The sequence below is a fragment of the Falco peregrinus genome, unplaced genomic scaffold, assembly GCF_023634155.1.
Source record: "Falco peregrinus isolate bFalPer1 unplaced genomic scaffold, bFalPer1.pri scaffold_29, whole genome shotgun sequence".
Classification (NCBI taxonomy): Eukaryota; Metazoa; Chordata; class Aves; order Falconiformes; family Falconidae; genus Falco; species Falco peregrinus.
This window is the reverse complement of record NW_026599598.1, coordinates 131,081-201,724: the sequence shown is the minus strand read 5'-3', so window position 1 is coordinate 201,724 and position 70,644 is coordinate 131,081. Positions and strand designations below refer to the sequence as shown.

The following is a 70,644-nucleotide window of genomic DNA, read 5'->3' as shown; positions in this document are numbered from 1 at the left end:
CCGAAGGAGGCAGGCTGCCAAGTCGGGCACAAAGGGTCACCGCAAAGGGCTGAAGCTCTGCCTGCTCCGAGAGAAGCATGAGGGAACAGTGGAAGGAAGGAAGGCAGGTCATAGGAGGGCTCAGGGCCTTGGGGGTGGCAGTTGGAAGCAGAGAATGCCTTAGGCTGGCTCCTGCTGGCATCCCTGTGGGCTTCTGTACGAGGCGCAAGCCAGCTTGAAAGTGGCCTCTCAGGGCCAGCTGGGCTTCAGGGGAAATCCACGAGCTGGGGCCTTTGCTCACGCCACGGAGTTCCTGGGCTTCCCCAGGCTGCTCTGCTTTCACAGCTGCACCATGTTTCCAAGGCCAGGCCTACGGCTGCAGTGGCTGCCGGGAGCGCCATGAGCTTTGAGTGGGAGCAAAGAGGCTGCTGCTGCTGCTGCTGCTCGGCAGTTGCCCCCCTCCCTGGCTGCCTTCTGGCTGTAGTAGCGGCCACGCTAGAGGAGCAACCGGAGGCCTGGGGCATACCAGACCCCTATGGAGGGGTGCCGCGGGGACTCGAGTGGAATGGTCGAGACTAGGGGACCGGGCCCCCAGTCCGGTGTCTTTTTGAGGGCTTGAGGCTCTGCAGAGGGGTCTGGGGTGCAACGAAGGCCTCAGAAGGGGGCCTGAGTGGACTAGAGAGAGCCTAAGGCAGCCTCGGGGTAGCCAGGGGAAAGGGTGCCCAGTGCCAGGTGGCCTCCACAGCCATCAGGGACCTGGGCACAGGCACTGTCATGTGGGGAGGCAGGGAGCGTGGCATGGGCTTGTTGTGCTCATCATCTCCTTGCCCCTTTGCGGTGCCTTGATGTTGCAGCTAGCCCAGGCACTGCCCCCCACCAGCACAGGGACCCTTGCACAGCACTCCAGCTTAAGATCACTGGCACCGGCTGCCCAGAGAGGCCCTGGAAACATTCCAGCACCACCTGCACATGATTTTGTGCAACCTGCTCTAGCACAGCCTGCTTTTGCAGGGCGTTGGACTCGATAATCTCCAGAGGTTCCCTCCAACAACGACCATTGTGTGATTCTGGGACTCGTGGCACTTTGGCTGAGGAAGAAGAGGTCAGGATCCTCAGGCCACCCGACACCTGACTGCCTTCCCAGTGTCTGTCCAAGAAACCTGCCAGTCCTCACTAACAGAAGTTGGACCTGCACACGTGGGCTTGCACATGTGCATGAGCACTGCAGGGCAACAGCCTTCTCTCTCTTCCCCGTCCTCTACTGCAGGGCGAGCGCAGATGTTCTGCCAAGGGAGCACCAGTCTGCACAGGCCCTGCTGCTGTCGCTGTCATGCAGCGGCTCTTCTACCCCGGGCTCCCGCTACTGTGTCCCACACCACTGGCCTGGTGTGATGGCAGAGCCAGGGGCCCTGCCCGGTCTGCACCTTCCCGGTCCATCAGGGCAACCTGGGTGCCAGTGAGGAAGCTGGGAATTGCCCTTGGCCAGGCCCTCTCCCTGGAGTTGCCAGAGGAGGAATTCCTTGTGGATGGCAGGGATGCCAAAGCATGAGGAATTCCCCATTGGACGGCAGGGACAGTGCGTAGAGCCCCATCGATTTGAAGCCAAGCCCAGCAGCCCCTCAGCCATGGCCACGGTCACACAGAACCTCACCGAGGAGCTCATCCATATCGTCCAGGACACCCTCATAGTAACCAGGCAGTACCAAAAGTTTCTGCAAGTAATGATGGCCAAGTGGCAAGAGGCGGTCTGTAGCGGGACACACACCACGCTCACCACCACCCCACAGTTCTCTCCCTTCCCCGCCACCAGGAAAGAGGAGCAGCAGGAAAGAGGATCAGCTCTATCCAGGGCTGCTGGAGCCCAGAGGGTTTTTCCAGGGCCTTCGAGTAGAGCTGCTGGGGGCAGATGCGCACATGGAGAAGATGGCAGATGGGGACAAAGGCCAAGGGGAGGACATGGGGCCAAGCAGAAGCAGCCCTGTGCAGGTGGGCAGAAGGAGCCCAATGGGGATGAGGAAGAGGAGCCCCATGACTCCAGACAGAATCAGCTCCATGGGCCTGGGCAGCACCATCCACGTGGGGCCAGGCAGCAGCACCCCAGCAGAGCCCAGGCCCCAGCACCATGTCCCCATGGGCAGGGCACGTGGGCAGGCAGCCTCAGGACCGTGCTGGGCAGGATTGTGCCTGCAGGAGGGCTGCTCCCAGCTGTGGGGCTGCCCAAAGGCTTGGTGGAGATGCGACTGCCGGCACCACTGTGTCTGTTTCTGCAAGCCCCCGTGGTGGCAGCGCTGCTCCCACAAGAGCAATGGGTTCCCCTGCCAGTGGGCAGCTTGCAGGGTGCAGGGCTGGGAACCCTCTGGGGTGCACCCCCATCTGAAATGTTAAATCTTGCAGGAGCGGTCTGCAAACTAGGACCATGCGTGGCAATCAGTTAGCTGAGGGGAATGTGCTCGAGCTTGTCTAGACAACAATTAACATGATGAGGCATGTTTGCAGAGCACAGGGGAGTGGGAGACAGATGGCGCCAAGGATGGCACCATGGAAAGGTAACACCTTGCTGTTAATTGATGAAAGTGTCCTTTGTCGTTAACCACCAATCAGGGATTGCCTAGTCTGTAATTCTTAGCTTAAAGAACCAATCTGTTTAAAGCACGCAGCTTCTGAAAACATATATAAACTCGTGATTGTGTACAATAAATGGACATTTGCTTGCATCAAGCTGCGTCCCGTCTCTTCATTCGCCACAAAATCTTTCCTCTATCTTGGTGCTGGGGCTCATCCATCCATCCCGCATCTGGGGCTGTGTCACCCTCAGTGCCTGAACCCAGTGGAGATGTGGGCGCTGCTGGCACCCACAAAATGGGACATGGGGGTGTCTGGTACCACAGTGGCTGTGCTAGAATGGGGGGACCAGGCTGGGCTAGAGAAAGGGGCCAGCACGAACCTTATCAGGTCCAACAAGTGCTGAGTCCAGCTCCTGGGGATGAACAAGCCCAGGCCCCGGCACAGGCGGGGGCCACCTTGCTGGAAAGCAGCTTGGCAAAGAAGGTCCTGCTGGGCTCCTCAATGAGCTGCCTGCTGGGCAGGGGATCTGTGCCCCTTGCAAAGGGAGGAACTGGTATGTATTGAGACCCCACGGTGAATCCATACACCACAAATAGAAAGGCATGTTATCCCCAGGTTGGCATATTCAAATGGCTAACAAATGGGGTATGGGCTTGGTGCCTTAAACATTTTTGTCCAATCTAGATAATAGGGTTGAAACATGGGAATAAATCCCCCACCCCATCAAAACACTCCCCTCAGGAATTGTTTGTGAACCATTTGCTGTGAATCGTGGAATAGAACGATGGAGCATGGCATACCCCAGACTTGTGAACCCTTATTCCAAGCATGTGTCCTTGTTGGGGTTTTCAGGCACCAGGGTTTAAACCTGGAGATCCCACCTGTTATGAAAAAACTACCAGTCAAGGAAACACATTGCAATACGCAGTTTTGCTTACCCACAAAACAAAATGGAATTTTGTGTGGGAAGGAAAAAAACCAAACTACGACCCATCAACACGCTCCACTGTTCGATATCCAGCCCCTCAGGGTCCGTTCTGAGCATGTTCAGATGGGAAGATGTACTTTGTACTACCTACTTCCTCAAAATTATTTACATATGCATAAGGCACTTGGGTATGTCACTTTGATCCTGGGGGCCTTTCTTATGGTCTTTAGAGATCGTTAGTGGTCAACAACTTGGTGAACTTCAGCTGAACTTTCCTGGGGCACCTGCACCCTACTTGTTGTTATAGAACTTCATTTCTTCTCTGTGCTATATGGTTTTGGTGGCAACACACCGTTACCCCACTTCCCTCGTCTATTGGTATAGCCCAGGTGCCTCAGAAGGCTTGCCACCCCTTACTGAGCTTATGCAATAGGTTGAGTTAATCATTGCTTTAGTTGCAGCCTCTCCTAGTGATTCTTTATAACTTCATCCCATCAGCGAGGAGAAGCGTCCAGCTGTGCCACTGAAGGCAGCAGCCTCGAGTCACCAGGCTGCTCCCTACAGGAAGCAATCCCGACTGCCTGGATCTCGCCGCTGACAGGCTGTATTTAAAAATGAAGTGTTTTCCAGCAAGGGAAACAAGGCTTGAGCACTCATACTCCGGCTGGTGACTCTCCCAGGCAGCTGCATATTGCCAGTCCCTCAGCAGGGCAGGTGTAGCCAGGGCCCTGCCGGAGTCAGCAGCAAAACACGCTAGCCCTATTCCTGCAGGAACTACAAACGCCAGGGCGGCTGCGGGGGGCTCTGCGAGTCGGGGTGCCTGGTGCCTGTGCCCAGGGCATGTGCCGGCACCTTTCCCTCCTTAGCTCTCAGCTCACCCCCAGGGCTGCCCCGGCTGGGCCTGACTCCAGCTGCTCCGGGGGCCCGGCACACCGGGGGGTTGGAGCCTCCCCACCGCACCCCCAGGCAGCCAGCAGGCAGCAGACATCCCTGCGCTGGCCTAAGGGCCTCCCTTGCCCCACGGCCGGCCACAGGCCCCCCTCAGCTGGGACACAGCCCAGCCCAGGCTGTGCCTGCCCAGACCAACATGGCTGCCAGGAGGCTGAGGGTAGGCAACAGCAGCTCCCAGCATGCCCCGGGAACAACCTGGCAGTGGGATGGCCCCGGGCCTACAGCTCCCAGCATGCCCCGGGAACAACCTGGCTGTGTGGCAGCCCCGGGCCTACAGCTCCCAGCATGCCCCGGGGCACACCTTCTCCCAGCAGGCCCTGGGGTGCCCCTGCCCTGCAGTCGGGCCCTGTGGGGACACCAGCCCCCAGCCCTTGCCCTGCAGGCCCCACAGCCACTGCCCGGGGCTGCTTGAGCACAGGCCCAGGCCCTGGAGCCCCCGTGGGGCAGGGACGAGGGGGAGAGAGGCACCGAGCGACAGGGAGAGGTGGGTCAAGGCAGTGGGGTGGCCGGAGAAGGACAGGAGGCATCCAGAGGGGCAGGGGGAGCGGGAGGGGCTAGGCAGGGATGGAGAAAGGACAGGGACTGGTGAGGAGCAGGCAAAGGGTGGGAGCGGGACAGAGACAGAGGGGCAGGGGGGTGCCCGAGGGAATGCAGGATCAGCAGCAGGAGAGAGGGACAGGGAGAGGAGCGGAGGGGCGGGAAGGGGGACAGAGGCACAGACCAGCACAGGCAGGGCGAGGGGACAGGATGAGCAGGCTGTGGCTTTGGCAGTGGGCGGCAAAGCTGCTTCTGTGGGTCTTTCCTTTCCCCCTCTGCCCTTATCCCCTCCCCACCCTTCCCCTCGGTGAGGCTGTGTCTGTGGTGTGCCTGCTCTGGTGAAAGGAGCTCCTGCACCAGCCTGAGGGCAAAAGAAGAGGGGCAAGGAGCGAGTTGTCGCAGTCCTTAGTTTGCAGGTTTAATGTATTGTCCCTGTTCAGAAAACACAGCGTGTATGTGTGTCAGTGGTGCCGGCAGATTTTTGTTCTTTACAGCAATTTCTTTAAATACCAGACTTCATGCAGAAGTTTCACACGGTGCTGTGCTTCTAGTAAACAGAATTGCTTTTATGCATGCTGCAGTCTGGAGGTGGCAAGTGCCAGGTGAGAGATGAAGATGGAAATGAAAGCAAGTGACGCACATGCGGTGGTGATCCTGCCACAAGCATGCTGTGTATTGACATGGGAGAACGCTGCAGGGACTCTCAGAAGTCAAGGTTTTCAGTGCTGTTTCTGTATTTGAGACCCAAGGGATGGTTTCCCTCTGCATGCGTTTCTGTGCAGGCATGTGCATGGAACATGGGTGTGTCTCTGTGCCATAAGTGGGACTGATGGCAGCTTTTCATTTCATTCCAACTCAAAAGTAAAGAAAGACTGTACCTGCAAAAGAATTCAAACAGCCGTCTTTCTTTCCCAGAATGAGCATAGAAGCGTGGGGGAGCAGTTTGCAGGTTCAGAACTTGAGCCTGCTCTGGGTGGTAAACCCTCAGGAGAGGAAAGAGAAACCCCACTTTTTTAACTACAGCTCTGCTTCCCTTAATGTGTCTTCTTGTTAGATTGTGTTGGTGGTTAGTTTAAAAGGACATGATTAAATTGTGCTTGTTTATCAAGATATTTGAGGGTTATTTACTGTCTTAAATCCACTTACGAGTGGGGCACTCTGCTGCCCTGTGGGCAGTACAATGTCAAGACTGGTAATTTTCCTTTTCTTCCCTAGTGTACGGATGCATTTATGAAGGCAAGTGTTGGGTCTTATTGGCGCCGCACAAGAAACCAACGTGTGATACCCAGACATTCACTGTTAGAAACAGGAAAAAGCTATGGGCCCTTGCTTCAGATTCTGCAAAAGATGTACCAAGGCTGAGGAAAATGGCAAAAAGGGAAGAAATGCCATAGCATAACTTTGGGATGGCAGGTGAGGTTTTCATCAGTGTTCCTCAAATGTGGCAGCCTCATTTTGTTTGCGGATGTGGTGTTGAACTCAAACTACGAGACTAGTTTCCTTTATTGCGGGTGATACTATAGCGCACGTACCTTTCATGTCCCAAGTGAAGTTGCCAAGGCTGTAGTGGAACTTCTGCAGAACCACCTCAAATTTTCCTTAGTGCGTCATTTCCTTCAACAGTCAAGTCCAGGTCTGTGGCATACAATAACCCCTCCCCCATTTGGGATCTGGATGTGGCTGATTTTTAATTTAGACTTATCTGCTGTTAGAGATTTTCTTTTTTTGGTCCAAATAGGGAAATGCTGATTATGTGCATTCTTTTGCTTTTTCATAGTGTTGTTCCATGTTTAGTCATTTGTTCCTTACAAAAATAGTGTATGGGTGTCTATGAAGCTGGAGGTGTTTACGTTCTTGCGGCTGAATGTAGCAGTGGAGCTATCTTGCTGTATTTAAATCAAGAGGTGCGTAATGTAATTTCACTTAAAATCTGGTCTCGGTAGGCAGATCCTACCCTGACAAGCATTTAAAAAAAAAATAATTAAAAAAAATCAAATCTGTGAAGAGGTATAGGTGGAGCACCTGAACTAGTGCAAGGCAGGAATTCTCTCTCTGGTATCCACACATTGCAGAACTGTTGCCATCATGACCTTGAAATAGTGAGCCATTAATGTTAACTACTAGCAGCTTGTGAACCTAACAGTCAAGGTAGAAAATAATGTCCCACTGCCACCTTTTTTTATTTTTCTTTTATGTTTTAAAGTTTCTGATTTGATACTTTCTGATGTATTTGAAACCTGTGTCATACCCTGTGTAGTTTGTGACAGGTGTGTGGCAGATGGGACTTTTCTGCTTGGAGAGGTGGTGAGATGGAGAGTGGAGAATGGTTTTATGGCACAAGTGTAAAAGTATAAAAAGGGATTAAGAGGCTTGTGTACCTTGCTGCCAGTTCAGTGGCATGAGAATTCCTGTAATGACAAATTCCTTCTGGCTCTGAAGGAATGGACATGCCAACCTGCTGAGTTTCCACCCAGAGCAACACTAGCAACGGATGTCGTTCCCAAATGGTGAGGTAGTTATAAGCTTCATCAGTAGTAGAAGCTGTGGAGAAAGTCGCGAATCGTCTGCCGTTCTGCAGGTCAAGTGCTTGGCTCTTTTCTCACTAGTGTTGATTTAAGGGTACGTTGCTTATAAATAGCACTTGACCTTTGTAATTCTTCATACTGCTAAGTTCTCGGTGCCATAAGAGAACCATTGTGCTGTGAAGGCCCTGTAAACATACGGCAATGTTTGTGTTTATCCATTTTGCCTTCCCTTAGATGATGTTCTTTTGTAATTTGAAACCTTAGTGGCAGGATTTGGGGCTTTATCCTGATCAGCCATCTAAGGGCCAGCTCTTGGCTGCAGCTGCAGCATAAGTATTCAGGTAGTTTGAGCACCAAATGAAACTTCCACTTGGCTGTCATTTTGGCTATTCCCTTCCTCTTAATTTTTATATTTTAATTAAGAGTTTTAAGTATTTGGCTTCCTTACAGAAAAAAAAAACCCCAGTGCTATCCTTGTCCTGTTATGATAGACCCCTAATCTAGAGGGCAGAAAGCTGAGACCACCAGGAAGACGTTGAGAGGAAGGGGAAGAATGTTAGAGCCATGAGTTGGGTGTTCTTCAGCTGGCCAGATCTGAGGAGATGGAAAAGGTGCCTCCCAGGTAGCTAAAGGGAGGCACAGGAGAGCAGCTGGGAGCCAGAAGTGTGGTGTGGGCATACGGAAGTGCTACACTGTGGTGTGTCAGGCAAATTATTTTCAGGAACTTTCATATTTGTTGTCATTTCCCAAGCTCCTGAGGTGCAGGAATGCTGGAGGCAAGAAGCTGCCAGCATCAATTATGTGGAGAAAGAACACTTCTATCTCCATTTTACTTTCCTCACTTCTATGTTTTGGTGGCAGGGCAGTAAAGACCCGGACCTGGACCCTGACCCTGACCCTGTGAGTACACAGGCAGCTTGTGTGGCCAGTGCCAGTGCGGTTCTGGCACAGAGGATCAAGCGCTTCATGCTTCAGAGCTGTCAGGCTGATACTCTTCAGCACTCAATGACGCTCTAAATTACAGCTAAAGGAAGAGAGAAATATTGCTTCAGAGCTTGATAATGTTGTTCTGATCCATCCTTTTGCTTGTTCAGTGGCTACAGAAGGGAGCCACTGCCTTGGTAGGAGCATCCATTGAGTTCTTCCTGTGTGATATTAGAAAATCATTGTGTCTGTTTATGCATGAGATCATTACAGTAGGTGTTTTGAAGATGTTCACGTGTGGTACATCAAACCTTTGCCAGTAAAATAGTAAATCCATGCAGTGGGGTCTAAAGCACGCAGATCCAGTGCAATCCTCCAAAGAGCTTTGAAAGTCTGTCCCCGAGGGTACAGACCTGGCTGTTGGTGATTCTGTTGACCTGCCTTTTATAGCAGGTTGCTTGGAGAAGTTGCTATGTCAGAAGTAGTCTTCTGCGGGCTGGATGCTGCAAATGGTAGGATGTTTAAGGAAGCAAATGAATAACCTTCAGACTTGGTTTTACTCTTTTAACAGATTGTACACAAATGGGAGGCCTGAGCAGGCTGCTTTTAGCAGGGGAACGTGACCTGACTGCACAGGAGGCAAGGAACTCCCTTCTCTCGCTGACCATGAGCCCTCAGTTTCAAGGCAGATCTGAAGAGGAATATTTGACCCGTGGGAATTGCAACTTCAGATACGTAACTCAGGTGGGACCGCCGTGTGTGCCCTGTGATAGGAGCCGTGTATCCCAACCGTGAACGTAGAGGTTGGGCCCGGTTTTTAGCTTGGTTCAGTATGAACTCTGCTGGCTGATTCTGTAATCAAGGGCAGGCAAGTCTGCCCCCTGAGAGGATGTTGTCATGGGTGGAAGGGTTGAAGTGCAGTGACTGCATCAACAAACAGGTGGTTTGAAAAGTCTTTTGGGCAAGGGTCTGGTACGCTGGTGTAATGCCTTTTCCCTTTTACAATGGTGTCCAGTAAACACAAGTGTTCCTGCATGTGTCCAGTAGCGCAGAGACCTCTGTACTTTCTTTGGACTGATTGTTGTATAAGATCTGGGGGTTTTTGGACAGCTCTGAAAATTGTTCAAAAGGTTTCTTGTATGTTGGATGAAATGGGTCATCACTTCCATAAACCTCTAGCCTGTAAAGAAGAGCCGTGGAAGTAAGGAGATTTTATTTTTTTTCTCTTTTTATTGTCACTGGGAGGAAAAGCAGTGATTAACTATTGACCTGTGATACCCCCAGATGCAGGCTGTGCAGTGCATTTGAGGTGGATCACTCCTGTACTGCCAAGACTGAGCCCAGACTCCTCAATGCTTTGCACTCTGGCAGTGGAAGTCCTTGTGCAACTGTGGGTACTGGCTTTCTGTGCTGTAGCGTGAAAAATACAAAGCACTGGGGTTAAGGTTTGCAGAGAAGTGGGAAAAAGTTGATTATTTTGTGCTAGGAAGAGAATGTCCTGTACTTTTCAAACTTTGAATGTCTCCACTTGGAATTTAAAAACTGCTTTTAACTCTGCTGCTATGTTTCAGTGGGCAGGAAGGTGTCTTGTAGTTACAGATGATCCGTTCCCTTAAGAAGGATCTTTGCCTTCTGAGTTGAGCTTTCTTGGCTTTACATGAAAAGTGCCTCAAGCTGTACGATTTCAGATGGCAGTGAGGGAATTACATCTCCGTGGGGATTTAGAGAGAAATCCAGAAGTATGTTGCCTTATCGTTTCAGTATATGAACTTTTCTAAACAGGATTTGCTGGGTTTTGAGCAAGAGACCCACTTCCCACGTGCCTACATAAACCCCGTTTTCTCGGACAGACACATGCATTATGGTTTGTGATGCAATATTTACTTGATTCGTAAGCCGTACTGTGCTGTGCTCTTCTGGGCTTGTCGTAGTTCTTTGAAACGCAGCCCTGCGCATCAAAGGGGCAAGCTGTGTGATCTTCTTCCCCCCACAACACAGAGCAATGTAACTGTCATAAGTACCGGCAGAACAAAACTAGTTGAGGGATTTGTGGGCTGCTGTTCGAATCATGGTGGGCCAGGAATCAGCCCATGCTTACTAATACGTTTAATTGTCCTGCGCCACCTGAGGGGCAGGACAGTGTCAGGGCATTTTCCCAGGGAATAAAACTGGACATGTCTGATTCTCTCCGAGGGTCCCCTATGTAAAAAAAACATCCTTCAGCACCATCTGGGTGCTTGGTGTTCTCAAAAGGACCCAAAGGGATGAAGTTCACTCCTGCTGCCTGCGTGACAGCAGGAATTATGTCTGCAGCTGTGCTTCTGTGCACTTCGAAACTGCCTCCGTTTCTTTGCTTGGCCAACCAGAAGAAAACCAAAAAAACCAAAAAAAACTAAGCTGAGTTGGCAACAGTGTCTTGCTGTCCTCTCTGAAGGAAGTAATTTACCATCATCTCGCAGCTTGCCAATCGTGCACCAAGTGTGAAGAAGAACATGACGTGCACTGTCCTAAGCTCTCAGCAGGTCAGGTTTTGCTGTCCTCTGGAAACTTTCTAGCTCTTCAGTTTTCCTCCACAAAGGTCACATTGTTTGGAGTAGTGATGAGGTGGCCCCCCAAATGCCGCAGCTTTGTTTCTAAGTGCTGTTAAAGTATTTTGCCTCCTGAAGAGACTGTGTTCCTCATGAGGAACGGTTACTTCTCAATAGTGATCCCCTTTCCGTCTAAAGGGATGGAGCTTGAGACTGTGGAGGTGGAGGTGCTTGGTGAGGGAGGCAGTCAGGCAGTGCCAGTCTGGGGTGCCCAGCTGCGCAGGGCAGTGACGGCACCCGTGTGCCTGGCGAACGCTTCTCTCGCGGTGTTGCAGGGAGAAGGTGTGAGGGTGCTGGGAGAGAGCCGGCGCCCCTGGGAATGACAGCAGCTAAAGGTGAGGGCTGGCTGCGTGGGCAGCAAAGGGTGAGCCAGCCACTCCCTTTGCAAATGCAGTGGAGAGGGAGGGAGCCCCTCCATCAGCACAGCAACGTCTGCTGGGGCAGGGCCGGAGGCACCGGCACCCAGGGCAGGGCTGGCAGGGGGTCTGAGAGAGCCACTCCGCCACCCCCTTGCTTACTGAGCCTGTGGGGAAATCACTTTGGGGGCAGCGATTAAAAAGTGCATGCAAAGTTTTTAGGTCCAATTGGAACACTGAGAAGGGGTTCAGGGCCTTTCTCAGAGCGCCACACGTTGCATAGTCATGTGTCATACACAGGTTTGGTGACTGGTTTCTGGCTTCTAATGCAAATGTGTACGCATCCTCAGTAGCACTGCTGAAGTGTTTTACGGACTACGCGTGCTCCCCAAGCGGGATTTTGGCCTCTTTGGGGCAGAACTATTTCAGTTAGAGGTCACCATCTCCCACTGCCACAGTTATCTCTGTCCTATTTTAAATTCATTTTCTGTTGATGTCAGTGGATCCCAAGACCTGATCAGCTTGTGTTCTCTTGCAGCCAGAACTTCCCTCATTTGAAGGCTTCTTTCTGCCTTCTTTCAGCCAGGGCAGGGCTGGGAGGGAGTTTGAGAGAGCCACTGCCTTGCTTAGGGACCCTGTGGGGAAATTGCTTTGGGGTGGGGGCAATTCGAGAAACCTGGGACCTCAGAGAAGCATAGTATTACAGGAAGCTTTTTAGGGTAAAAGACAGCTGTCGCTTTCAGGATGGCCGGCATTCACCATCCTAAATGTGTGTTGCCACGGCTCCCTAAGCAACGCAGCCTGCAACCTCAGCACGTGCTGACAGGAGTAACGGAGGCTGGAGCGGAGTGGAGACCCCGCGGCCAGGCTCTGTTATGCTCCTGCAGGAAGGGGAACTGGACGGTACCACAGAGCTGATGAGATGTCCACTGCCATGATTTTCCCTTTTATAACAAATTCTACCAGGGACAAGCAATGGCAGAAAAGGCAGGAATATGGTTACGCCAGTACTTCACAGTCCCTTGAACTTCTTGTAGTTCCAGCGTACTGGATGGACTGTGCCCAGATTCTTTCTTTTCTAGTGAGTCTGGTGGAAGAGAGGCAGCTCCTGCAACCCGCCAGACTTCTTGGGATTTAACTTCTCGTGCTGGCCCTTGGCACTTTGACTCTGGGACTTCCAGTCCCAACTTGATTAGTGTTGCCCAAATGTTTTTCATTGCATCTGTAATGCTTTGTGGCCCTTCTGCCCCGCTGAGGATGCCATCAATGTATCGATACACTGTGAGGCCAGGTGGAATGGTGATCTGTGCTAAGGCTGTGGCCAGAGCATTGTGAGCGATAGCGGGGCAGTGTTTGTATCCTTGCAGAAAACTGTTTGAAAACATACTGAGTCCCGCTCCAGGCAAAAGCAAACCGGGCTTTTTCTTGTGCGTGGAGCAGAATCACGAGGAATGCATCTCTAACATGTAAAGCATCTAAAGGTAACCTAACATCTATGCTAACCCTAGTGTCCCACAAAAATCACTGGGTAGCTAGGTTACTGACAACGAAAGGAGAGGAAACAGCACTGGGAGAATGAAAATATCCCACTAAGTCAATTTTTTTGTCTACCTATACAGCAGAAGTGTTCTTTCGTGTTAAAGGCAGAGTATGTTCTGATTTGCACTGCCCCACTAAATGGTTTTATGCTGCAAAGGTTTACTAAGAAATAATTGTTAGTGTTCTTCTTGGTTATGCACCCACATCTTATAATGAAAAAATTAGATGATAACATCTTTGCTGTGCTACACTGTTCTATAACTGAGAGTTAGGTTGTGTTTTCATTTTAAGCATTCTCAAAAAAATACGGATAATTACAGCTTTTACTAACAGCACTGCGGCAAATGTGAATTCACTGGTGGGCTTTTAAGCCTCACCTCAGCATGTTTGATGTAGGAACAAACGTAACAAGTACTCTAGTATTTTTGCCAATGCTTTCCTGCACAAATTGTATTAAAAGCATAGATTCTTCTGGTCTTCCATGCAGAAAGTATGGTGAGAATAAATCTGATATCAAAATGACTTCTTCAGATGTCAGAGGTTTGTTTAGAAATGTCCACTGCGTGTATTTTTTCTTATTTACTTGCAGTGGGTCATAACAACCTGCAGAGAAGATATGCAAAGTACGCCATCCCTATTATTTCCATTCCTGGGTTATGATCGAATTTGGCACAGAATTTTAGATCAGTTGCAAAAAGTAATTCTGGGCCACGCATATTCAGATTGATCCATGATCCCAGGCAGCTGTATGGGATTTGGTAATTTTCTTTAATAAGGAAAGGAAAACTGCATGTATTATGGAAATGAGAATTTAGTGAGACAAAGGGCAGGTCCAGTTCCTTTTTCACTAATACACAGAGATGTTCTAACATATCAAACGAAAAGAATTTCTAAAGAAGTAGACCTTTCTGAGCTGGAGAAGAGGTAGATGAAATAGAAAAGATAGATCTAAAATCTGCAGCAAAATATTGCCTCTAAAGGAAGATGTGTTGGGTTTTTTTCTTTCATGGAAACAAACCAACAATTACTGTGCGATTCTCCAAACTGGAAATTTGCAAAAAGCTGTGTAGCGTGGTTTTCAGTAGTATAAAAAGCAAAAGCTCTTCAGGGTTTCAAGTATATCTTTGCAACAGCTGTTAAAAATATGCAAACAGACAGATTGTTCCATTGTATGAAAACACCTTCATTTACTACTTATTTGTCATACAGGGAGTAAACTAGCAGTGACGACCGTTGGAAAGTTTTAGATGAATAAAAAAATCCTCCAAACCAGGAAAAATACTGTGCTATCAGGTAGCTGCAGCTTTGCTGTGTGAGCTTATTATTCACATAGTGACACATTTTTCTAGATGTGTCACTTAAGGCAGGGATGGCTTCTTATTCTAAAAAGCCATTTGCCTAGAGCAGTCACTCATGTGCCACATACAGGATTTTTATGCTAACACTATTGAAAAATTTCCCTAGAAAATTTTTCACCTCCTTCGAGTAAATACAACCGATGTCCCTAACTGTCTCAGTTTCCTATTCCACCATAGGTTGCTGTATTTCAAAGACAAAGTTAACCAACGGCTGGTTACTAACCGAGGGCTCAAACCAATTTTTGGAGCAGTCAGGTAGAGAGTTGCCATTTAGTCTGGACCCACTGAAGTGCCAATGTAAATATAAACAAAAGAAGGTATATCAAACTTTAGATTCTCTAGCAAAACAACGGAAAGGATATGAAGAACTATGTCTTGTCTACTGTCTGTTTCCCATATGTGTGGTGATCGGCTCCCTGGAAAACAAGAGGCTGGGCTGGTCCTGGCTGTGGCCATGAACTTGCCAGCTGAGTGCTAGGTGGTAGCAAGGAGAGCACTAGAGGAAAGCACAGACCCATTGACCCAGCACCACCGTTCTCGTGTTCTTCATGCATTTGAGGACTGTTACCCTAAGGCTTAACCCTTAGACTTAATCCTACCTTAAGACTTAACCTTAAGACCCCTGAGACTTAAACTTAAGAAGTAAAGCTGAAACTTAAAGTTTTTAACACTAAGAATTGACCCTAGGTCTTAAATTTAAGACTTAACCTTAAAACTTAACCCTAAGACTTAACCTTAAAACTGAACCCCGAGACTTCACCCCGAGACTTCACCTTTAAAATAAACCCTAAGACTCAACCCTAAGAAAGACTCAACCCTAAGACTTAGCCTTAAGAAGTAACCCTAGGACTTTAACCCTGAAACTTAACCTTAAAACTTTAACACTAAAACTTAAATTTAAGACTTAACCCTGAGACTTAACCTTATAAGGCTTATCCCTAAGACTTTAACCCTAGGACTTAAATTTAAGACTTCACCCTAAGACTTAACCCAAAGACATAACCCTGATACTGAACGTTTAGACTTCACTTTAAAACTTAACCCTAAGACTTAACCCTGAGACTTAAAGATTTTAACCCTAAGAATTCACCCTAGGTCTTAAATTTAAGACTTAACCCTAAGACTTGTCGGAGAACTGTATTGGCCATAACTCCCCGACGAGATGCCCTTGCCCTGAACGACAAGCGCTTTCCCAGTTTGAGCCATTTGCTTTTAAAACCGACTCGCCCGACCCCCCAGCGTGCTCGCAGCGCGGGCCCCGCCGGGGCCAGCGGGGAGCTGCTGCTGCCCGGTACGCCGGCACCCCCCGGGCTTCCCGGCAGCGGCCCGAGTGCTCTGCGGGGGGCGCAGCGCCGCCGCCACCCGCCGCGCCTCTCGCTGCCCCCGGCCCCGCTCGGCAGCGCCGCGGCCGGGCACCGCGCAGGAGCCGCCGGGCACCGCGGGGCAGGAAGTGACGTCACTCGCGCGGGACACGCGCCGGAGCAGACCCCGCCCCCGCCAGCAGAGCCCGCCGGCCGTTTAACCGCCGCGCTCGCCGCTGAGGGAGGCGCTGTCCGCCGCTGCCGCGCTGAGGAGCAGCCTGTGCGCTCGGCTTCCCGCCCTCTGGTGGTTCGCTCCGTAGACAGCCGTACCGGGCCGCTGCCCGGGGCCCCGACCCCCCGTCCCTGCCCCGGGGGCCCCCCCGATCCCCCGATCCCCCTGCCCCGGGGGCCCCCCCGATCCCCCTGCCCCGGGGGCCCTCCGATCCCCCGATGCCCTGCCCCGAGAGCCCCGATGCCCTGCCCGGGACCCCCGATCCCCCGGCCCCCTGCCCCGGGGGCCCCCCGACCCCCCGATGCCCAGCGCCGGGCCCCCCGATGCCCCTGCCCCGGGGGCCCCCCGACCCCCCGATGCCCAGCCCCGGGCCCCCCGACCCCCCGGCCCTGCCCGGGACCCCCCATCCCCCGGCCCTGCCCGGGGCCTGCCGCAGCCCGCCGCGTGCCTCCCGCCATCTCTTCCCTGAGGCGGGACCGTGCCGCGGGATGAAGAGGTTTTTCGGGTTCGGGAGGAAGAAGAAGGGGCGGCCGGCAGCGTCCGGCAGCGCCGCCAAGCCCTTCCCCACCGGTGCCTACGAGCTCCGGCTGCAGGAGCTGGGCAAGCTGCACCGTGCGGCCGCCCGTGGCGACCTGGGTCAGGTGCGGCAGAGACTGAAGAAATGCGGCATCGACGAGCGGGACATGGCGGAGCGGTAAGCGGCGGGGGGGGCAGCAGCGCCGGGCGGTGCTGGGGCGGGGTGCGGGGGGGTTGCGGGCAGCGCCGGGACCCGCAGGTGCAGCTGCAGCCGCCGGCAGCTCAAGGGCGCTGGGAGCGAACGGCAGCATCGCTGCGGGGAGCCTCAGCCTGGGCGGGGAGCCAGGCCTGTGCTGCCAGGAGCCCTTGGAGTCGGCCGAGCATCCCCCGTCTTGCCCCGGCCCCCTCCGTGCCCTCGTTCCCGGGGGTGCTGCCTTGCCTGGGGGCGCAGGAGCGGCAGGGGGCCGGCAGCAGCCTGGCCAGGGGGGTTGCAGAAGGAGCCTCAGGGCCATTCTCCAGGCAGGCTTGGAAGGCAGAGTGCATGCACCTCGGAGGCCTCGGCGTGCGGGGTTAGTAGTTGAGCTGAGCAAGCTGCACTGCCTCAGCTGGGAGTAAAAGAGGGGTAAGCGCTGTGTTTAGGAAAGGGTAAGTGTGCTGTGTATTGGTGCTGTGTGGACGGTTGCCTGATGTGCCTTTTGTGACTGTGGTGTTGCAGCCAAAGCAACATCAGTCTGATTTTAGGTGGCAGTTACTTTGCTGTTTGCTCTGTGGCCTTGGTACAGCTAATTAGTGCCTTGGTTTGGAAGATCTGGGCAGTGCCATGCAGAGGAAGCTGCTGCTTCTGGCAGGTGGTAGGATGTGTGCTTTTGAGTCAAGCACAGCAAGTACTTGGCAGTTATATCTTAGGGAGAAGCCCTGGGCTGCAGCATAGCTCCTCATGGTCCACCGTAAGCATAAGGGAATCAGCTGAGGTTTTTGGGTCTTGGATGTGTCGAGCTGTTAATGCCTTTTCTGAAAAGACTGAGTCAAAACATCCATGACATTCAGAGGAGATGCTGGTTTAATCAGAGTACTTCAGCATCCTGGGCTGTCTTTTCTGAAGACTGGACTTTTGCCAGCCAGCTAGCTTATTGCCCTGAAAACACCTGAAACTGTCTAGATTTGTAGGAAGGCAATGAAGAGTGCAGTCAGTCAGCATGTGGGCTGTGTGCCTGAGTGTTGCCAGCCAGTATTTGTTTATGCAGCTGGAGGTGGGGGGTGCCATTTAAGGTGGCTTGAGTGCACTTTTGTGCATAATTCAGCTGCCAGAGTCGAGGTGCCCGATGGCATTTATGGAAATAGTTTGGAACCTTTCTCTCTTTCTTCTTACTGCTTTCTGATTCAGTCAGCAGTCAGTCACCAGCTCTTAGCAGACCCTGGTATGAATTTTCGCTAGTTTTTGCGTTTCAAGTTCATCTTGTCTAGAAAGCTTTTTTTCCTCTGAAGGGTTTCCTTCTGTGTGCCAGGCAATTATCAGTGTTATAAGAGGACAAATACAGTCACAAACTGTAAAAAAACAAGCCGGGGGCGGGGGGGGAGAGGGAGGGAAGAAAGAAAAGGCAGCATACTATGATGAGCACGGTGGTGGTTTTGCCGTGATAATGCCCAGTGCTGAAAAGCGAGGCTGAGAGCAATTCGGTGGCCAGAGCCTGCCTACTTGCTGCAGCCACTGCCCTCTGTACCAGCCATGAGGGTTGCAAGGCCACCTGTGCCCTCTTAGTGCTTGTGGGTGTGATGTGTGTTGTGAGTGACCACCAGATGCAGGTGCGTTTCAGGGCTTCGTGTTGGAAGACTTGGTATCATTGGAAATAGAGGTGAAGAGTAGGAAATAATGCAAAGTAACGGCAACAATGTGTGCGTTGGTTGTATGAATATCTCAGGTTTGCTGCTCAGGATTTCCAAAAGCAAAATCCTGCACCAGGAGCATGGCAAGGATCACACCAACAGGTTCCTTCCATAAAGTGGGTCCTGTAGCCCATAAGACCTCCCAAAAGTGTGCCTGATACAGCATCAGTTAGGAGCAGGCAGCTTTCAGAGGTGGTCTAGCAAAACCTTCAGCCTCACTGACAGAGACGGGCAAAAGTCAGCACAGAGTTGGAAGCACTGCAGGCACAATGCCAGCTAGTCATGGATCCTGGGTCAGAGCTCATCGCTAAGGGAGATTGACCCTGTCAGCTGCCTGTCAGACTGAACTCCAGCGCTTTCATTGCTTGGCTTGTAGCTGCTGGGTTGTCGGCTCAAGGGCCATTCAAAGTGCGTACTGCCAACCTGCTGTTTCCCAGTGGGGTTGTTTCGTGGCTGCTCAGGCATCAGCAGTTCTCCTCTACTCTGTAGGTGATCAGCGTAGCATTGCAGGAGCAGGAACAGAATCTGGGCAGTGTCCCCAGGGCTGGGTGGCAGAAGAACTTCGGTGTTACTGGAGGCCTCTTGCAGGGACAGGCAACCCTGAGCCCTGGTGTTCTCTGCCAGCCTGTTCCCTGAAGTGGATCTTCTGTGGAGCACAGCAGGCCTTGCTCCAAGCAGAGCCGTCTCCTGTTGACGGACTGAGAGGCTTGGATGAGGAGGACAGCAGCAAGTCCACAAGTTTTCTGAAGGCTTTTCTGTTTGCAGAGCTGATAGTGACTACTTCACGTCTGTCATGCTTCCTGGCGGTTGGTAGTAGCAGCTTTCAGATGGTTGTGGACTCCTTCATAACCGGTCCTGGTTAGCTTTCAGATAATCTCAGTCAGTCATTTCTTCAGAGATGAAGAATCCCGCATGTTTCCATGGAAATTTCTCAAAAAGTGGTGGTAGTTGCTCTTGAGCTACTCCTCTGTCAGTGCTCCAGTCTGTTCCCTGTCTGTAGCAAGACATTACAAATTCTTTGAAGTTTTCTGTATTTCTCTCATCCTCATCTTTGTTGCAGTGGAGGAGGATGTCAGCTGCCCTGTAGCAAGTATCTGTGTTACAGATTACTGTGTTTCTGCATCACCTGCCACTGCATTTGTGTACCTCTCCCTTTCCATTCCCCCTTAGCCAGGGAGCTGTTGTGCTCCTGTCTCAGCAAGGTACCCAAACAATTGCAAGGCTAGTTGAGCTTTCCTAAATACAGAGAAGGACCTACCTGCAGCGATGTGGTTCAGAACCAGTGCTGGTGTTCCCCTCAGTTCTTGAGGAACTGTGGGATTGTTACTGCATCACCTTCAAGGGAGGAAGGTCCCAGCTGTTTTCTAGCTTGTCTTCTGCTCTGTTGGGACAGGTGTCCTGCAGAGCAGCAGGTGCTTTGCTTCTGCACAGAGTGAAGCTTGTGCTGATTTGTGCCTCTGATTTAGGGGGAAACACATGCAAGGACTTTCTGGGCAATTTCTTTCAGTATAAGTAGGCTGGTTAATTGACATCAGACCTAAGATGATCTGTGGTTTGAAGGAGGGGTTTTTTGGGGTGGTTTTTTGTGGTTTGGTTTTTTTTTTTCCTCTGGCAAGGCTTTAACTTGAAGAAAAGAGTTTCATTTTCTTATGCTGGTCGTGTATTATGGAAACACAGTATTCCGTCCCTGGAGAGGACTTCCTCTGTAGTAGGCTTATTATGACTATCATAGTTATACATATCTGAAGGATCAGGTATTACTTTCCTGTACTCAGGATTACAGTGTTCTGCTGTCTGGTTTGCTGCATGTGATGGGGGGCACTTTGGTGCAAGTGAGTACTTGGTTTTGTTGCAGTAGTAAGCAGGCTAGAGAAAAAGCAGAAATCCTCAAAGTGCAGGGAAACGCTGATACTCTTTATATAAAGCCCATCTACATCTCTGATACTTCTGGCACATGAATAATTATAGAACTTAGAGGGTTGCTTGCCATAGTTCTCAGATGCCCAAGCTTTTTTGCTGTGTCACAGGTGTAGTCCTGCTGGAGGCAGTGACCACCACCTGGGCACGGGAATCTGTGCAGATTAAGTTCTAGAGTGAAGGAAATGGCAGCTTACTAAGCAGATGCTGCGGAGGGGTTTTGCTGGCCAGTCTCGGGTGTTTGGTGCACAACTGCTGTTACTGGTAACAGAATGAGAAATCGTTTCTTAAGCTTGCTTTGTGCAAAGTGAAACTTGTGGTCATATCAATTTATCAGAGACTGAAATTATTTCTCTAGTTGTCTGTGCTAATTTAATATGTTTAATTTTTAGGACACCGCTGCATCTTGCTTCTGCGAATGGCCATGTGCATGTTGTTACATATCTCGTAGAAAACAAGTGTAAGCTAAATCTTACTGACAGTGATAACAGATCGCCACTGATGAAGGTATGTGGAATATGTCATGCTCTTTCAAGTGGGGCTTGTCAACTGTGCATTAAATGAGAGGTGGCTGGAAGGATTCTTTACACAGCTCTGCATAGAAGCATGCATCTGGTAATCAGCGTGGAATAGGCATATGTTAGCTCAGCTTTGAAGGTGCTCTTATTTTCCAGCATTGGGAAGCCGGGGCAATTGTAACAGAGTGCTGGCAGTTCTTCCTTTTTTGCGTGTTGTTCCCAGGCAGTACAGTGCCAGCAAGAAGAATGTGTAGCTATTCTGCTAGAGCACGGTGCCAACCCCCATCTGGCGGATGCTGACGGCAACACTGCCCTTCACCTTGCTGTCCGATCTCCTAATACAACCGTAGCGGGGCTGTTACTTGAGCATAATGCCAATATTGATGCTCGGAATAAGGTAAATTTTTGTATTTGTTGAAGAAGTTCTTTCAAAAAGTTGTATTAGTATTTCTCTTGTAGGGTTTTTTATTTTTTTACTTTTATTTTTAAATTTATTTATCTGCCCTTTCAGGAGGGAAACACTCCGCTTATTCTTGCTATCTCTGAACATCATGAAGATATAGCAGAGTTTCTTCTGCAGAAAGGAGCTGATGTGCATGCTCGAGATCACTGTGAAAGGTGAGTGGTTTGTCAAAACTCTGCATGGGTCTCTTTAGTATTCTTTAGGTTGGATTAATCAGAGGCATGAGAGTGAGCTCTGAAAAAAAAAAACCGGGGAGCCACATAGCAGCTATTTCTGTGTGGCTTGTGAAAGCACATCTGCGCTTGGCTGTTGTCATACCTCAGTGGGTGCTTTCCTCGTTGAGGATTACAAGAAGGCATTGCCTGTGGTGTCCCTTCTGGCAGGAAACATGCTGTTAGCTCAGCAGCACTGCCTCGATTTGAAAAAAACATCTCCTGCATAGTGGCGTAGTTTGTATGTGAGCGTTGTCTATGTGGAAGCTTTGTCTGAAGATTGAAGGTTTGGTTGTTTTGACTCCCTCTTGCATTTTATGGTTGCTCTTAATATTTAATGAAAACTGCTTTTTCTTTTGCTCATTCAGTAATGAGGACAGTAGTTTTTGAGAGCAAACAGGAATAAAAATAATTACAGTGTCTGTGTCAAATGATCTACTTCGTAACATATTTTTGGTGTTTCAGAACCCCACTTATGACTGCAGCATCTGGTGGACAGCTTAATTTAATAAAAGTTCTTCTTGGATATGGTGCTGATCTTTTCCATAAAGACACTAACGGATGGACAGCTGAGGATTATGCTGTTACTCATGGATATTCTAGGTAAATTTTTGACTTTATTGTTAGAATAGGTTGTCAGTTGTCAGTGTGGCTTTTGAATGGTTTTGGTAATAGCAGCAAGGTTTAATGGTGTGTTGAAAGCTGTCCTGAAGCTGTGCTCAGTGACGTCTTCTGATACGTATCGTTCCCTGTGTCTAGTATTAATCTGGATGTTGAAGAAAATTTCCGCCCCGAATGGTCTGTTAGATGTCAAGTTTTGATGCTAAACTTGCACCTGCCCAATACAAACTCTAAAACACGTCTGTATCCTACAGTTACCCAGAGGTAGAACGTGGCAAACTGAAATGCATGTCGGTCCTCTCCTCAGACCAGCACCATTGCCCTTACTGACTTCCACTACAATGAGCAGGAACTACCAGCCTTTTCTTTCAGAGATCTAACATATCCCTTTTGTTAAAGTCTTAAGCAGTTTCACCCCTCTTATGGATAGCTTTGTACCTGTGCGTGTCCCTTCTCTAAGGTGGTTATGTGTGCTTAACAGCTAGGCTGAAAATACTGTGCCGAGCTGGAGCTAATGGCTTCGTAGGTGTGGATATGCACCTCTAGAGTGAACATGACTGTAGTGAATATTGAAGTAGGTAGTAGCCGTGCAGTAAGTTCTGTGTGTATTACTCTCGGTGAATGCATACAAGCATATGAATTCCTACGGCTATGAATACGTGTAGGGTGGATAAGTGGCTGTTAACTGTTCTATTAAACTGTATAAGCAAGTATGTGGTTGTTTTTACCAAATACGTTTCTTCTCTTTCCCTATATAGTCTTTGTAAACAACTGGTGGCATACGCATTCCGGGGAGACAGAGACGAAGGTGGTGCACAAGGCGGCACAGTACCTGGCATTCCTCACCGGGCCGGAGCTGCTGGCTTGACGTTGGGTGCACCTGCTGTGGACAGAGGAGGTAGGATCTTTAATCACGCAGGAGCTCACGAGGAAAATCGCTGTGGCCTTTTCTTTAGGGGGTTTGTGTTGTCAGCGCTCGCTGTGTTCACCGTTGACTTTAGTGGAGGCATCAGGTGGGGTAGCGCAAGAAGCTTTGTGAATATGCTGACTTGTTGCTGGTTGGAGGTGCTTCTTGTCAGGGGTGAAGGCAGCTGCGGTTTGTGTGCTACGGGCCCACGTACCGGGTTGTTGCCTTCTGCCTGCCAGATTGCCCATCTGTATAGGTTTTCATACCGAGAGAGAAGGGGGACAGGGAAGGAACTAGGTGAGAGTGGTTTTGGTTTTGGGGTGTGTACTTGTACCTTAGATGGCCAGTCAGATTGTGAAAATGAATTGCAAAAGCAGTAGGTTCATCCTGAGTAGTTGTGCATCTTCCTGTAGCTGGGAAGCAACAGATGAGTTAGCAGGACTGTACATGTCTTGTTGATAGCCACTGAGTTTGTGCAGTGGTGTTTTAATATTAATAGTTTCACCTGCACTAAGCTGCTTTTAGTGAGTTGTCTTATTTCTCAGCATCAGTTACGATTGTTTCTGTGTAGGTGCTGTAGAGACATACTTAGGAAAAATCGTCTTGGAAAAGTCACTTGGTTAGGAACAATAATGCAACTTCTGTGTGTACTGTATCTTCATGGACATAGTTTGATTCCAGTAAAAATAGATAGCACTTCTACTTCCAGTAATTGTATGAAATAAACGTTAAAAAGTCCATATTAACTTGTGATCCAGAAAAACAATTGAATTGCCTTGTTATCAAAAAATTAGCTCCTTCAGTGAGTTCATTTTAAAATAATAAAAAAAAACCCCACAACTCCTTAATTTTTAAGATCCAGTCTGTGCTTATGAGCTCATATAGCCCTAGAGGAATCTTAGAAAACTAATCTTTTAATATAGATCGAACTTCTTGTACTTTACATCTCAGGCCCTACAGTGGGAAGTTCTATCCTTTCTGTTTTTTTTTTAAGGGTGTTACATCAGAACTTTGTGGCAAATGGGCAGCAGACAGCGTTCAAACACAGTTTATTACTCCTTTTTAAAATATGTCGTGAAATATGAGCAAAACGTGAGATATTTTTCCGAGTTCACTTTTCCCAGGTAGGGGAATTTAGTTTAGAGCCAAACTTTGTTCCTTTGACTTAGGACTAGTTATTTTGATCTAGTCAGCGATGTGTAAAGTTTCTTGATAGACTGAAGGAAGATGCGGAGGTTTTTATATTTTATTTTATTTTTGGAAAGGGCTTGGTACAGGTAGTTTAATCAACAAAATGTTGCTTTTACCCAAACAGCACTCTGTGGCTGCCTCCTGTGCACATAGATAATTGCTGTGGTACCACATTGTGATGACTGGCAGGCCTGGGTTATTTTAAAATATGTGGCTTGAAGAATAATACTGTTGTGTGATTCCAAAATTAATATGCCCTCAGGGAAATATGGGTTCTTGAACCAAGTAATTTGCTCAGTTCCTTGAAGACAGTAATACTACTAGCATAAGTCCACAACGTTATGGGAAATCCTCACTTGAAGAGGCATAGGAAGTGTGAAGAGCATATTTATGTGGGTTAAGGACTTGGGAGGAGAAAGAGTGTGCTGTGTTCTCAAACTGTTTATAGTAGGGCTTGTTTTTCTTGAGTAGTACGAATCTTTTTCTCCTTGTGCTCAGTTTCCTGGAAAATGACCCCGGCCTGTTGAGTGAGAGGGATTAGTAGCATGCAGGGAACGCTTAGTGGCATTGATTCTGCAGTCTCTTGCTTGCACACACAAAGCGCAGGTCCTGCATCATGAGTCCCTTTGACAGGCTGCAGTAAAAGCTTTGAAGCCCCTGTTAGAGGAGAAGCTCAACTGATCGTGGGACAACGGAGGAATACCCACTTTGAATTCTTTGTTTTAATCTTGCTCTTCATTCCTGTTTTTCTGGGATCTTCAATGTAGTCCTTCCTCCTTTTGCTGCTACTTTTGCACTTGTTGAACATTGTTCAAAATATTCGCCTCTAGTGAGCAAGTCGGTACATTTAAGAAGTTGGCTCATGCTTATTTGAGTGTTTACTTTTTGTCAGAACATGAACCTTTTTGTTGATTACAGACAGACTGGCAAAAACCTCCAAATGAATGGCTTCCACCTCTAGCATATCGAATGACAGACTTTTCAGATTTGAAGTTGGAATTTCTTTGGCAAAAAGTAATTATGTATTTTTTCTAAAAGCGAGGGTTCAGATTTCTAGTATGTCTTCAGTGGCAGCTTTTTTTAGCTGCTGCACTGCGTATTGGTGTGTTGTTCCTACAGAAACCATTGGTTTTTCATCATAGAGCTCTTGGAAAAGAAACGAGTGCTTCAGTGTGCTTTTTATCTGCTGTATCACCTTTTAAGAAAACTGAGAAATGGAGAAGGAATGAGAAACAATCTTGAGGTCCTTTTTTAACTCTTACATGTGTATTTTTGATAGGAGTCCTCTTGCCACATCCATTCCGTGTATTTGTGGTAACATCAATATAAGCAGGACGCCCTGTTGCTCTGAGGCAAATGTTACGGCCTTGTCACACAGACATTTGGTGTTGGGTAGCTGCAATAACAGAACCACACCATTCATTGATATAAAAAATAACATTTTACTAAGTAGGATGGGTAGAGCGGGTGGATGGTGATTTGTATTCTAAAGCTTCTGTTCCACAGCACATAGACACGCGTACACACACAAGCACACATGCATGACACTCACAGCAGTCAGTGCACCCGTTTTGGTCCAGTTGTGGCCTGCCCTATAGCCCTGGGGGAACAGGGTATTCACTCCGACTGCTTGTCAAGCCTGCGTTCTGGCTGGTGGCGTAGCTTCTCTACGTGAGCAGTTCAGCATGGTCAAATCAATATATGCAGGGCTTTTACCTTCAAACTGAGGTAGGAGGGGGCTGTGTCTGCATCAGGCACCATCTGACACAACTGGCTAGCATATCTCCAAAGTTTGTTGGCACCTACAGATTTTTGGGATGCTTAGACGGAGGGATTTTACGTGTGCCGTACGTATAAAACACTCTACAAATATGAAGGAATTGCATTGGCAGTCAGTGCTGGGCAAGGACTAGTCAAGCTGAGAGAAATGCAAAGTTGGCAGTACAGTAAACTGCCACGAATCTGTTTCAGTGTTTCAAAATATTGGAATATAGGTATTCTACAATGGAGCAAGTAAATTAAGTTACAGTGTTTGACACTGCCCCTTAAGAGTAGAGTTCTGTAGGTTGTGATAGGTTTGGCTTCTACTTCTTGTAACTGTAGAGTAGGCTGATGGTCACAGTACATTCTCCCATTGCTATAGCTTTGTTAATGTACTGGTTATGTTTTCCAAATTTCGGGGGATTCACATTTATTCTGGTGCCCTTGTTTGGTCTGTCCTTGACACGCCTTTCCCTAAATGGATATAGGAATGCCACAATCTCCTAGCCAGACATCAAGAACGGGAAAACCAAAGAAAGGTATTCTATACAGTAGCATTTCAACTATGGAACATGCTGTGTGATGTACAAATACTAACACACCTGTGATGTTTATTATCTTGGAGGTCTCTATTCTGATGGTTTTGGTTTTATAAATTAGGTTTGAGAGCAGGCTTTGGGTGCTTTTTGTTTGCGTGTTTTGCACGGGTCCTTAATTACTGAATTGAGTGATTGCTTTGTGTCATTAGTGATAGTAAATAATATTAAAAAAAAATATATATGCTCTTCTGTTACTCCAAAATGAAAATGGACTTCAATTAAAGTAGAAACAAGTGATCCCTAGATACTACTTTTCTAGATCCCGTTTCTACAGTAGGGCATCAAGATCTGTCTGAAAACTAGCTCATAAACTTTCTCTCTTGCTTTTTTAAAGGAGAATGGGAACTGGGTTTGATCCTTGCTTAAAGTTACTATCCATGGAAAGCAAAAGTTCAGATAACTTACTCAACATGATATGCCCTTTGTTTTCTTTTCCGTTTAATGATTTTGTCTAAGACCTCGGTTTGGCTGTCATCATACAACTTTATGGAAGGCCACCAATCTCCTCTTTATAAGCAACTTCATTTTGTGATGATAGTTAACGAGAACTAATTATCGAGGACTTGAGGAATGCTGAAATAGATACGATGTGGAGGCTCTGTTTGTTTTTTTCCTTTCTGTCCTGGGAATTGAAGAGGCCTTTTATTTCATCTTAGGTGTTGATAATTGAGAGGTTTTCGCACTCTTCAGGCTGGATTCCTAGAGTTCAGGTTTCTTTAGTACATCGGTGGTGTGCTAGAGTGCGCTATGGTTGAGTTTGCAACATGTGCATCTGGGCCACGCTGCCGTTCAGAGGGATCTTGACAAGCTGGGTAAATGGGCTGTCAGGCCTGTCTTAACAGAATTCAGCAAGGGCAGATGCCAAGTCCTGCACATGGAAAGGAACAACCATTTGCTACAGCACGTGCTGGAGCTGCCTGGCTGGAGAGCTGCTTTGCTGGGAATAGCCAGAGGGTCTTGGCAGAAAGTGAGCTGAGAATGAGCCAGCAGGGTGCCCTGCCGGCTGAGAGGGTTAACGGTGTCCTGGGCTGTATGAAGAGCAGCATAGCCAGGAGACTGAGGGAGGGGATTGTACACCGCTTCTTGGCAGTCCCTGGGTTGTGTCCAGCTCCCTGGGTATAATTTTGAGCCCCCAGTGCAAGAGAGAGTGGTCTTTCATCCGTGAGCGAGTTCAGTGGAGGGCCATCAAGCTTTGCCAGGAGCAGGACTCCTTGCCTTTGGGGGAGAGACTGGGGGAACCGGGCTTGTTCAGTCTAGAGAAGAGATGACTTTGAAGGGGACCCAGCAGCAGCTTCCAGTACGTGTGAGGAGAAGACAGAGACAGGTGCCTCCCAGTGGTGTGTCACATGAAGCAAAGGTACAAGAGGCATAAATGGAAAGAAGAGAATTTCTAACGGAATGTGGGCAGCTTCACCATGGTGAGAACAGTAAAGCAGAGAGGTTGTGCAGTCTCCCTCCTTGAATGGTTCAAGATCAGACTGGATAAAGCTCTATGCAGCCTCATCTGACCTCAGAGCCGAGCCTGCTTTGAGGAGGCGGTTGGCTGAGAGACTTGCCGAGGTCCCTTGTGACCTGATTGATCCTGTGATCCTATGTGCCAGTTGCTGTCTTAACATGGATGAAAGCTTGGAGTGTAGTATAGAGTGCCCTGGGTACGCCTGTTTTGCCTGTTGAATACCCTTTTTGGTGCAGCGTAGAGAACTGCTGGGGATTCTTCTACGTGAGGATAAGCTTTAGATCTTGGTTATGCTTTTTGATGTTTCTTACCTTTTCAGGATAACGTGTAAGTGGGTAGAGCACCAGCTAGTATAGTATATAAACCAGTAAAATCTCTGTCAACAGGGTGTGCTTGTGTGTGCAGTATGAGTACTTCAGCAGTTCATTTATTTACCGTCTTGCTAAAGCACCAGTATTTTATAACTGTTTATTAACACAGCATATTCATGCTATGCTGGGCTTTTTTAGTTTAGAGGTAGTTCTTAAACTTTTAGGTATAAAAGTTCAAAGGATCTAAAACTCTAGTCTTTTTTGTTTTGTCAATTCAGTGTGGCTTGAAAAAGCAGTTGTTTGGAAATGCATGCATTCATTCATGCTGTCTTACGTTAAGTTGACTCCCCAAAGTTTCATTCTGTTATGACATGTAGAGTTGTCCAGGTTAAATGTTTGTATGTGCTGGTTAATTTTTAGCATGCCAAATCTAATTTCAACATGTCAATTCGTGTTTGAACAGCAATAGACGGCTTGTCGCAAGGAGACTCAATCGGGTAAGACTTTAAACATACCCAGCACATACCTGAGGAATGATTGGAGAGACACGGTACTCATTTTGCTTTACTTTTTAAGAAGCTTGGAGAAAGAGGGGAGCGATGTCAGTTGGCATACTTCTGAGGAAGAACTCGATTTTACTCCCAAGGTACGGTGTATTTACAGTAAATGTCCTATAAAAATAAGTGATCTGAAGGCAAGTTTTCTGGGGGATTGAAAGAAACTACAGTTCTAGCCAATATTGTTTTCTCCTTAGAAGCACTCTCTGACCTGCCAGCCTTTCTTCTGCTGTGAGTTTTTCCTAAAAGACCTGTAGCTGTGGCAGATCATGCAGTAGATTTGTGGTTTGAGGCAAAAGAGCAATAGGCGACGAGATAAATCGCCACAGTTTTATTTGTTCTTGGTCATTTGAGTCAGATTTTAAGTTTATAAGTTACTAATATAACCTGTTCTGTTCTTCCCCAAACACTGTTAATGTTTCCTGTAAATTTCGTGATAGAATCCTAACCGATAAAGGGCACTTTTTAATGAAGATGTACTGAAATCCTTCATCACCTAGTTCTCCTTTCCTCCTCATCAGGTTACTCAAGAGTGCTCAGCCGATGAGTTACTCAAATGGGTCATCTTTTTTTCTTCTATTGAGATGGCATTCTGTGCTTGCATGCAATCTCACACTGCATGTTTTCCCTCCTTTTTTTGAATGCTTAGGTAGTATTCGTTTTGTCAGCTACAAGCTCTCAGGCCTGCTTTTTTTGCTAGTGTTCTGAAGCATTATTAACTTCTGCAGTGATGTCTGGAGCATCTGTTCTGTTGCTCTGGGATTCTGCAGCGATGAGGAAGCAGTGTTCTAGTTCAACCTACTCTAATACTGGAGGTGCAAGCATGTTCAGTTTTAACATGATTTCATTTTCTTGCACCGATTTAAATACAAATTATGCATTTTTTGGCATGTTTTTGAAATTTCAGGATATTCTGGTAAGTGTACTTGCAGGGACTAATTAATGCATTAAACCTAGGGTTCTTAACAGTTACTTCCCTTGTGCACACTTGCAGGTAAGCATCCAGAAGCTGCGATCTTAAATATAACTGAGTTTTACTGAAGTACTACAAATATTAAACCCAGATTTTTCAAACTGCTATGCATGTAACCATAGTTTTGGAAACAATTTTCAGAAGGGTGCCTGCATGGTATTTTGGGGGTGAAATACTCACTGAATTGCATATGTGAGGAGTGTTTTTGTAGTTAGAAGTATAGGATGGAGCCAGCACCTGACCGCTGTCGAAAGGACAGCCTGATTACATTTAGTGTTCAAGGTTTGATGTGACCAAAGGATTTGTTGTTGTCGTTAGTGTTCTAAAAGAAAATAATCATTTATTTACAGAAGCTGCAGAAGCCAAATTTGACATTGTTAATGAATGTTTCCCAGCAGTTCAGGAAAAACAGTAAGCTATTTGGAAAAGATTGCATAGTATACTAATATATAAAAGTAGATTTGCTAAGTAGTTTTTTAAACAATTCTTTTCCTATAGTAAATGAGAAAAGTAGCACTTTGAAAACACAGCACTTAGGCATTTCAGAAAAAACAAGTCATGTTGTTAAAATGCAGGTATTAATCCCCTCCTAAGCCTTTGTCCCTGGCGAAGTCCTTCCTCCATCCTGCCCATCCTTGACTTGGTTCCTTTTCCAGACATTCCCAGATTACTCCGTTAATCTGGTAACATGCCTGTTGCCATTCCCATAACTCCTTTTGTTGTTTTGACATAAGTGCCATGTCTCCAAAGACGGTGAATAATGAAGTATCTTGCAAGTCGGTACCAAAGCAAACTGTCTTTCAGAATCTAAATAATTTGCAAGATAAACAAGAAAGCTGGAACAAGAAAAGCATGATTCAGGCAAAGTTTCACAGAAATGATGACTCCCTTTTTGCAGAATCTAAGATGACAAACTGGAAAAAAGAGACACCTCAGCTTCTCTCAGATAGTTGTGGTCTTAAGGAGAAAAAGTCAAGCTTCAGTAATGGCTTTGAAAGTGATAATAGTTCTTTGTCAGCAGGAAAAAGCCCAAGGCTTGAAAGTCAAAGACCAAACTCTGTCTGTCTTGAACAAGTGGATGATGAAGATACAGAAGAAGAGCAATGTGAAGTAGATAATAAAGTCTGTGAAGCACTGAAACAAGAAAGTGAACACTTGTGCTTGAATAGGCATGACGAAAATGTAAGAGCAGCGTTTCACTCAGGCACCAAAGTAAGTTATATAAGGTTGATTCAATCACAAAGGTATTTTCTAAGGGTGATAAAGGTAAGAACCAAAAGGTAAACTGGATTTCTGTTAATATTTCACGTATATCCATCTTTTGATCATCCTTTTTTTATAATAGAAAATGCCTTTACTCCTAACCAAAGCAGTTTCTTAGGTATAAGAATAATATTGGGCAGTATTTTCAATGGTTTTTTTTATTGGTTGCAGTGGTTTTGCAGGAAAACAAATAGGCAGTATAATTTTTCTGAAATAAATTAATTTTTTTCTCAGTTGTATGTACAGTTTTTATCTGTCAAGATTTATTGCCATTTAGTAAAATACCTGGTGTGATGGCTGAAAATGAGGAACCAAAAAGTTTGAGTCAGATTGAGAGCAGGAAGTTAGTGATTTTCCTGGAGCAAAGTAGAGGAAAAGGAGCGTGTTCCAAAACAATGTAACTGAAATGAAAGCTAGAGTTAGGCTGACAGGAAGAATTGCTTCTCAGGAGCTTTGCAGAGCCAGGGCTAATGACTTAGGGCTAATGTCATTGCTGTCTCCTCAGAGATTCCCAGAAAAACTGAAGGCCTTGTAAAACAAAGCTCAACAAAGTTTCCCTGTTGTCTTACACAGGAGAAGCATTTTTAAAGTTGTTGTCGATGGGTGGCTAAGAAGGTGCTTGTTTCTGCTATTTCCAGCTGTTTGGTCAATCTCTTTTAGGAAAAATCACCTGAACAGGAAGAAGAGGAGAAGGAGCAGGAAAAGGAAGACGCTGGTGAAGAGCTACAAACTGCAGTTGTTGAGGGTGTGAAAAACTCTATTTGTAATGATAGCCATCAAGTCCACAGTGCTTCCAAAGACAACACTGGTGAGAGAAGTGAGTTAGTGAATACTGCTCCCAGTTCTTCCTCTATAAATATTAATGCACAGTAAATGAACTGAAATGGTGATTGACTTCTGAAACAGTAAGTCTTTCCCTTGCCTGTGAACCCTAGTGGGCATTGGCAAGGAGGAAAGTAGCTTTTGTTCCTTATCATTCGTTCCTGAAGAACAAATTGTGGCCTTGGATTCCAAACGATGCTAAATGGAGCAGGTGTCATTCTTGGTTTTGTTGCTGTGTTCTCCCTGAAGCGATCAGAACAAAATGCACAGTTGAAAAAGAGGAGGATTAGAGTGTCTTGGTGTGACAGTAGTATTGCCCTTTCTGGCCCGTGCTGTCAGACTGAAAAGTTGTGATTGCTCTTGGCTGAAGCCTGGGAAAGATTTGAGTCAATCTGAGAGAAAGCTGTTCTGTTCCAGTGCCTCACCTTGTCCAGTTTTAAAACGTAGAAAGTCTCTCCAGTGCCACGCTTGAGTGTGCTTGAAAGCATTGCCCCGTCAGTCAGGGCTGAGCACTCTGGTGCTCACCTCAGGTCTTGGAGCAGGAGGAGAAGGCACACTTTCCACTCTCTGTCTCCAGAGAGTAGAGTGGTGTGGTAGGTGTTACCAGAGCGTGTGTAGCTGCTGATCAAATGCTACAGAGCGGGCCTGGCAGAACCTGCTGTATTCCAGGTGTTGTGCCTATACATGCTCTTCTGTCTGTGCATTTTAGCATAAGCCTGCGTTTGGCACAGTGTAAGTAGTCCTAGCTGAGGCTGGAACCAGCAGTTCCCCTCTGCTAGGACGGGTGCCCTCACTGGTCTCTAGCTCCTTTCCCGTTTTTTGTGCGCATGTCTCCACGAGAGCGAATCCTGAATCAGTTTTACCTAACGGACTAGCTTAAAACAGAGAAATGAAGATAGTTTAATCTGGCCAGGAACCTACTGAGACTGAGCCTTGCGTGTGTCTAGTAGAGAAGAGACTGGGATGTTAGCCCCTGAGACAGAGACAAGTTGTGTGTTTGGGGTGAGTTTTTGGGCTGTGAGCCTCTCCTCTTTTTAAATGGCAATGCTTAGGTGTCTACCTTCTGGGAAGGTGCAGGGTAAAAACTGCTAGTCAAGGAAGATCTTTTCTGGTAGTGCTACAAAAGGAGCATTGTTTCTTGGTGATTTTAGCATGAAGATGTGTCGGGTGGTGTTTCTATGGTACTTCTTGCACAGTGGATGGTGGTAGTCAATGGCAATTTCTGGAGCTGTGGACTGGAGAGCAGGTGACCTAAACTCCGTATGCCACAGGGCTGCAGCGTGCTGGAGCCTTTTCCTGAGTGTGACCCAAACACGTCTTCAGTGCTGCTTGTAGCTGTGTCAGCTGTTGTGCATAGCCATCTTCTGCTGGAGAGGAGGCAAGAGAGGTGGCGATCTAAAGGAAATACCATGATGTTGTGTGCTGGGTGTGAAGAAACCCTTGAATAACACTCACTCCTTAGTTTGTCCTCAGCAACAGAACCGCTGTGCACCTTTTGGGCGCAGGGGTGATGGGGAAAAGCAGAGTGAAATAGAAGGGCTCAGTGTCTCCCCTCTTCCTGCATTTGTAGGTGCCCTGACAGCAGTGGGAGCAGAGGAAGAGGAAGATGCTGAATCTCCCTGGGATTCTGAGGTATTTCCTGTGAAGGAGACCAGGGTTCCCAGTGGTGGGGGTGGGGAGTGAGATCCAGAAGCACTCGGAGCTTGGGCCCGGCCGCGGCTGAGGCTTATTTCCTCTCTTCCTGGTTCTGCTGTATGTTTGTAACTGGGGGCCCTTGAAATACTTGTGCTGTGTGCTAGCTGTTCAGCGAGGCTTGGGATGCTGGTAGGTCGAGCTAATGATTTGGGTCTCATGGCAACTGGCCCTTGCAGTTGGGTTTCTAGTACAGTATTGCGGCAGTGAAGTTTCTTGCTGCTTAAAATACTCTTGAGCTCCTCACGGGGGCTGGCGGGATTGTTGCTTTTTCACCACACAACTCTGTTCCGCTGACGTGTTCAGTGGTTGCCCTTAGGGTCTGCAGCCTAGATGATTAGCTGCTTCGGAAAAGAGCCTTTCTACCGTTTTGGCCCTTTTTGAAAGTAATGCTCAACAGAGATACCACACGTGCTGGCTGTGTTGGCCCTTTTAGTTCTTCCTGTCTGTGGTAATGGGTTAGAAGAAAACGAGCAGAGTCTGTAGCTTACCCCCTCTGACTTTTCTTGTGAGGAAGAAGGAACTCTTCCCCATCTCCTTCTTACAAATACAAGGCTAAAATATTATTGGGGGGGTTTAGGTAGCTTTGGTTTCTGTAAGCTTTGTCTTGCTCGTCTTTGTTCAGCCCGTGCAACTGGGAGTAGCAACGTGTTCGCTCCCCACTGCAGGATGTGTGCCTGGGGAACATCAGCACAAATTTGAGTGTCGGGTGCCAGTTCAGTCCGAAAGTTGGGTCCCCCCCAGACCTGCAGTTACAACCCACAGCTCGAGTTACCGTGTTAATTCTCTCTTGCGGCTGTGCAGTTTGCCAACGTGACAGAATAGTTTAGATGAGTTGTGAGGTTTTTGCCTAAGATCTGAAAACACACAAGTCTGCTGTGATTTTCCAATAGACTGTGTCTTGACGTGCCCTTTCCAAGGGGCTTATCAAAGGCTTTTGTGATTCCATGCTGTGCAAGTTGGCTTAGCAGGAACATTTTGCGTAGAAATGAGTTGAGAATTTGTACCGATGCTCACGCCCGTGTTTTATGTTACACAGACGGATTCTGAAAGCCCGGAGGAAGGATCACCTGGTGTGTTGCTTCCAGCTGCAGACAGACACGGAGCACGCTCGCGGATTGTTTCAGGGGAGCGCCAGACTGGTAACTTCCTGGTGGACTAAATGTTTGTCTGTAAACACGTATAGGCTGAAGTGAGCTGTTATCGATGTCTGCCTTAGGAATGCGCTTACGGTGTGGGTGCGCGCTATAGCAATGAAGTGCTTAGTATTTGTTAATTAACACCAGCTCCCACGGCGCTTGCTGGCAAGTTTGTAAAGGAAGTTACCTTGTTTGCATGATGTGTGTTCTTTGGATGTGTTTTTATTTTTTTGGATTCAGGTTCTTGTGGCATAGTGATGAAAGTGTATGTGGTTTAGGGCTGACCTGTCTGAACACCTAAACATCCTTGGATGATGATGTAGCAGGAGAAAGCTATGATCTGGCCAAGCATTTTTTCCCCCCGCCTTAATTTTTTTTTATACCTTTCTGTTATGCTTTGCCTAGGAGCTAAAATGTGAGTTCAGGGTTTCTGCCTGTACTTTGTGATGCTGTCTCTTGAGCATCTGGAGTGTAGAATGGCAGGGAAGTTTTGCTGTTGGGGTAGAACTCTCATCTGAAGGATTTCTTTTTTACTAGATGGTCAGTCCTGCTTGTAGTGTAAGTACAATAGAATAGCTGAAGAAGCTAATCCAGTAAGCTGGAAGCAAAACTTTAAAAGCTCCTGGGAGTTTGTAAATCTACTTGTCGAGTAGTTGTCATGAAAGTCTGCTTTGTATGAATCTACTAAGATGAGTTTAAAATCAGTGTAAAAAGGGGATAAAAGGTGATTATGATAATCTTGCTAAGGTATTTCCATACTGCTAGACCACCAAGTTTCCTGAAATCAAATGCTGTTTGTTTTTTAATTATTTTTTTAAATACAAAAGTTTTGCTATGGAGCCATTCTTAATAACGTTCCATACACTTCTTTCATGAGAGGACTCAAACTGTAAGATGGCTAAAGCAGAGGACCTGAAAAATATAGGTGGGCCAGTAGATTGTGTGGGTTTGTAAGTGATTTAATGTTGGAAAAGAATCTTAAAAAAAATGAAACTATTTGGAACTGTGCTATAAATGCAGATTACAACCAATTGTCATTTGGGTTTTTTCTTTTCTTGCAAGCTGAACCAGAACAACCTGATAAGAACTAGTTTGATTCTTCCTCATTGAATGATGTGTATGAGATTTCTATGTCTGCACCCATGTTTTCTCTGTCCTATCGATGGAAAGGAAAATATCCCTCAACATCAGGGTCATAGAGCTGTTATTTTATATAATTCGTAGTGTTCTTTTATGATAATTCATTACAGCAGACCAGCGTTGGCTTTTGAAATAATCTTTGTAGAAAGCAGGATTCAGCTCCTCCAAATAAGTATTTTGATCTTGTTTTGTTAACAAGCAAATCCTTATTGCTTCCTATGGATTGTCCTAGTTCTGTGAGTATTATTTCTTAAATCCAAGGTGCATGATGGGAAGCATGCACTGTCCCTTTCTTGTATACCGATACCAATGCTGGAGGATAAGGTAAATTGAGTGTTAAGTATCGCAGTCTCGATGAAATAATGCTTGCAACTAATACTTAGTTGTAGAAACTACTGATGTTGAATGGAGTAAAAAGTTTATAAATTAAATAAAAATTGAATAAAATAACACTTTCTGAAACATTTTTCACTTCCAGGCTTTTTGGAGAAACCCAACAATTCCCAGGTAAGTATTTGTTCATGTCAGACTGACTGCTTGTTCTGCTCATTAAATATTATGGAGTTACTTTAAGTGTGATTGATTTTTTTTTTTTTTTTTTTTTTTTTTTTGTCATTGGATTGTCTTTCATAGCTGAAGGCCCCTGAATCTGTTTTGGAAAGGAGTGAAACCTCTCCTAACAAAAAGCAACAGAAATCAGGTAATGTTCACTTCATGTGGCTCTGGGTTTAGCTTCATAATCTTTCTAGACAGGAGTATTTATTAAGGCATCTGATTTGTTTTGCAGATCTTTTGGAGGAATTCGGCTTAGGAGATGCAGAAGATGTTGAAGGTATTCATAACAATCTCTTTGTAGTGTTCTTTTATGGACAGACCCATTGTACTTGCAATTTTCTTTCTAATATTAAATTAATGGCTCTAGCAAGGCATCCCGGGAGCAGGTGGTCTACTGAAATATACCTCGGTGTATGTGTTTGCTCCCTCCTCTCGTCTGCTTTTCCGCACTGTCCATACCCTTCCATGATGTACGCTTCCTACACCGTACTTGCTGTCATTTCCCCTTTTCAGGCAGTCCTGAAGTTTGCTTCTCTTTCAGTTTCTCAACCCCCCCCTTCCTGCCTTTCCTGGGTCTCTGAGCATGTGCTGTGGCTGATTCCAGGCTAGGGATCTGTAGGCTAGGCTGTCCAGGAGCTGCAGGTGAGCCACAAAGGGTAATTCTTGGGCTCGTGCCGTAGCTGTAGTTTTCAGGAATTATTACTTGCCTGGCTTTTCTCTACCTGCCTGGCAGTTGTTTTGAATGATGTACAAACACGTTCCTCCGAGGCTTCCCTCTCTTGTTTCATGGAAAATGACCAGCAGGCTCAGAGGCAGGGGAAGGAAGTGAGGAAGAGAGACAAGACGGGAGGAAATGAGTGTCAGCGTGTTTCAGGAATTCTCTTTTCTTCGGAAACAAGGCCAAAGTTGAAGCGGCTAGCTGGTCGGCTATGTATTGGAGAGAGGATATGTAACCTGAATGGGTTTTTAATGTCTTTGTTCTCATGTTTATCAATTTGCATATTTGATGATTTGTGTTGTATTTTGTATTAATCACACTTGTTAATCAGATGAGAAACAATTTGCCACTCAGGTTTTAGAGTTTCTACAATTGGCTATTGACAATATAAACCAGAGAGAGGTGAACAGATATGTAGACAAGTAAGTGGACTTGTAACTTCTAAGTATAGAATACAAATAGTTCCAAGTTCTTTGGCATCTTCGCTTTAGGGGAAGAAAGAAAAAAAGTATTGTTGATCTTTTGACAATAATAGAGGTGCAGCTTCTCTCTAGAAGTATGTCCCTCCTTCTCCTCTCGCTCTTCTCCCTTTCATGTGTTTGCAATGGGTAAGCAACAGGTCCCCTTTTGCCCTTTATTTTGCACTGACGGTGTTCTGGTAAGACACACAGATATTGTTAGAGGTTGTTCAGTTAAAACGTGAGTTTTGGTTATGTCTGTATTCCACAGTAATGTGGAGTGTAGCCCCATAATGGACCAGTACGTTACAATTTTACAAACACAGAAAGGAAAGGTTGCCTTTTCATGGCTCGTTTCATGTCAGCTGTTTTTCCTGTGTGGCTTTATTCATTTGCGTCATGCTGGTTTTTACCCATATGTTATCTTGAAGGTCAGGTGCTAAGAAGTAGATGTAAAAATTTCTTTCTTTCAAACATTTTATGTTGGGATTTGGGTTTAAGCAATTTAGATTGCTTCAGCAAAGCATCCTGATTCCTGCAGCACAAATATTTCTGACTCTAAAGGGCTTGAATGCCATCCGTGACAACTTTATTTGATAAATCTGGAGAACAGGTACAGTATCTTGCATAATTAAATATCCAATGAGAGTTGGAATTTCCCATTCTATTTACTTTGTTACTGACTCATAGGAATACATTCTTAAAATTATTTTTGAGTCAAAATAGCGGTGTTCTCATGTTTTCTGTATAGCAAAGTAGGTGCTGTCCACTGTAATCTGCAAAAAGTCGTTATGTACATTATGTACAATTTATGAAGAGGGAAGTCTCAGAACAGAGTGGAGAGGTAAAGACTAAGTGGAAAGAACGGCGATGACTAGAAGTCATCTTTCAGTGCTAGCTAGAGAGCAGACAGAGTAAAAGGTGGGGGAATGACAGGCAAAAATACTGGAATCTGGTTTACCCTGTGAATTTTTTATATACATTTTTTTGAATGACGGGCTCTTCAGAAGCCTTGGAGTAGGGTTCTACCAGTGTTTTAACTGAGAATTTCTCCCTGTGCTAAAAGTGAAGAACTCTTGACGATGAGGAGTCATCCTCTTTCACAGTGTTGACAGAAGCCAGTAACACAGAAAATAGACTCGTGAATTACTGCTCCAAGAAAAGAAGAAATTTTACTTGCAACAGCTAATGGGAGGAGTCCTTAGCTTTTTAGTTGATGTTTTTTGAGTTATTTTTCCAGTGGTTGGAAAAATAATTACTGACTAGAGTTACTGACGCGATGAGAACGGGGATTTTGCAGGTAAGAGAACACTGTAGCCTTTCACCTTTCCTGCTTCTTCCTTGTTCTGTACCCATCATACAGAAATGTCAAGATTGATTAAACCCTATGGAAAAGGGTTCTTAGGGGCTCCAATGTTATCAAAATCTTACCTCAAAAGGGAGACATCAGACTCAAATAGCTGCTGCTGAAATCTTTCCTGTTGACTGTGATGGGCAAGGCTGAACAGGAGTTAGGGTTGCTTTTCATTCTAGCAGCATGGTGCCTAATTTGAAAGTGACTGCACTCTGAAACAGAATCCAAAAGACGAAGACGCCTACGTACTCTGAACAGAGAATGTGACTTGCAGCCTTAGAAGGGCAGTACAAAACTCTGGGTGCTCGCAGGTCTGCTTTTATCCAGTTTTCAGGCAGATACAGTTGAGCAGAAAAGCTTATTCGGTCTGTGTTGTGCAGACCGGAGAGGTGTCACAGCTCTCCTGCATCCACAAAATATTGAAGTCTATCTTCTAAGCAAAATTGTGGTGCCTGTGTTACATGATGGGGGTGATGGCGCATATCAAATTGTATGGTAGGAAGCTGCCTGCTTTTTGCTGTTTGTGACCTGAGTGAACATTGGTGAAGTGACAGAAGAAATCTGGTAAGCGTACCTTCATGGAAGCAGAGTAGGAGCAGCCCCGTCTGTCTGACCGACTGACCACCCGCTGCTGTACTTGGGTGGAGAGGCTTCTAGGAGTAGCACGTAGACAATGAAAGTTTGTAAAAGGAGTCACCTACAGGAGAAAATGCCAAGAGTGAGGTTGGCCTTGTGACTCATAAATAGCGGGCCCTTTTGTATTTTTGTGATTTTATCTATGTTCTTCCTGTCTTGCTCGCTTTTCTTGTGGGAAGAATGTTGTGTCCCTCTCCAGCAGCGAAGCTTTGTGTATTGAAAGGCTGTTAGGTAGAAGCCATAGGATGATGGAGCAGGAAAGGAGATGCAGAGTGATTAAGGTGAAAAGAATCCATCTCTGGTTTTAGATGCCACACTTGACCTGCTGGGACTTGTTTCTTTCTGAATACTTGTTCCTTCAAAATGTTCCGTGTGCCTTCCACACAAACAATACAATGAGTTGCTGCTTCTAAATTGTGTCTGGAACTATCTGGAGTCCAGTTCTCAGATATAACAGAGATTCAAGGTAGGCACCCCAGAATGGGGAGCCCAGACTGAGTGAGTGACTGCTTCCGAGGAGTTTGTGACCTGTCCAGTATTACGTAGAAATTCTGAGAGAGGAAAGGATGGAATCCAGTTTTCAACGGTAAAAACATCCGGATCGTGGGTGATTTCTCCACATTTCACAAGCCTGTCTTTCATTCAGCGGCCCGTCCATGTCTTCTGGGACAGATGGGGCAGCAGTTTGACTGAAATACTCTGCCTAGATCCATGTCTAGAGACAGATTTGTGTCGTGCAAGGAATAAAGCTGGGGTCTTCAAGATTTCAAGCCTGTGGCTTTGTTGTTCGTGATTTTCTGTGCGCAACACATAGGGAAACTGAAATTGCGGGAGGAATACTGTGTGGCGCACAGTGTGTCAGAGATACAGAGGTGTATATCTGCGTATGAGAGAGAGTTGTTGTGCATGTTTAAGAAACAGGAATGGCCTCTTTGTGACAATGTGTAGTGATTTTCAGCACATTTCCCTTATACATTAAAAGGTAGAATGCCTTGGAAGAAAGGAATTCACCCAGATGCATCTTAAATCTGTGTTACGATAATTTTCTCTCGGAGTGCACAAATTTGAGGGGATTTATTTTATGTTAAGATTTTTGTCACAAGTAGGATGATTCAAGATGCACTCTAGGTGTAAATAAGTAGTATTAAGTCGTGCTGGTTATAAAAATGTGTGGTTTTTCACTGCAGGTGAGAACTCAGGATCTACCTTTCATATGTCATCATCAGCTGAAAAAGACAACGTGAAGGATGCCATTGAATATTATGGGGTGCAGGTATGTAAGCCCAAATATTTTGGATTGCAGTCTGATTCAGTAAGTTGTATTATACACTAAGGTAAAGAAAACTTACCAGTCTGTGAATAATGCTGAAGGGAGAGTCCTGTAGGTGAAGGCTGCGTTACAGTCTGAAGGAAAGTTGGATACAGTCGTCTTATGGTGGGGTAAAGTCCTTGTCACTATGTCGGATGCTTGCTGTTATGCTGATTTGTTTTCAGTTGGTTTGCTTAAATTTTGAGGGGTGTTTTTCCTCTTGTGCACTGCTGAGAAACAAATGTGCGGCCACATGTGGGGTTTTTTTTTGCCTGTGCAAAATGCACATTCAAGTGAAGAGGGAGATTTGTCTCTAATATGCTGATCTGTTTGATGAAACATGCCGGTCTTCCTCTTTGTAAGACAAAGATCAAAGAGAGCACCTTGAAATGTGGTGACCTTTCTGAGGCTTCCCCAGCCTCTGCAAAATACGCTCTTGTTTGGCCACGTGAAGTGTTTGAAAAGGGTTTTCTCAGAGGGTATCCTAGAGGGGAATAAGGCAGGCGTCCCGCTTGTGTTGGGCGTGCGGGGCAGGGCTGCACAGAGGGGTCTGGCGTCCTCTGGAACACCCAAGGGACAGCGTAGCGAATGATTTCCACCCCACAGCCGGGCATCACGAGAGAGGGACGTGCCTAATTCTAGGAGGCAAAGCGCAGGACTTAAGCCTGTTGCAAGGTGTAGTAGTTGGCCAGTGAGCTTGGGAAGGGGGAGGGTGAGACAGGTGGTGTCTGGCTGAGGTGCTCCTTCCCTCTTGTGAGCGGAGGGGTCTTTGCCGCGGGAGAACAGGGCCTGGCTGACGAGAGGAGCGCGAGGAGCGTGACGGTCTCAGCCCGCTGGGACACCAAGGCTGCAGGCCCTGTTCAGAAGGCACTGTGAGGGGAAGGAGCGTGTGGGCAGGACTGTGACACGGGGCAGAAGCAGAAACAGAGCGTGGGGACAGGGACTTGAGGGGGCTGGGTAGGGTTAAGGCGTGGTGCGGTTTTCCTGCGAGCTTGGGTTCCTGATTCCCGGGATGAGGGCAGGAGCAGGCAGGTTTCCCTAATAAATCCTTTCCTTTGCACCTTGGAGTGGAATTTATTATTTCTGAAGCTTGGGTGAAGAAATAATCCTCCCTTAGCCAGTTCTCTGTGTGGTGAACGGTCAGAAGCTTGTCATGTTCATTCCCGTTGGGTTAGCTTAGGTGGCCGGGGACTGTGCAATGCCAGACGGTAGAGCGCGATGGAGGGAGGAGGGTGGGTGAGAAAAATGTTGGCAGTTTTAATGAAAAACGGTATTACAGCGATAAACCGTGAAAAATAAACATGCTCTGTGACAAGCGCCGGCAGTTACAGAAAGCCAGCAGGCTAAAAGGTAAAAGCAACCCTAATGCCTAGGCAAACCTAACCCAAGAAACTGTTGTCTCTGAGTCCTTCTCTTGTTAAGAAGATGGTGTGCAGTGAACCTTTCATTTAGCGTCCCTTGATTGTTCTTATAAAAATGGCTTTCAAAATGCCTTATTTCCATTATATGATGAGTTTGCAACAGAAGTTGCATAGATCAACTGTAATATTTTTTTCTTGATAATCTTTCTGTCTGTACCTGTTTACTTAAGGATAAATATATTTTAGAAACTATCAACTTGATAGAAAAAACAGCACATGAAAATCACACTGATAAGGCAGAAATTTCACAGCAGAAAATGAGGAATTGCCCAGTGCTGACAAGCAGTTCTAAGTCCAAAACCTTGGAAAGAAAGAGATGCAAGAATGTGGGTTGAAAATGAGAAGGGGGAATTGAAAACAAGTTTTAAAAACGTTACAGCAGAACTAAAGCAGCTGCTTGGTGAAATTAATGAAACTGGGAAAACTCCTTCCCTTGTGGAAGAAATGTCAGAAGATGGCTTCAGTGCCGAGTTGAAGAGTTCTCATGTTGTTTCATCTCATGCAACAGAATCAAGTAACAGCTTAGAAAGTAAAGGTGAATTTGGAGACATTAAACTTACGCTAGGTGGAAAAGTACCCAAAATGGAAACTGTAATCCGAGTCTTGGTGTCCTTTCTGGTCAAGATAACTGAAATGCAAACATGGAAGATACCTGGAGTACAGATGAAGAAGATTGCACGTATAATATGGATGATACGAAGGTGCCTCTAGCAAATGGAAGCAGTAGAAACGTAGTGGGAGGTCCTGAATACTCCCCGAGATACAGCTTAAAACCCAGTCTTTTGGATGACATTTCTAATATTATTCCTACAATAAGACAGTTTCTCCACGTGGTGAAAATGGACTTTTTGTAACAGAGAGGGAACTTGGAAAAGACTCTGGATTTAGTGATGTTTTTCCCAGGGACTGCTTTATCAACAAAACAGGAGAAGCAGAAATGGGAAGTCTTTTTGCAAATGCTCAGCAATCATACGTCATGCTGAAAAGGAATCTTGATGAAGAACTAAAACAAGATACGGGAAGATTAAAGGGTGAGGTAGGAATGCTGCAAATAGTATTCCTGGCTTTGGAGAAAGAGAAGGTACAGCTGCCAGAAGAGGTAGTTCACCTGCTGCTCTTTATTCTTTAATCTCGCTCTGGATCAAGGGTCCTGTTCACTTTAGCTATTCATCATTGAAGGAGGATGCTTCCTACAAATTGGGTTTTGTTCTAATGGAAATAGGTGACTGGTGAACAAAGGGAGCAGTGGAGAGTTGTCTTTTTCCCCATTTTTGGAAAACGGAATGCATTATTGCTCCAGTGTAACAGTAGGTGGCACTTGGTTCCAGTGCAAGTAGTTATCACTACATTGCCTTAAAAAGAAATCCATACAATTCCGTCTGTTCTGATTCTGAATCAAAGAATGAAAATAGCTTCTGAACAGGGTCTTGACTAATAATTCATGTGCTGTGATATCTGCATGGTGTGTCTTCATTGCCTTTCACTAAAATTCCTCTTCCCTGTGAAACCATTTGTGTTTGTGGGTTTGGGATCTTTTTTTTTCTTTCCTCCCCTTGTTCAGGGAGCAGTAGCCCAGTACAGTTCCACTTGATATTCTTTTCTGGCGGTGTTCCAACTGACATTGTGCAGTCCTCCTAACTCTTTGTCCATCAGTAATGCTTTCCCTTTTTTGTTGTTCTCATGTTTTAAGAGACGCCATTGTTTTCTTTCTAAGGGCTGTATTCTTGTTATCTTTAATCATGAGTGAATTCAAAGTACTTTCAATGACATAATATGCTTTGTAGTGTAATTTTGTGAAAATGCTTCTCTCATTTTATATTATTTCAGGGGTAAACCCTGAATTAATCAGTCTTGGATGTGGTGTTTCTGTCTTTTAGAAATACTAAGAAATACATGAAGCTTAACTTTCTTTTTATAGGTTGAGAAGGAAAAAAGCAAACGAAGAATTTCAAAAGTGCAGGCAGTGGCAAAACAGGAATGTCTTGGTAAATTAAATATACCATCAGACAACATCACTAATCGGCAAATGAAACAAAAGGTTACTGTAAGGAAGAATGACTGTTTGAAAATGGAGAATGAAAACACTCTAGAAGAAAAAGACAAAAAGAGTTTTTCATCTGAGGAGAGCTCAAAATTGATTAAAATGCCAATGAAATGGTAAGCTAAGGAAATAATCTCTAATTCTTATTTGTAGTACTACGTAAGTGTCTTAGGTTTTCTAATATTGTAGTAGTTGAAGTAGTTTCCTCAGTGGTGAAAGCCATAGTGAGTAGTCCACTGCTTCTCAAAAAGTGAAGAAAATGTCTTTTTAGAAAACACGACGCTCACGATATTCAAATTTATTGCCTGCTCTACAAAAAAGAAAAGGGGAAAAAAAATAAACCCCCCACCCAAATTGCTGTGTTTTCCTTGTCAATACTGAGGCAAAATGCATCTTCAAAACCAGAACTGAAGACTGGAAAAAGCAGTTATTTTTGTAGGAAATGGCCACCTAGAAAAGAAAAGTAGGAACTTGGGGTTTGCTGCTACTCCCTTTTCTAGGTGATTTTAGTGATCTCCGTGCAGTTGGTGTTTTCCTTTTCATTAAGTTAATATGCCCTTTGTCGGGAGAGGGGAAAAGATGATATTACCAAACCAATCTCAAAAGCCTAAAGAAGGCACACGTATTTTTATGTAAACCTAAAGCAGGAGTTTCTTCCTGTCTGTCCTTCAAAGGAATCTCTGCTCTAGATGCTTTCTGTAACGTGGATATTACGGGTATTCCAGCTTAACCTGGATCTAGCTCAGATTCCACGTGTCCCCCCCACTCCTAGGGGCAGGTGTTTTAAGTACTTGGGTATCTTCCACGATCTTTGCAGTCAAGTCTGTGTTTTTATAGTAGATATTTTTTGTCTCGGTCGTTTCTGGACATCATCTTATGTCTGTTTCACAGAGATATTTTTTGTAAGCCTACTCACTTGGTGATTTTTTTTTCCCCCCCCTTTCTGTTTAATGCAGTAAAATGGCCCTGAATGCCAAAGTTGCAAAGAAAAGTAGAAGGCAGCCTTCAAAGCAGAAGGCTCATCAGCCGATGAGCTCTTCCAGTGGCAATCATGGTCAAGTACGGGATGAGAGCACTTCCAGTGAAACATCTGAGGATGAAGGAAGGTATGCATATAAGGAATGCTGAAAACAAAAACTTACTTAATGATGTAAGTTGACCTAAGAGCTAGAGGCAAGTTTGGGTTTTTGTTGTGTGTTGAGGTTTTTTGTAAACCTGATGCATATGAAGATTCTTGTTCTTTCTTGTGACCACACTACCTGGTGCACTTTGTGTTGACAAACACTTTGCTTTTGTTTAGAGTGCTTTGAGCATGCTGGCCAAGTTAATGATAAGGTCACTGTGCACAAATTCTGATTAATTACATGAGTGTGTGCACAGGCATAGAAGTATTTTATGTGTTTAAAAAGGGCGAGGCGAGACTTACAGAAAAGCAACATCACTCTTTCACTGCAGGTGTCTCGGGATTTTTTGCCCTGCTCCCCGCTCCACCTTTTCTCTTGCAGCTGTGTACCCTCCTGACTTCTTGCCCACCCTGAACTTACTTGTGTGGGTTGTGGCAAAGTGAGAAAGAGAAGTTGTTGACACTGTTCAGCACTAGCTAAAAATCTGGTGTGTTATCAACGCCGTTTTGGTCAGAAATCTAACACACAGCGCTGTGTGGGCTGCTGTGAAGAAAATAAGCTGCATCCCAGCCAGACCCAGGACACCAGAGAATCCAAAATTACAGTTCTTTGACCTGTAGGAGAAGGATTCTCGGTACTGAAGAGAGCTAAACCCCTGGTGTTAAACAGGGAATGCACGTAACCGTATAGCTCCATGTCTGTAGCTGTAAGATTTCTGTCACTTTGTGTGAAGCTGAGAGAACAGTTATTTCAACTATTTGCTTAATATCTTGCGGAAAAAATAGCCTTCCAATAGACATAATAGTACACAATAATTGTTTCAGTCTTGATCTATATCTAGCGAAGTTACTATACTAGATTTTCATTTAATTCACTTCTGAAATGAAGTTTTCAAACAAACTTCAGGTATTATTCATACTGCAATGTAAGCATTCCAGTACTGAAATATATTTCTGTTTTCTAGACCTGCAGCAACAACTGGGAGTGAAAAGAGCAAGGTACTGTAAACTAAGTTCTTGATAAACAGTTTCTGTCAACTTTTAATCACGTAGATGGGAGCAGTGTTTATGTAGTGATCAACCAGATGTACGGATTGCTGCTGGTATGCAGCTTTATTGTATTTGAGACAAATCTGTGGGCTGTGAAGGAGAGAATGAATCATTCCTGCATTTGTAATGGTCTGTAATCCTAGACAGTGGAATTACAGAAAGTACTGTATTTTTTGTAGGTCAGCATACCAACGGAAGTAACTGATGACCCTGGTTTAACTCACTCATCTGACCCAACTTCAGAGGATGTGGAATTACGAACTTCAACCTACAAGGAGGCTATGCTGCTGTTAGAACAGCTTCGTGTGGATCATACGGGTATGTTTTCAAGTCACCGTCTTCAGCTGTTACAAGTTCCCCTTAAAACATGGTTTCTTTGTATGCATTCCTAAGTATTTTAGTTTCGTATTTTGATATAATATCTCTTTATGATTAGAGATCCCCCTCAAAAGCTGTGAGACTGTCACCTGACCTGAGACGTTGCCTGCATTACCAGCCGATGTGCCCTTATGTTATCATTGGTTCTCTGTCTAGTCAGAGCTGGAGAAGCAGCTTCTTGCAAAGTACAGTTCAGCTCCTTCTAATGGGGTCATCAAAAGTCAGCAAGAGCTTTTTCTTCTTTATATCCCCTTGATGTGGTTTAAGCCCAGCCACACCTAAACACCTAAGCACCACACAGCCACTCACTTGTTCACCCCAGTGGGGTGGGGGAGAGCATCGGAAAGGGAAAAGTGAGAAAACTCATGGGTCGGCATGAGGACAGTTTAATAGCAAAAGCAAAAGCCACGCACGCAAGCAAAGCAAAGCAAGGAATTCATCCAGCACGTCCCATGGGCAGGCGGGTGTTCAGCCATCTCCAGGACAGCAGGGCTCCGTCACGCATAACAAATACTTGGGAAGACAAAGTGCCGTCACTCTGGATGTCCCTCCCTTCCTTCGTCCTCCCCCAGCTTTATATGCTGAGCATGATGCCGCGTGGCATGGCACATCCCTTGGGTCAGCTGTCCCAGCTGTGTCCCGGCCCGGCTCCTTGCGTACCCCCAGCCTGCTGGCTGGTGGGGTGGGGTGAGGAGCAGAAAAGGCCTTGGCTCTGTGTGGGCGCTGCTGGGCCATAAGGAACACATCCCCGTGCTACCAACCCTGTTTGCGGCCCAACTGCAAAACATGGCCCCGTACCAGCGACTGCGAAGAAAATTAACACTATCCCAGCCACAACCAGCACACCCCTCAACAGCTAATGACAAAGAGTACAGCAAAATAATGGCTTTGCTTAAAAATAATAAATAAATACATGTATAACAGGAATCAAGATGCTTGCATATATGCACAAGGCATTATATAAACATAAGCATCACTTACTAGGGCTCTTAAACTATGCTAAAATTTCATTAGGCAAGTGTTAACCTTGGCTGAAGGCCAAACTCCCCCCCCAGTGCTGCCACTGCCCCTCCTTGACAAAATGGGGCGAAAAAGCTTGTGGGTCAGTGTGAAGGCAGGGCTGTCACTTCCCAGTGACTGTCACTGGCAAAACAGACTCCACCGATTAAAATACATTTGGATAGTGAGAAACAAAGACCCCAAACCTGAGAAGGACACGTCGGCACCCCCCCTGCTCAAGCTCTGCTGCGCTCCTTCCCTGCCACCTCCCCAGGCAGCGCGGGGAGGCTGCGGTCTGCAGTCGGGACGTAGCAGTTTCTCTCTGCTGCTCCGTCCTCGTCCCTTTTCCCTGCTCCAGTGTGAGTCCTCCCCCAGGCTGCAGTCCTTTGGGGAAAATCTCCTCCAGCCTGGGCCCTCCATGGGTCGCAGGTCCTTCGGGAAGGATCCGCCTGCTCTGGCACGGGGTCCTCCGCAGCACTGCGCTGTGGGTATCTGCTCCAGCATGGTTCTCTCCGGGGCTGCAGGGGAATCTCTGCTCTGGCACCTGGAGCAGCACCTCTCCCTCCTCCTTCGCTGACCTGGGTGTTCGTTTGCGGGGCTGGTTTTCACATGCTTTTCCCCTTCTCTGCCCGTTTCGCCCTTTCCTGCATTTGTTTTTCCTGAGGTGCTGCCAGCACGGCTGAGAGGCTCAGCTGTGCCCTGCGGTGGGTCCATCGAAACCGTCCGTGTCCAGCACGGGGCGACCCCTGGCTGCTTCTCAGAGGGACCTTCCCACTACCGAGACCTGCCACCTGCACCTAATGCAGCAAAGCGTTGAACAGCTTATACATTGGGCAGTATTTGTGCAGCTTTGTGTCTTTTCTATCTCAAAGCAGGTTCTGCTATTTTGTTGAAACTGCAAAACATACTTCTTGAATATGAACAGAGAATAGAACGTGGGACAAATCGGTATACAGCTCTCTCACGCGAAGTAAGGGAATTGGAAGATGAAAAGAGGGAGTCACGGTTCAGAGCGGAGAAGACTCAAGATTTGAAATCCATATTGGCTCACCAAGAAGCAGAATGGAAAAGTGACATCCAAAGCCTTAAGTATGTAAACTTGTGGTCTGATAATGTATTATCTTGTCAGTGGTTTTATTCCAAAAGGCTCTGATGGTGCGGGCAACAGGGTGAGAAGTTTCCAGTCTTTTGGGTTTGGGTTTTTTGAATCCCGTGGGCCAGTTATGCTATGAAGTACATAATGTGAGAGGGGAAAAATGGCCGGATATCAGCTCCATGTACAATGTTCTGGATGATGTTTTAACTTTGTTTTCTAGCAAGAGAAGAGGACAAGAGAGTGTGTATGGGGAAATCGGATTTATAAGAGAGATCTGAGAGATGGTTGGGTGTGGGTTTTTTTTTTCATTTTGTCCTCGCGGCTTCAGTTGGCCTATAATACTAGGATTTCTGGTAACTCCACCCAGTGCAAGTCAAACCAGAGCTTAGAGCATTTGTTTGCTTACCTGTTTGTTTGTTGGAAAGGTCAAGTTTGGGATCGCCCCTTTCCCCACACTCCTGAGCTAGACCCGGAGGTGTGAGGTTTCTCATCGCTGTTGACATCACGTCAGACAGGGGTGGCCAGCAGGCACCGTAGGCAGCTGAGCAAGGACAACTGCAGAGCCCTGGCCTGGGAGGGGAGATCTCCTCGTGGTGATCCCCGGTGGGATGGCGTGGCTGGGGAGCTGGCCCAGCAGGGCCAGGCGGCCCAGGCAGAGAGCGAGCTCAGCAGGAGCCACCGTGAGCTGGCAGCTGGGGCGGCCCGCAGCGGCCTGGGCTGTCTGGGGGGCAGCAGTGCCAGGGCACTGGGGGCAGGGAGTGCCCACCCCTCCTCAGGGCTTGCTGAGCTGTGTCTCGAGCCCGGGGTCCGGTTTTTGGCCGCCCAGCCCAGGAGATCTTGCCCAGCCCGTGTGAGGTTGGCAGGGAGATGCCGGGCTGGCGCGGGGGCAGGAGCACCAGCCCTGTGAGGGGAGGCTGCGGGAGCTGGGCCTGGGGGAGTTGGGCCTCCCAGCGCGGGGGAGGGGAGTACGAGGAAGACGAGGCCTGTCCCAGCTTGGCCTGGGTTTGACTTCAGCAGGTGTTCAAAATCCTCAAGCATCTGTCAAGTATAAAGAAGTAGTATTTTCATTCTAAGTGAATTCTCCAAGCAGCGTTAAATTTATACTTTCAAAAGTTACACTTTTTGTGAAATTACGCTAGAAATTATATGTAAAGCTTTTTCCTTGCAATATACGCCATTCAAATACAAATGTTTCTGTCAGTCTTTCAAGTAATTTTAGTGGTGGTTGATTCTTGTTTTGCAGAATTTCTAAAGCAGGCTTTCAATTGGCAGTTCTTTCCTTACGTTGGTACTTGGTTTTTATTTTTTTCTTCATCATTGCAAGTATATCGGAAAAAATAGTCAAAATAAGGATCAAACACAAAGCTGCTTTCTTGTTTGGGTACCGTGGGCACACCATGGACCGTTTTTTACCATGTCAGTGCTCATTGCTGATTGTTTCAGTTGGTAAAGAAGCTGACCTTCCATAAGGCTTTCCTTATAAATCAGCTTCAAAATGAAATTGCTGTAGTTTCTCCCAGAGGTAGATCCACTGAGGTTTAAAACTGGTTTTAATCGTATCCAGCTTAAACCCCATGCATTTCTGAATCTGGTTTTGAACACTGACATCCTTCTGGAGTAAATAGAAGCTGCTTGTTCTGTCTGTGGGCAGCCTTACAGAAGGCTTGCTGAAAAATTGTTGGGTCTGCCATAGGTAAGTGGCGTGCTGATTCACCAGTATTGCTTCTAGTCACTGAATCCGTAATATGTAGCCTCAGTATACCAAGAAAATGTATATTAACCATAGTAAAAGTTTATGATGCTTTGATCCGATGAGACAACAAACTCCTTTTTCAACACAATGGCTTTAATATGAAGAGGATTTATTTTTTTATTATAGAAGTGTACACACTGTGTGCGTTTCCCTGTGTAACCTTACAGAAAACTGGTACATCAATCAATGGTTTATTTCCGTATCTTGTACAACTGATATCATGGACAATGGAATGAAGTTAGAATTCTTTAAAAAGTTGAAAAGTACAGTGAAAATATGGAATCTGGAAACATTTAAGTTTTTTTATGGTTTGAGTTGTCTCTGCAAGTTCATCATGTGGAACATCTACTTTTATATCAGTGCTTTTGTTTCTCAAATACTCTGTTAAATCCCAGGTGTTCTTTGAAACAAGAAGAAGCAAAGAGACTCAGAGTAGAAGTGCTCTGTGAGAAAGTGAGAGAAAAACTCCAAAGGAAAGAAGATCAATATTGTAAAGAAAGGGAGGAGAAACAGAAACTTGAGTTACACTCAAGGAATTTAGAAATGGAGATAAGAACACTGAGAAAGCTCTTGAAACGGGTATATTAAATAATGAATTAAACACTTTCTTTTCTGCTTCTTTTCACTTGTATTCCAGTATGCCTAGAGAAGGAGGGGCTTTGTTCATGGAAGAGGCATTGGATAACTATTGCCAAATTTTGAGGGCAGTAGAGAACAGTTGGTTCACAATTGGTCTGTTCTTTTTTTTTTTTTTTTTTTTTTTTTGGCTTTGCAGTTTATTAATCCTTTTTTTTCTTTTTCAGAATTTAGGTTTCATTTGTATTTCGGGCAAAGCCTGACTTTTTTCTAAATTACTACAAAACATCCTGTATTTCTTCTTCTTATATTTTCAGAAGAAAATTAAAATTTATTCTTTATAGGTGGATTATCATAGCTGTGGGGAATCAAAAATCTTTTCAAGTATTCTGGGGAGAGTGGGAAGGTGTATTGCTAGCTCTGATTTTTCTCGAGATGCAAGCAGTTGTATTACTGTAGGTTGAAGAGGAACGTGATGAAACACAGACACAGCGCTCTCAGGAAAAGAGTGCCGGAGCCCTTCAAGAAGGAATTTTGAACAACCACCTTGGGAGACAAATGGAACTAGAAGAAGAGACAAGGAGATCTATAGGAAAAAATTCAGAGGTAAGCAGATATTTTTTTTTCTAATAAGTCAGATTTCACCATGTTTGTTTTAAAGTCATCATAAATCTTATATAACTTTCCGTGTTTCTTGACGGATTATTTACAACTTACCAGTGGAACTTAACTGTGTAAATACCTTTCCTGTTTTCTCTTATGTCTTTAAAAGTTCTGGAAAGCAGCATCACTCCTGTATGGACCTGAATGACTTGTGCAAGTCGGAAACTAATAGAACACACTATTTACCCCGTTTCGTAACCTATCTGTTATTTGTCATTTCACAGACATTTTATTATCACTTTTTAGGGTTTCTAGCAACGAGACACCTAGCTACCTATGTCAAGGTTGACCAGGAAGAAAGTTGTTTGACAGTGTTTGTGTTTCCATTGCTTTTTTTTTTAATTAGTTATTCCCTTATTGAACTTACTTACTTCAAGTATGCCTTTCTTTTCCACCTCCACATACTGAAATTTTATGATCGAATATCAACAATGAATTCAACTCTCTGTAGGAGTTAGAGTAACTGGAGGAGAAAAAGCAACCATCAACACTGTATTAAAAAAGATCTTGAAAAGAGTTTACTGAATTTCCTAAGAATGTGCAGTGCTTGGAAGCCTCGTTTGTTCCTGGCTGTGCTGCCCAATAAATGTAGGGTGAATGTGTTCAAGTGGAAAAAAGTTACACATACAATAAAGAGGAAATATCCAGGACTATTGCATTCTGGGGGTGATTGAGTTTTATAGCTAACTTCCAGTAACACAAAAGGATAAGTGTTCAGAAGACATTTGAGAAGGAAAATACCCTTTCTAGCCTTGTTTTTATCAGATCTGTAGCACAAGTAATTCAACCTTAAAGGCAATATTATAAAGGCATGCACGTACAAGAAAGCACTGTCATTTTAAAAGCTTTACACTTGAGATGTTTTAAATAATTTTATTATTTGGTTGTAGGTTTAAGGGGGTATTGTGTGTTTGGGATGTTCACTTAGGTTTTAAGGAGATGTTACACTTCCGTTGTGTACGTACATTGTACATGCGCGTGGGTTCACAGAGTAGCTTATTGCCTGAAACTTCATCTTTGAAGTCACCCTTCAGTATTAGAAATGTTAAAATGCAGTTTATTGCTGAAGGTTTTTTTGTAGATTCGTTTCCCAATTGGCTCTTTATTCATGTTCCCTGTCATTCAGGAATCCAACACTGAGAGAGAAAAGGATCTGTTGTACAAGAATCAGTTACTACAAGATGAGATTGCTGTGCTAAGGCTAGAAATCAATCAAGTAAGACTTAAGCACCAGGAGGAAGAAGGAAAATCTTTAGAGGAAAATGAGACCTTGAAAGAAAAAAATGAAGCTCTCAAAAAGGAACTTAAACTGAACAAGGAAGCATTAACACAAACGGTTCTTCAGTACAATGCGCAGCTGGACTTCCTAAAGACAGAATCTGCAGTGCTGACTTCCAAACTTGAGCAGACAAACGAAAGTAAAGACAGACTAGAGGCAGAAATTAAATCATTTCATTCCCGCCTGAATGCTGCTGTTCAAGAACTTGAACGTCATCGGTCATCAGAAAAGGATGCTGAACAAAGATTTCACAGAGAACGTGATGAATGGCATCGCTTGCAAGGCAAGCTCCATCATGACCTCTCCGACACGCAAGAAACCAACAAGAGCTTGTCTCAGCAGCTGTGTAAAGCTGAAAGCAAAGCTAATAGGCTAGAAAATGAGCTTCACCAGTTGGAGCAAACCCTCAGAGAAAAAACTTTGCTTGTAGAAATGACACAAAAAGAGTTAAGTCAAGCCCAGCGTCAGGCAAAGGAATGTGATCGTGCTCAGCAACTTGAGAAAGATCCAGTAAGCGAACTTGTAATAAAACAGGAGTCCCTGCAGGAGCGATTGGCCCAGCTCCAGAGTGAAAACCTTTTCCTGCGTCAGCAGCTGGAAGATGCACAGAGCAAGAGGATCATGAAAGAAGAAGTAGTGAATGATGTGCAGGACCGGTTGAATGATACTCTGAACAAACTCAGAGCTGATAGGGAAAAGCAAATTTATCTCATAGAAGAGCAGAACAAGGATTTAAATGCCAAGAGTACTGATTTAAGGAAACAAGTCTTCGAATATGAGACTGACAAAGTAGAAAGAGAGGTAAAGGATATGCTTAGAAAGAACAATTTAAAGTTTGTCCGTTCTTGAAATTATTTTGTTTCTACAGTGCACCTGGTATGTTATGTGCATGGGACCAAAGAATACCGATTTGTTCTGGTTTGTTATGTTTCTCTCGGAATTGCGGAAGGTTTTGGCAAACGGGGTATTAGTCCTCAGATCTAAGCAGAGAACAGAAAAAAGGTATCCAAGTCTAAGCTTTGATCAGGAAAGGTGATTCTTCTTACTTAGTTCATAAAATGTTGAAGAACTCCAAAAGATCAGATTCCTCTAGAAGCCCCTGCCTGCTGGTTGGTGGGAGATCCCATGAAAGCTTTAGATGGGTCAGCGTTGTCCCATGAAGTGCATTCCTACGTAATCCCTACTGTGAGCAGAGGCACTGCCAAAAGTGTTCTCCAGCATCTTTTCCACCTCTTTGTCTAGAAGAGGATGGCCTTTGCTTCAGCGAGGGCATCTGTTTCTGTAGTTACGTATTGGTCTGTTTGATGTGAAACCTGAAGGGATGGAATATCCTCAGGAATTCTGTCCCATGCCATTCTGTGGAACGTGGCTAACGGATAGAGACGTCCGGCAGCTTCTCTGTGGAGAACGCTAGATGCACAGACTGTACGTAGGTATTTTTCCTGTGCTCTGTGTGTGTGATACATCTTTCTTTTCTCTTTTGAAAGTGCGAGAGTGAAAGAAAGGAAGGAAAGCAGCTGGTAGAGTTGAAACACCCAGTTGAACTACGTCTGGACCAAGAAATGAAAAGAAACCTCGATCTGCAGAAAGACTGTAAGAGGTATGGCTTTTTAGCATGGTGAAGAGGTATCCCTGCGTAGAAGTCATGTTTTATTAAACTTTAGTGTAAAAATAGGTGTACCTAACTGTGAGCAGATGCCGGCCTCGTGCTAGTTCTTGCAAGGTACTTCTGTACATCAGCCCCTAGTTTTCACTAGCTGCCAAAACAACTGCAGCTGCAGGTTGCCCTGCGGTCCTCCTGGGAAAAAGGGAGTCTTTCATTCCTCTTTTCAGGTGAAATCTGGACTCCCCAAGTGTATGTGGCACAGGAATACTGGTTTTTCCTGGTAATTCCTGGTGTGTCAAGCACGTTAAAGATGAAGCAAGCGGTGTCTGTGCTGTTTACATGAGAGTATGTGAAAAAGTCCAGTTTTGTTCCTTTGCTTCATTGTTTTTGTGACTCATTTGCTGTGCAGGTTGAAGAGGCTGCTGAGCAGAGCTACGAAGAAACTAAGGGTGTATGAGGAGAGAGGGGGACTGTCCCAGCTTAATTTGCAGGCAGAAATGAAGAACAGGTATTCTGAAATGGTCAATGAAGCTGACAGATTAAGAACAAAGGTGAGCTTTGCTTTGTTTGGGTTATTTTGGTGGTGGTGGTTTTTCTTTTGGAACCTCTGTTCTTTCTTCGTACTTCTTTTCATGTTGTTGATTTTGACTTTTGTTTTCTTGGCTGTATTTCTGAATTGATTTGACTGGTTTTTGATGTTCCCTCTATGGTCACAGTAGTAGACGGCTGTGATACTGATGTAGTTCCTAAGGGTAAAGATGGAAGTGTTACGTATACAGCAGTATCTGCGAGGGCACGTCAAGGGCAGGCTGTCGTGCAGAGGAAGGGCAAAGCAAGAGCCACAGCAAGGCTGGCAGGGTCTGTGACCACACAGGCCGGGGATCAGCCCCACAGGCTCTCACCAAGAAGAGCAGAAGAGTTCTGGGGACAGTAAGCAGAGTGCTCCAAGAGTGCAGATCACCAGGCCGGTCCATAGGGATGGGCAGGTCTGCAGTCCTACTGGGCCGTCACGTCCATGGGTGAGGGTCAGGGCTGAGAGCAGTGAAGGCCCAGCACAGGCCTGGCTGCAGCTTGAGGCCGTGGCAGCATCGTCGGGCTCCGACGGATGCATTCCCTCTCGGAAGAGGGGAGTAACGCCACCATCACTCGGAACAGCTCTGTGCAGTTGGCCTTGCCCAAGGTCATCCCCTGAAGCCTGTCTCGGGCACGAGTTGAGCAGGAGGCAGGTGGGGGTTTGCTTTTCGGAATGGTGTCTTTGCTTCCCAGGGCACAATGCAGTGTGAGGTGATGCAGAAAAAATGACTGCAGTAACTTATTGCTTACTAGTAGCTGACTCAGTCAGTCTTTCCTGGTCTTGGAGACCCAGAAACGCTTTTGAGGTTGCTCTGGCTGTTTGGTAGCATGGAACCTTTTATCTGCTTCTCCGCTCATTACTGAGATTTGTTGCTAAAGTAGCTGTGTTTCAAAATTATGCTCCTTTTTAGAAGATGATATTGTAGAATGAGTCAACTGCCTTGAGAGTGGCTCATTTTTAGTTCACAGGTTAGCAGCATGTTTGTGTTCCTGTTGGAAGAGTTATTTTGAATGACAGGGAATGGAATTACGTTTGGGCAATTTTAAATAAGTGTAAAGTTTCTACTTGTTTTAGAGACTCTTTCAAGTGTTGACTCTGCTGGTTTCCCCCACTTTTTTAAAAACAAAAGAGGATGGGATATCATGTTTTATGGTTAATAGGTATAGACAATGGATGTTTCTGGAGGGGGAAAGAAGGGGATAGAAGCTGTAGTTGACCATTGGGACCTATGGGAAGTCTGATATTTCCTGGAAATCTTTTGAAAACAAACCGTAGCTTTGACCTAAAGAGACTGTCTTCTGCCACCAGTGCTGTAAAAGCGGTGTTCTGAACCACTGTTTCCAGATCCATTAGCGTAATGGAAGGAAAGGGTATCCGTTTCTTGTCTTGTCAGTTCTGTGACGAAGCTTTGACCGTGTGAGAGCATGTGACAATTCCTCTGAAGCGTGACACATGGTTTTTTTCTGATGAAACCAGAATGTGGCTGTGATGTAACTGGGTATGGGTGTGTTTGATTTCCTATGATCGTATGAACACCTCGCAGAAGAATAGCCCTGGTGCTTTTCAGCCTAGCCCTGCGGGTGTCATGCCGCTGGTTTGGTACCTCTCGGTCCGTGACCCACTGCAGAACTGAGGAAGGATGGGAACCTGAGGAATGCTGTCAGAAACTATGTGAAAGCTGTTCTTGTTTTGAAAGAAGAGCCTGGTTTCACTTTTGTTTTAACACTGAATCAGCAGATGGTAAATACAGTGTTGATGGCCAACTCCTTTACCAATTTTCACAGATCTGACTAATTTTAGATCCCTCTGAGTTCCCTGGTTTTTTTCCCCTTTCCTGTGTACAGGTTGATGAACTTTCCCAGCAGCTGGAGATAAAGTCTAAAAAAGGCATGCAGCTAGAAGCACAAAATCATGATTTGCGAGAGGAGTTGTCCACCATGCGTGGGAACCATGAAGAACTGGAGAAGAGCAAAAGCCAGCTGAAAGAAGAGGTGGCTAATCTCAAACACCATATGGAGACTAACATGGTGGATCGCAGCCAAATAGAACAATACAAAAGAGAGGTGGAAGAACGAGCTGCACAAGAAATAAGACAAAAACTGCAAGAAGTCAACCTGATTTTGCAGGTAAGTTAATTTCTTATGTGTGTCTGTTATAGACTTCTGTTTTGGTTGTCATTTTTAGGGGTGGTGGTGGTGCCTGATTCCATGTGTTACGCTGTACTTCTGTTTTTCCTGAAGGGCAGTGGGAGAAGGGAATATGGTTGGGCAAGATGCTTTCATGTGCGTGCAGTGTGCCTGCAGGCCCTGAATCAAAAACTTGCCCAAGGTGTGGATTTTCATTTTGCAGTTCTTGGAGGGGTATCACTGTCCACTGGTCTTGTTCTCATTGTTTATCCTTGAATGGGTATTGCAACTTAGAGTTGTCACAGCCAGGCATACGCATCTTCCTTAGTCATTGCACAAGGGGCAACGCTCAGAAAAGAAGTCACCAAAGCTGCAGGGTGCGGGGTGGGGGTGCGGCATCTCCATAATTTCTTTGAGGAATGCTATGCCCTGTCCTACAGAGATAGTGTTTCTTCATCAGTAGCTTTGATGAGTAATAGTGCTAAGATGGGGGTTCTTTCTGAATGAAAAGAATCATTCAGTGTGGTAGTTCCAGGGTTCTGCCCTGGTCGCTGATGGCAGTGAGGAGGCACAGCTGCCTCGCTGAATAGAGCTGGGCCCTTGAAACTGGGTACGTGCAATTGACTGGCGAGGGGAGTTCTCTTTTTCTTTGCGGTGGTTGAAAGTGTGTATCTACTTCAGATGCAGGCAGCCTCCCAGGACAGATTAGAACAAATCAGAGCCAGTCATCACGCTTTGCTGACAAGCCAGCTAGAACAGAGAATTGGAGACCTTGAACGTGAATTAGACAGGATAAAAAATACCCAGCGAGACAGTACTTTTCAAAAAGAATCCGCACAGGCAGAAGTGGAAAAGTACAAAGACCTGTATCTGGAGGAAGTTAAAAATGGAAGGTGCCTAGCAAAAAAACTGGAAAGGTAAGTCCCTGCTCTTTTGGGGTGATAATAAGATACTACTTTTTCCTCAAGCAGTTTTCTTCATTAAATACCTTTTCTACATCTGGTCAGCATTATGCATAAGATAGCATATTTGTGATGAAAGTACCTTAAGGCTCCCCCCTGTTCATTGGAACTATCTTCGCTTCTCTTCAGTGTTCCAGCAGTAACGCCACCGATCATGGGCGTTAATAGGATATTTTTGAAGTTGAGTTTGTTTTAACAGGCAGCCTTTTTGCCAGTCTCTAATCTGCGCTGCTTCTTCTAAGTATGGCAGAAAAGAGAATGTCACGTCCTTTACTGCTTGAATAAGGATAGGCCCTTCAGAGAACGGCATTTGGTGCTATGAAGAAGAACAACAAAAATCTTTTGGCTTCCATTTTAGCCGCATGTCATAGGTTTCAGCTTTCTTTGGGAAGGGAAGGGTAGCCCAGAGTTCTTACGCAGGTGATGTACCTTTCAGAAAAAGCTATGTAAACCCACGGTGTGCACAGACTGCTTTGAGGCCTTAATGCTGAGAAGTCCAAAGTATTGGTTAACTCTTGCTGCTTCTTGCAGGTAGAGTGACTACTTAGAAATAGGCTCTCCAGAAAACCCCCAGATCCAGTTATGGAGATTTTTTTGGACTCTCTTAATCCCTTCCACTTTCCGAAGTCAGATAATAGTCAAAGACCTGGAGGGTAACTTTGTGGAAGAGTTATTACCAAAGATAATTCTTTGTATGCTTCTGAATGTTTCAGAGCTAATGAGAGACTAGCAGAAGCCAACGCTGAGCTCCTTCAGGAGTGCCATAGAAGCAAACCTTTAATTGCAAGCAGCGCTGTCAGTGGTCCAGTTCTGTATTCAACTGAACTGGGACATATTAGCAACAATCCGGCACTGAATAGAAGTCTAAATCTAGGAGGAAGCTTCCTAACCCCGACCGGGAATACGTTACCATCCAGAAACAGAGTTGAAGCCTATGTGGCTAAGGTAAGCGTTTTTAAATACTGTTCTCAACTAGTGTTGAAGAGTATCTGTAAGCAGGGTTGTGCTTTTCAGTCTAAAGTTAGAATCCATTTCTAGTTCCAAACCATATGCTCTAATATGCCAAACCAAATTGCTCATCAAAACAGTACACAACTAGGTGGTAGAAACGAAGACTTTTGGTCATCAGGGTTATACAAATTTCCAGAAGTGCTCAAAGACCAAAAAATACTGAGATCTAAATGATGGACTGTGTAACAGCATTCTTTTGCAAGAGAAACTGTGATAAAGAATACTGTGGCATAGGAAGCTGCCAAATAAGCTCTTCAGTAAAATTTAGTGCCGATGCCCCATCCCTGGCAGTGCTCAAGGCCAGGCTGGGTGGCGCTTGGAGCAACCCGGTCTAGTGGAAGGTGTCCCTGCCCATGGCAGGGGGGCTGGAACTGGATGATCTTTACGGTCCCTTCCAACCCAAGCCATTCTGTGGATGACCTTTTTTAAAACAGCTAACTTCATGATGAGTGCAAAATCCCATCAGACATCTTTGTTTGAGACACCTTTTCCTTCTTCCCTGATCTTCATTTTAGCAGTTTCTTCACCGGAACTTGTTTTAGTGCAATACCAACAAAGGGATGCTTCAAAAGTAGGATGGCATGAACAGGACACGTAACTTCTCACTGGAGTGCGGGACGTATGCTGTGCATAGGAGGCATTTGTTTTTGGGGGTCCTGCTATGTGGTGTTATATGTAACTGCTCCTCAGGAAGTCTACAGAGCTTTCTGATTTTGTACAAAAGCTGCAACCTCTGCGTACCTCTGGTCAAAGTATGCCCTGTAATTAGCAGTCAGCATGCTAGCACATCCCTCACAGAATGGTAAACGTGATATCATGAGAGTTGGAAACCAGATGTCAGTCGTTGTAATCAGTTTCCCACCTAGCATAGGACTGAGGCATGGGCAAGCTTGCCTGTTCAGTCAGTGTCTGTCCCTCGCATATTCTGTTGTTGAATGGATGTGAGAAGCATTCGCTCACTTTTAAGTCTGTCTCGGTTCGCTCGTCCCACCTACACTGGAAAGAATCCATTTAAATAGCGTGTCTGCATACTGTGCCTGGTTTAAGAAAAAGAAAAAACCAAACCAAACAACAAAACAAAAATGGACAAAGCGGTGTGTAGGTAGTGCGTAGCAGCGGCAGTTAGAGATGAACTTTTCTGTATCGTTGCGAATGTGTTTTTTGTGTCAGAGGGGTGGACATAACGCTGCATAAAGAACATGGGAGGCAATTAGTACTGTACCATCTGCAGGGATTATTCTGCACGCAAGCAGCAGAAAGGAGGCAAAATTCAGGGATCCACTGCAAAACTGAAGTAAGGAGAAAGCCAGGACAAGGGAACAAGAGGGACAGGGAGCAGGGAGCAAGTGAGGGCAGGGGAAAATGAGAGAGAGATGGGAGCGAGATGTTACAAGAAGAAAAAGGCAAAGGAGGAAACCATCCCGCTTCTAGGAAAAAAGCTGTCCTAGTTTAAAAGAAAAGGGTTTAACAGTTGTGGTTTCTTTTTTTGAAGAAGAAACAGGAAAAAAAGAATAACCTCCCTGTTACTAAATCCAGCTGCACATCTCTTTATGATATTTCTTCCTGTAATCACCAGTTGGGGAACGACTGAGACTAATTGTAGTGGCGCTGCTTGTAGCCTCAAGTCACCTGACGTTCAGTGTATTCAGGGAAGTCTTAAAACCTGATCTTCTCTGGAGTCCTTCAGAAGAAAGGAACTGAGTTCTCAGAGGTGCAGTACTTGCTGGAGGGCGTGCATCTAAGTGAGTATTTCGCTTAGAGCTGCGGGCTTAATTTTTCTCAGTCGGGTGCAGTATGTCACGTGCATAGCATGCATCTGAGAAAAGAGGATTGAATTGGAACGTAAGACTTTGAAGTCAGGAAGTAACAAAAGGGGAAAAACTGCATGTATCCCTCTGCATACAATAATGGGTGGCAAATCTCAATCAGTTTCCAAATGCAAAATCACCAGATGCACAGTCTGTGCAGTCATTTCCACAGGGGTCCCGTGCCATTCAGGAGGCAAGTTGGAGCATGAGGGAAGAAATCAGAGATTATAGTGTTAGTCTACTTTGAAATGCTTTGCTGGTTGTGCTGCCTAGTATTCTGTCTGTTCACCAGACTGTTTCAAAGCAGAAGAATTTCTCTGACTCCAAGCCTTTTCTTCACTTCACTGTTTACTTCAGTTATGCCTCAGCTTTGTTTTCCCACTAACCTGGTTCCCTTCTACAGAATTTGCCTTGCCTTTAAATTCAGGATGCGCAGTGCTGCCTTGGCTGGAGATGACAAATGCTTCTGCCACTGAAGCTCTAGATGACAGGGAGTTAAGAAGCTGAAATTGCAGTGTGCCTCAGGCAGTCCTTTTGCACCGCTTTTTTTAGTCAAAGCTCTCTGCAGATTTGGTGTTCCTTGTAGTAGCTTCCTCAAGGTGAGAAGGGCTATTGGAAGTAGGGAACATGCCAGCCATTCTGAAGAGGAAGATGTTTGTGTACATTTCGTTTGTGCAGAAGCTTTGAAATAGCTTCAGGGGCAAAGAGGTGAAAATAGTTCACACTGCTATTATTCAGAATGATGGTGTTCGTTGGTCCTGCAGCTGCTGGAAGAAACACTGGTAAATGATGCTGACAAGAGGAAGGAGTGCTCCACTAGCAAGTGGACACAGTTTCTTCTTTAGACTTAACTAAGGAATTTGGTGTTCAAAGGCTTGAAAGATTGCACCGTTTTCCTAAACATGAGGCATGACTATCAGTGATTACACATAGAGCCGTACATGTTGAAGATGGTCATGTCGCAAGTTCAGCAAAAACCGAGCATGTTATTCTTAAAAAAGCATAAAGAAATGTGTTCCATTACAGTATAGCCCCTTCCCCTTTATCAAATATATACGCGACAGAAAAGAATCACCTTGAAGTGCAAAAGGATCTTTAAAAATACCAAAAAGTTCATATTGGCACAAGCTTATTAACCAGCAGAATCCCAATCCCATGCAAATGTCTTCAGTTTTTTTTGGTGGCTTTTATTTTTATTAGAGCTTCAGTGATGTGGAATAAATTACAAGTACTTGACAAATTCTGTGCATGTCATTAGACAGTGACCGTAGCAACTAGCAATTCAGTATTTCAGACCTGCTCCCTTAGTCCTAAGGCAAGGAATGTCTCCTGCAAGTGCTGCAAGGAGGTTTTGGGACTGGAGTCCTGTTGTTAGGTTTAACAAATGTCAAGCTTAAATCCTAAGAGCTGTGCCAAAGGCTGGCGAAAATGAACATGGGTGTCTTGACAGACAAGAGCAGTGAACTCTGCAACCAGGGTGAATCAGTGGGTAAATGAAACCAGTTTAATGTGGGAAGGGAAATGTCTGCTTCCTACTTCATCTTTCAATTTCTGTTCCGTTTCTGATTTGGCTTTCTGCACTCTTGTAGCAGTCTTTGTTGTTAGCTTTTTTACTTTCTTCATTTACATGTAGGCCACGTTCTTGTTTCTCGCTGAAGACCTGTGAACTTAAGGCCATTTTTCTTTCTTCTTCAGCTCCTTCATCAAAAACCTGCCCGTCTCTCTCTTCTCTGCAGCCAGATACATGGCAGGGTTTGCAGCCAGCATTGTTTAATATTGGGTGGTATTTTTTTATACTGGAAATGTTGTCTATTTATGCTCTTAGGTTTTGATTAAAACTTACTGATGTATTCACATTTTCCTAACACTGCGCATATTTTGAACTTTAGTTTGTCCAAGGGAAAGAATGACTGCTGCAGGGGACTTCTCTGCTTTATGTGTTTGTAATGCAGTGGCTTCTGTGGTAGTTAACCATCTGTGAGATGATAGTCTATGGATTTAATCTGTTACAATGGAACTTCTTTGAGCTCTGGGAGTAGGCTGGTTTACCCTCCTTGCCAGTTCTGGTATTCAGAAAGTTCTTGGTGGTCACAACAGTTGTGTCTGGAGTACCAGTACTGTTCTGAAGTTGAGCATCATCTCACGGAGTCTTACAGGATCCAGCTTACTCTGCGCTAAAGCAGCCTGTGTGGATAAGTAGTAAGTCAACACCACTTTCTGAAATAGAACTGTTGAGAAGGTGCCTGCTGCAAATGAACACCTGGTGTGTTACCGCCTGAAGAGGTGTGCAGTGAGGTGAGAAGTACCTGCTCAGGAGGTTTGGGACACTCAGCTGTGATGCCTTTCCCAGGGGTTTGGGGAGAAGGAGAAAAGTGGAGGCAAGTTAAGGTCCTCGGAGGTGTATTTTGCCTGGCTCTTCATTCATTCCCTTGTCAGAAATCAGCGTGTTGGCTTTATTTCCGCCTGTTTCTCTTCCCTCAGACACGGATGAGAATCACAAAGACGTTGATGGAATGAATAAGAGGAAAACAAGATCTTTTTCTTCTCTTGATTGATTCGTACATGTTGTGGCGAGTCCTGTGGACCTTTTAGTCATTGTGAAGACTCCAGAAACGAGGGAAAGTGGTTTCTTCTAACACCTCAACTGCTACTTATTTGCTTGGGATTGGTCCTGGGTTTGGGCCGTATTTTGGTCTAGGCATTAGTTTTCCTGCTTTTCTCTGTTACCTGTGTCTCGTCCGGGATTTTGCTTCTGCTTGTACCTGCTGGAAAACAATTAGAGATTTGGGGGGTCCTTTTCCATTGTTCATGCGGCTCTGTTGGCACAGAGTATTTCAATGAAGTATCACGGAGGGGTGCTTCTCCTGCAGGATCCGGTGAATTTGGTCCCAGCTTTCCCTGTGTTCCTGGAGAGAGAGCCCTTCCCTCCGCTTCGCTGGTTTACAGCCCCGCTCCTTTGACCCTTGCAGTTACTGCCTGTTACTGCTCCTCTTGTGAGGGTCAGCAGAGTGGTTTCCTTCCTGAGGCTCTTGCTCTCTGTGTCCTGTTGAGTACCCTGTGCAGTGTTTCCGTTCTTGTTGTTGTTGTTACGCTGCTAGGTGGGTCTGCTCATTTCATAAAATAAATGGTTCTTCCCCCAGGAATTCAGTACTAAAATCAAGAGAGTCGCAGAAGGAGTGAGGGGAAGGGGCCTCTAGCGATGATCTAGTCCAGCGTCACCCCTGCTCAAAGCAGGGTCAGCCGTAGCAGGTTTCTCACTGTTCTGTCCAGCCAGGTGTTATACATCTCCAAGGATGGACACGCCACAACCTTTTCTGGGCAACTTGTTCCAGTGGCTGTCCATGCTTACAATTTTTTAAGAAATAATAATTATAAAAATCCTTATGTTAAAATTTCCTCTGTCTGGATTTGTGCCTATTCTCCTCCCGTTCTTTTGCTTGGCACCGCTGAGAAGAGTCTGGCTCCATCTTCTGTACTCCCCCCACCAGGTATTTATACACATAGATAAGGTCCCCCTGAGCTTTCCTGTTCTCCAGTAAAGAAACAGTTGCAGCTCTCAGCCTCTCCATAGAGCTCACAAGGTCCAAGCCCTGCAGCATCTTCATGGCCATCGTAGCCCTGGAAGCTGTATGGTATCCGTTTGGAAATTCACTCCTGTGTGTCACAAATTTGATGGGAAAAATGTAGGAGTAGCAAGTATCATCAAATGTAAACAACAGCATATAGCGCTTGGACTGTGACTCTTAATTTAAGAGATGTGATTCCTTCTTGTGAAGGCTTCTGAAGGCAGAATCATAAGTGAGAATAACTTAATTGGTAACAATACCCACTTTCTAGGGGAGAAGAGGCGTAAGTGCTCCTTTGCAGTGATCCAGGCTGATTCCAGCTACATAATAAACCCCACAGCACTCGCTGCGTAGAAGCTGTAGCTGCGGTTGTCTGTCTTAGTACACAGTTTGCAAGAAAAAATTGTGTGTGCTTTTATATTTTTATAAATGTGTGTCATGGTATTTGCAATAACAATAAAAGTTTTGGCATCATCTGTAGGAGCTCTTTCAATTTCCCATCTTAAGGTGGAGAAAAGAAGAATATTGGCACACGCTTTTTTCTATACAAATGGTGTATGTCAATCCTGCAGCAGCTGCTGGTGCAGCTCTTCTCTCTGTGAAGTTGCAGAAGCCAGCCTCAACTGGCTGATTTGTCCCTGTGGGTGGCATCTGTACATATCTCGGCGTGTAGCTGACATTCTGTTCGTGTGTTTGATGATAAACTTCAGCCGTACCTTCACCGCAATAACTGCGCTAGGCTTTCTTGCTTTCTTCCTGTGTATTTTGTTAAATGCCCAGTAATAATCCAGCTGGCGAGTTACAAATTGTTTTGTTAACGTTGCTGAGCAATGAGGCAGCTGCAGCCCGACTGGCCAAAAGTTTCTCTTCAGTAGAAATCAAACCCCAAACCAAGATGTGTCTATTTGGAATTATATTTTTAGGTTTTCTCTCATTATGTGTGGGTTTTAAGAATGTTTTAGAAGTTTAACGTTAGAAAAACGTAACTGTTAAAATATTAACTATATTTTCTGTATAATTCTAGGTACGGCAGGAACTAGATGAAAGAATCGCTAAAGAACTTAAACAAGGTAATGTGTCACTATGTTAGGGGCATTTTTAAGGAAAAAGAGGAGTGTTCCTAACTCTTGAACATAATGGCTTGAAAGCTGTCAAGTTCCTGTGCTAAGCACAGGGAGGTTTTTCTGCTAGCTTTCCAGTTTAGACTTGAATGTGAAAACTTCCTGCTTACCAAAAGATTGTGTAGAATGTTATGCAGTTGCCTGAAAAAGACAAGTGCAGAGAAAACTAACCCACTTCCTCTACACGGGTGGCTCTTGGCTTAAGCTGAAGTCACGTTTTTCTAGAGTGAATCCTTGAGCACAAGCATCAAACGTAAAAGAAGCCCTGAGAGAAGATGTTTATAGACTTCAGCCATCACTGCTTCTTCCATGTGCATCAGTTGCATTCCGCACTAAATCATACCGTGCACATTCTCTGCTGTTGGACCTTGATTTTTGCTGTTTCTTATTCATTGCTTGTATTTGTAGCTTAGATGTTGCAGTCTTTTTTTGAATAAGCAAGGAAAATAGAATCAGTGATGAAAGATACCCTTTCTTTAGGAAAAAATTATTTAGTAGCACTTAGGCAAACATAAGATGAGTTGAATGCTTTTAACACATAGCATGATGAAGCCAGGTGTCCAAAGAGGAATTCCACCTATTTCAGGGTAGTCGTTCCTCCAGAGTCACTGCTTTGCTTTGCAGTGACTGGTGCTATTTCAAAGCAGGTAGCCCCTGCGAGAATTTCCTTCTGTTCCTGCATGCTTTTGGTAATACAGAGAGTGTTCAGCTGTAGCTTCACAGCTCGTTCCATGTGTCCGAATGGACACAAAGCCGTTGCATTTCATCCGTGTGCATTTTGAACCTGACTGTGCGTCTGCTAGGTGTCATAGAGTGCGCTTGGTTTCAGGACCTTGTCTGAAAAACGTGGCTGGAGAAGAACAGTAAAGGTGGGCTTGCATCAATTGAGTATGTGTTTTTGTGGAGGAAAGAGGGTTTTGCCAGGGTGAGTTACAAAGACGCCCCTCAAAGAAAGTGCCAGGCTAGGAGACTTGTCCTGGCCTGACTGCATTGCAAAGGCGTTTGCGTTTTCACCGGCGGATTCTTTTTAAGTTTGTCACAGAGAAGGCAGAAGCTGGTTTTTAGGAGCAGAGTTCCAATAAATCACTGCTTTGAACATTCAAGGAAAACAGATGCTGGAGGTTCGAGAGGTCTGCAGGGGGGCTCAGTTTAGCACTGGTGTAAGCAGGAGTCATTTGTGGATTCCCTGAAGATGTTCAATGTGTAGCCTATAGAATTTCTTTCGCTGGCTTTAGAAATACTGTTGACTGGTAGGCAAATGTGGAAAAAGATTGTTTCTCCCTTTGTGCCTAGCCCTTTGATTGTTACGATCCCTTGGAAGTTTTTAAATCTCTTTCTGGACTGTAGTCTCTCCAGTTATCCATAATGTTTTTATAGTGACTGATTTGGCCCTGTCTAGGGTAAAAGCAACACGGGAATCTTGTTTCTCTTCTCCCTAGCCACTGCTGAACTTGAAGCTGGATCTGCTGGAGCTTCTCCCGTGGTATTTTCTGATGGATCTTCAAAAAGTATCCACGTTGACCAGGATCCCCTTTGCAGGGCAGTACAGGAGTACCGTGATGTTTTAACCAAAAATTACCTGATTTGAACAAAATGCTGGGAAAAAAGCTCCGGAAAGGATTTTGTTTACATAGTGCGTCTATAGTTTCTCCTCCCACAGTTCAGATGTGCAAATGTGTTTATTGCAGTCCGAATGTGAATTCTATCAAATGGATGTCAAGCACATTGCACTTGCCTGTTGGCTTATTGATGCATAGGTGTTTTATTTTGCACTCGCCATAAGAAGCACACCTGTTTTTGTCGGACTAGCAGAATGACTCACCTTGATTCTTGAGCTTGACAGGATTGTCAAAATGTTTCTTATCAACGTAGAAGCATTATTTTTTCTCCACTGATGTTCTGTGTTTTAACAAAAGCATTCCCTTTGTTCTGCTTAATCCTTTCACCCTGTGTGTTTTTAATGTTTCCAGTGTTACTTTAATGCTTAGGACATCATTTGATGTGATTTGAGCCTGCTGCTTCAGTCCAGATGCCGTGACTGCTTCTGCCGATAAAGTGAAATCTTTACCAGTGGTCATGCTGGAGGACGGGGCACTTCACATTGCTGTCACCTTATGCGCCTTAGGTTTAACATTACTGTGAGTGTGTAGCAGTGCCAAGAGAGTTACGTGGTGGGTTTGGTATGTTTGTTTTGGATCACAGGACCACGGAACGGGTGAGGTTGGAAGGGACCTCTGGAGGTCATCCGTTCTAGCTCCCCTGCTCAGGGAAGGCCGCCCAGAGCTGGTTGCCCAGGACCATGCTGGCTTTTGAGTATCTCCCAGGATGGAGCCTCCATGGGCAGCCTGTGCCAGTGCCCAGTCACCCTGATCGGAAAGAGGCATTTCCTGACGTTCAGCCCCAGCCCTCTGTGTTTCCGTTTGTGCCCGTGGCCCCTCACGGTATTCATCTTGGGGTTTGTGTTAAAGGCCGCTGCAGCTGTAGACATTCCCAGTTACTACATCAGCAGCTGCGCTGTACCTGAAACACTTCATGTGCGGGAAAAATGAATGTTAAAATACTAACTTCCAGTCTCCTCAGTACTTTCCAAACCTTGTATGATAGGGCAGCCAATCTTTTTGTTGCTGCTAGCAGCTGATGATGTGGTGGCTGTAGCCCAGATGGTAGCCAGTGTTCTGGGACATTTGTGTCAATAAAAGAAGCAGGTTTACTTATTTCAGGGAGTTACCTGTTACTGAAGATCTGCGTTGTCATTTCCTGTCCACAGAAGTCAGTAGTGATCAGAAGATGATAGAACAAAGTCCCAGTTCTGGGAAAGGAAGAATGGTTGTTCCGAGATCAATTAAGACTGGAAAAAATTGGGGGTTTTACCCACTAATTCAAGGACTTGGGTTAACAGGCAGTGAGGAAAGCAATGAATGTTGCTGTGACGCTGTTCCTTTTTATATGAATACATATTTGTGAAGTTAATGCACTGTATTTAATTCAGATATTCTGTTTCAACTTGAAATTTAATAAACTTTGTCATCTAGTATATGTCTTTGTTTTATCGTTCCCCTTCTTGACATCGCTTTCTACCCCTTTCCCTAACCGTACAGCTCTCCAGAGCGCTCTGCTCCTTTCAGCTCTGTTCGCCGCTGCACCTTCAGCCTGTCCTGGAGGCCAGGCAAAAGGCCAGCATGCTGTATGTTGTGGTATTGCTCATGATCAGTTCCCAGACTTTTCCTGTATTTTAGAGCAATCCTCCTTGTGGTTTGGGCAGAAGGTAGCAGGTGGGCTTCTGCTGGCTGGGAAATCCCACAGGTTTTGATCCCGTGGGGAGCCAGCCAATTTGTAGCTGCAAAGGGAAAAGGCATAACAAAACTTCTCCAGCCTGCACCAGAGTGGTCAAAGAGAAGTTCAGCTTTTGCCGCTTTCTAGTGTGTCTCCACAGAGGAAGCAGGGACAGAACATGTTGACGTTCACGTTGTGTTGTCAGTCACTGTGATAAACTCAGACGTGACCTGTGCTCAAGTTTCTTCACCGCTCTCTGCTGCCAGCTCTTAGTGAGAGGGGAGAGCTCTTGGCTGGTGGAGCAGCAGAACAGAAATTCGGTGTTGGCATCTGCCATAACCGGCATTGGTAGCAGTTATGATGAGGCGTGAGGGCGGTACAGAGAAGGCCAGGCAATTCCTGCGCTCGAAAGTCCGTCCCCGGTGTCACTGTGGGGACACTCCTGATGAAGCAGGAGAGGGCATGGCACTTAGGGGAGGCTCTGAGGCCTGGAAGACAGGGAATGTCTGTCCCATCTTCAAGAAGGGCAAGCCCGAGGAGCTGGGAACTGCAGCCTCACCGTGCTGCCTGGGAAGGTGGCGGAGCACGTACTCTGGAAGCCGTTTCCGAAGACTGGGGACAAGAAGTTGGTAGGGAGGAGTCAGCATGGGTTTGCACAGGGTGAAATCATGCCGCACTAACCTGGTACCTTTCTAGCGATGTGTGAGTAACTGAGTGGACAGAGGAAGAGCAGTGCGTGCTGCTTACCTTGGCTTTAGCAAGGCTTTCTCTGGCTTGTGCCCTAACAGTCAAGTTCAGGTTCAGGAGCTTCCTGATCTCTTTCCAAAGGAGAAAGCAAGCGTGTTTCTTGATTTCTTTGCTCAGGTACATTAGAAACCCTTTGGGGTCAGTAGCTCCAAGCAGGTTGCAGATCTTTGCAATCAGTTGTATGGAATAAACAATCCTGTTCCAGAAAATCTTATTATGCCAGTTGCTTTTTCCTCATGAGCAAATGTGTCAGGAGTTTCCCAGGTTTTGCTGTCTTGAAAATACCATGTTGAATGGTGGCTACAAAACACGAGTTTTTCAGTTTCTCAGTGGCAGAGTAGTGGTTGAGTAGTGCTGCTGCAGCACTAGTATGTCTTCCCAGTGAGTCCTGACTTCTGAAACATCCAGGCGTTTGCTTATAATTCATTGCTGATCGCTGCCACTCTGTTCCGCTGATGCTCTGCAGAGGGAACCTAACTCTGGTATCTATCCTGTAAGCATGCTGACCACCTGTGTCCTGTTTTCATCCTGCCTTTACCTCAGAGGTACCCCTCGCCACACTTCCCTGGATATAGAGATAAAGCACTTGTGGCTAAAAACAAAGAAGCTGCACGTTCTGTGTGCCTAGAAAAGCCAGTGGTGAATGCTGCTTTACTGCTGGCTCCCAGCGAGAAGCGGAGGTTACCGGCTGCTGGGCAAACCAGCGTTAACATCGA

General features: G+C 45.6%; 1 protein-coding gene, 1 long non-coding RNA gene and 1 pseudogene across 2 annotated transcripts; all 3 read left to right on the top strand.

The window, feature by feature from the left end:
* The first annotated feature begins 4,743 nt into the window (after positions 1 to 4,743).
* Positions 4,744 to 9,223, top strand: LOC129783337 (uncharacterized). The gene is made up of 3 exons (XR_008745250.1): positions 4,744 to 4,907; positions 6,176 to 6,373; positions 8,981 to 9,223. It is a non-coding gene; the product is annotated as an uncharacterized LOC129783337 (long non-coding RNA).
* A 6,876-nt stretch (positions 9,224 to 16,099) lies between these two features.
* LOC129783317 (formin-2-like) lies at positions 16,100 to 16,481 on the top strand. The gene has a single exon (XM_055793308.1). It carries the CDS (start codon positions 16,107 to 16,109, stop codon positions 16,479 to 16,481), a length of 375 nt encoding a protein of 124 aa, XP_055649283.1. The 5' UTR covers positions 16,100 to 16,106.
* A 1,984-nt stretch (positions 16,482 to 18,465) lies between these two features.
* LOC114012114 (ankyrin repeat domain-containing protein 26-like) lies at positions 18,466 to 68,944 on the top strand (annotated as a pseudogene).
* The last annotated feature ends 1,700 nt before the right edge of the window (positions 68,945 to 70,644 follow it).

Bases quoted from the DNA above. Each gene is read 5' to 3' on its own strand.
- LOC129783317 (XM_055793308.1), top strand. From the start codon at position 16,107: ATGCCCCTGCCCCGGGGGCCCCCCGACCCCCCGATGCCCAGCCCCGGG.